Consider the following 72,089-nt stretch of genomic DNA (forward strand, 5'->3'; position numbering starts at 1 on the left):
TGAACAAACATGTGGACAAAGGGGACCCAATAGATGTTGTTTACCTTGCCTTCCAGAAAGCTTTTTCTAAAGTTCCTTATCAAAGGCTGCTTAGTAAGCTAGAGAGTCATGGAGTAAAAGGACAGGTCCTCTTGTGGATCAAAACTGGCTAATTAATAGGAAGCAGAGAGTGAGTATAAATGGGCAGTATTCACAGCAGAGGACGGTAAGCAGTGGGGTGCCGCAGGGCTCAATAATGGGTCCAATCTCTTTAACTTGTTCATTAATGATCTGGAGTTTGGAGTAAGCAGTGAGGTGGCCAAGTTTGCAGGTGACACTAAATTGTTCAGGGTGGTGAGAACCAGAGAGGACTGTGAGGCCCTCCAAAGGGGTCTGTTGAGGCTGGGTGAGTGGACGTCAACGTGGCAGATGAGGTTCAATGTGGCCAAGTGCAAAGTAATGCACATTGGGGCCAAGAATCCCAGCTACAAATACAAGTTAATGGGGTGTGAACTGGCAGAGACTGACCAAAACAGAGATCTTGGGGTCGTGGTAGATAACTCACTGAAAATGTCAAGACAGTGTGCGATTGCAATAAAAACGGCCAACGCCATGCTGGGAATTATTAGGAAGGGAACTGAAAACAAATCAGCCAGTATCATAACGCCCCTGTATAAATTGATGGTGCGGTTTCATTTGGAATACTGTGTACAATTCTGGTCACCGCACCTCAAAAGGGATATTATAGCATTGGAAAAAGTCCAGAAAAGGGCAACTAGAATGATTAAAGGTTTGGAACACTTTCCCTATGAAGAAAGGTTAAAACGCTTGGGGCTCTTTAGCTTGGAGAAAAGTCGACTGTGGGGTGACATGATAGAGGTTTACAATATTATGCATGGGATGGAGAAAGTAGAGAAAGAAGTCCTTTTCTCCCTTTCTCACAATACAAGAACTCGTGGGCATTCAATGAAATTGCTGAGCAGTCAGGTTAAAACGGATAAAAGGAAGTACTTCTTCACCCAAATGGTGATTAACATGTGGAATTCACTACCACGGGAGGTGGTGGCGGCTACAAGCATAGCCAGCTTTAAGAGGGGATTGGATAAAAATATGGAGCAGAGGTCCATCAGTGGCTATTAGCCACAGTATGTATGTATGTATGTATGTATGTATGTATGTATGTATGTATGTATATATATATATATATATATATATATATATATATATATATATATATATATATATGTTTGCGTGTGTGTGTGTATATTTGTGTATATGTATGTATGTATGTGTGTGTGTATACACACACACATGCGTATATTGGCCACTGTGTGACACAGAGTGTTGGACTGGATGGGCCATTGGCCCGATCCAACATGGCTTCACTTATGTTCTTATGTTATCAGTGTTTTAGTAGCTGGGGCCATGGCCTCCAGTGAGTCTATCCTGACCCAGGCTTGCCCGACAGGAAAGTAGGAGTGCCTGTCGAACCGGTGACCCTTCACTTGTGTGGCTCATGCATAAGAACAGTCTAAGCTTTCGGCGTAAACCCGCTTGAAGGTCAGAGACGACAAACTCTATAATGTGGAGCCACTACAATACAGAAACTGCACTGGGCTGATCACAATGACCCCAATTTTTGTCGAAGACTCAATCTTCGGGTTGGGACCCCAACCACCCAATACAGTAAAGAAAAGATTTAAAACAGAAAAGTGGGGGGGGGGAGGAAACAGACAGGTATTCAACAATATTACTTCCTGGTTTGCAGCAGTTCTGAGGGTGGGGAGTATGCAAAGCATTCAATGCATTTGATTTGCTTGCGAACCCAGCAAACTATAGCTATGAATGCTACCACTGCAATAACTTGGAAAATTAAGATTACAACTATGGGGTGCAGCATAACATTAAGAATGCTCCCGGCTGTAGGGCTTCATCCAAGAAACACCTTCCACCAAGGATGTTTGACAACAGAAATAATGTCATCAGCGATTTTTGCTATCTGTGCTCCATTGTGCAAAACAGTGAGTGCGGCATTTTCCCCTGCTTCGTTTACCTTTTGCAATTCTTGACTCAAGCGGGGGCAGTGAGCAGACAGAGAATGAGTTCTAGACCAAGACCAAGGGAGACGCGAGAAATAGATTGATACAGTGCAGGAGATAAAAATATTTCCTTCTTCGTCCATATTGGAGTGGAAAAATTAAAGTCGCAGCCATGTATAGTGGAAATATTGCAAAAACATTGATTTATCTTGGAGAGCATAGGTTGCACATAAAGTGAATTTACAACGGTATGACTGCAACTTGTCCTCAGGCAAACACATGTTGTCCCACATACACCAAAGCTGATTGGGACTCTTTCATGGAGTCATATTGGCACTGTCCTGAAACTTTTGTTTCCGGGTTTAGGTAAGGGTGATGCTCCTTGAATGCATCATCTTCACATATAAATCCTAACCTTTCCTTATGTCTGCAGCCTTGGACATTAACAATTTTCCAACCGAAAGGGGTATCTCTAGCCCATCTATTACTATCCAGGGCGTAGAGTACTGTATACCTGAATTCATTTGAAGCCCAAGAGGGACAACCGGATATGCAATAAAAATGTCGCCGGCATCTACAGTAGTAATTAACAGGGTTAGTTGTTGCAGAGCCTGATTAAAAATAGTTTTCTCTAGGGACCACCAGCTTTCCAACTGAATTTCTCTTTTGGTCATGTGTGCCTTTAGGAGGTGCTGAATTTCTCGAGGAATATTACCATCCATGGTTTGCCTAATTATACCCATGGCAGTCGCCGAGTTAATGGCTTGTGCTTGGGTGCAAGCAATTGCCAACGAAACATCAGTTTGGGTGTTATCTCGTCCTTGAGGATTTTATAAAATTTAGATGTGAATCCATCCGGCCCAGGAGCCTTACCTTCTTTCATTGCTTTTATTGCTGCTTCGATTTCAATTTTCTCTATTGGGTCATTTAAAGTCTTTTTCATGTACTCAGTCAAAGGTGCCACTTGAAAATTCCGCAGATACTCTTCCATTTTTCCTTTCTTTATTTTCACACCCTTAAATAAATTTGCATAATATTTAAAAAATTCTCTTTTAATTCCGTCTTGATCTACTATTGGTTTTCCATCAGCCATAATTTTATTAATGGTTTTATTTTCTTTCTTTTTCTTCAGTTGCCAAGCCAAATACTTTCCAGGTTTATTCGCACTTTCAAACAATTTCTGTTTCAGACTTTTTAAGTTTGTTCTAGTTCTTTATTCAGCAAATGTCTTACTTGTGAATGTAATATTGTAATTTCTTTTATTAATTTCTTTTTCCCAGGCCTTTTTTTCAATTCCCTTTCTTTTCTTTTTTTTTGTGACCAAACTTTTTATTTTGCAATATATCGGAATAAATTCATCTATTCAAATTCAAATATACTTCTCCAATACATTACATATTTTCCTCCCCCCCCCCCCCCCCACTCTTATTCATGACCTCCGCCGGTACTTAAAATAAATTAAAAGCATATTAAAGGTAAATTCACAATTATAAAATCTTTAGAAAGAAAAAAAAATCATCATTCACTAACCTTTTCTCTAATAATCACTTAGCACTTATTAAACACAATGCTCATAATTATTAATTCAGTTCCAGAGTTCCCCCTATCCTAGTCTTATCTTAACTCTCATATATATATATTTACCAAATAGCTATGTTCTACTAATACTGATACTTTTATCACAATACCACAATACCTCTTTATCATTAAAAGTTCAATTAATGTTGTCATACACTACTAAATATCATTCCAACCTTATAAAATTTTTACACAAAGAGTTATCTTTCAATAACCCTTTCTCTATAATTCACTTAGTATTTATTAAACATAAAACTCAAAGTTATAAAATCAACTCCGAAATTCCAGCTGTCTTAATCTTATCTTAACTCATATATGCATAATTACCATGTAACTATATCCTGCTAACACAATAATCACGACTCTTCATTATCAATTAAAGTTCAATTAATGTTGTCATAAACTACTAAATGACTCTTCACCCTCCATTGTATTTCCACGTAACTTTGGAATTTACTCCAGTCGTCTTTAAACTTCTCCAAATTGTTGTCTTTTAAGATTCTAGTAAGTTTGTCCATTTCACTCCAGTTAAGAACCTTTAAGACCCAGTCCCATTTTTCAGGTATTCTGTCTTGCTTCCATATTTGCGCATACAATGTTCTCACAGCTGAAAGCAAATACCACAACAATGTTCTGTCTTGCTTCGGAAAGCTTTCCATTTGTAATCCCACCAGAAAGACATCTGGTGCTCTCTTAATATTATAACCCAAGATTTTCGAAATCTCCTGTTGAATCATTGTCCAAAATTGTTTCGCCTTTTCACAAGTCCACCACATGTGGTAGAAAGAACCTTCATGTTTTTTACATTTCCAACACCTATCTGAAGCTTGATTACTCATTTTTGTTAGCTTTTTAGGTGTCATGTACCATCTGTACAGCATTTTGAAGCAGTTCTCTTTTATGTTATAGCACATTGATATTTTCATTGAATTCTTCCATAGGTGTTCCCACATCTCCATCTGTATTTCTTTATTAAAATTAATTGCCCATTTAATCATTTGAGGCTTCACCACCTCTTCTTCTGTAGACCATTTCAATAACAGTTTATACATCCTTGAGATCAATTTTTCATTCTCGCCCAACAGCATTTTCTCCATTTCTGTTTTCTCTCGTCTTATACCTGTGCTCTTAATGTCTTTCTCTATCAAGCTTTTAATTTGTAACAGCTGAAACCAATCAAATTTGTCCTGCAGTTCTTCAACCGATTTCATTTCAACTTTGCCCCCCTTAAACATTAGCAGTTGTTCATATGATACCCATTTCCCTTCCCTTACACTTTGCGGCATACTTATTACTTCTGTTGGCACAATCCAAAGTGGTTTCCTCTCATCTCCGTACTTACTATATTTTTTCCAAGTATTCAGCAAACTCCTCCTTATATCTCTCTTGGCTTGGCTTCGCGAACGAAGATTTAAGAAGGGTGCAATAGTCCACGTTTGCTGCAGGCTCGCTGGTGGCTGACAAGACCAATGTGGGACAGGCAGGTCCGGCCACAGCGGCTGCAGGGAAAAGTCTGATTTAGGGTTGGTCCTGTAGCAGTGCGATTCTTCCTCAATCTCCTTTTGTCCTCAAGACCAGCTATGCATGTGTTCTCAAAGGAAGAGACAGCCTGGTGGATGGTGTGCCTCCATGCTTTGCGATCTGAGGCTAGGTCAGACCACTGGTGATGGTTGATGTGACAGGTGCTAAGGGATTTCTTCAAGGAGTCCTTGTACCTCTTCTTTGGTGCCCCTCTATTTCGATGGCCGGTGGAGAGTTCGCCATACAGGGCAATCTTGGGAAGGCGGTGGTTTTCCATCCTAGAAATATGCCCTGCCCAGCGCAGCTGCGTCTTCAACAGCAGTGCCTCGATGCTGGTAACCTCTGCCCGCTTGAGGACTTCAGTGTTGGTCACAAAGTCACTCCAGTGGATGTTGAGGATGGTGCGAAGGCAGCGCTGATGAAAGCGCTCAAGGAGTCGCAGGTGATGACGGTATAAAACCCACGATTCGGAGCCATAGATGAGGGTTGTCATCACAACCGCTTTGTAAACATTGATCTTTGTGCCTTTTTTCAGATGCTTGTTGCTCCACACTCTTTTGTGCAGTCGGCCAAATGCACGGTTTGCCTTTGCCAGCCTGTTGTCAATCTCCTTGTCGATCTTGGCATCTGAGGAGATGATGCACCCCAGGTAGCTGAACTGCTGGACTGTCTTCAGAACTGATTCACCCACAGTGATGCAGGGAGGGTGATAATCTTCCTGGGGTGCAGGCTGGTGGAGAACTTCTGTCTTCTTCAGACTAACTTCTAGGCCGAATAGCTTGGCAGCCTCTGCAAAGCAGGACGTCATATGCTGCAGAGCTGATACCGAGTGGGAGACGAGTGCAGCATCATCAGCAAACAGTAGCTCTCGGATGAGTTTTTCCATTGTCTTGGAGTGTGCCTTTAGTCGCCTCAGGTTGAACAGGCTGCCATCGGTGCGATAGCGGATGTAGACACCATCGTCCTCATCTAGATCTACTGCGGCTCTTTGAAGCATCATGCTAAAGAAGATCGTAAAGAGAGTTGGCGCGAGAACGCAGCCTTGCTTTACACCTGTGCCTATTGGGAAGGGCTCCGAGAGGTCGTTGCAGTGTCTGACTTGGCCTCGCTGGTCTTCGTGTAGCTGGATGATCATGCTGAGGAACCTTGGGGGACATCCTAAACGTTCCAAGATTTGCCACAGGCCTTTCCTGCTAACGGTATCGAAAGCTTTGGTAAGGTCGACAAAAGTCACATACAGAGCCTTGTTCTGTTCCCTGCATTTCTCTTGGAGCTGCCTGAGAACAAATACCATGTCGGTGGTGCTCCTGTTAGCTCTGAAGCCGCACTGGCTCTCTGGGAGGAGTTCTTCTGCAATGGTGGGCACCAGTCTGTTCAGGAGTATTCTGGCAAGGATTTTGCCTGCGATGGAGAGCAGGGTTATCCCCCGGTAGTTGGAGCAGTCTGACTTTTCCCCTTTGTTCTTGTATAGGGTGATGATGATTGCATCGCGAAAGTCCTGTGGTAATTTGCCTTGTTCCCAGCAGGTGACAAGTACTTTGTGAAGTGAGCTATGTAGTACTGTGCCCCCATGCTTCCAGATCTCTGGTGGAATTCCATCAACTCCTGCTGCCTTGCCACTTTTCAGTTGCTTGATGGCTTTAACAGTCTCTTCTAGGGTGGGGATCTCATCCAACTCTGTTTTCACCGGTTGAAGTGGGGTGAGGTGGATTGCTGAATCTTGAACTACGCGGTTGGCACTGAAGAGAACCTGAAAATACTCTGACCACCGGTTCAGTATGGATGCCTTGTCTGTGAGGAGCACTTGGCCGTCTGCACTATGCAAGGGACTCTGAGCCTGATATGATGGACCATATACTGCCTTCAGGGCTTCGTAGAACCCTCTTAAATCACCAGTGTCTGCACACAGCTGGGTTCTCTCTGCAAGCTTGGTCCACCACTCGTTCTGAATGTCTCGAAGCTTGCGCTGGAGGTTGCTACATGCAGCGCGAAAGGTTGCTTTTTTCCCAGGACAGGAGGGCTGAGCAAGATGTGCTTGGTAGGCAGATCTCTTTTTTGCCAGTAATTCTTGGATCTCTTGATTGTTCTCATCAAACCAGTCCTTGTTCTTCCTTGTGGAGAACCCGAGGACTTCTTCAGAGATCTGCAGGACGGTAGTTTTTAGGTGTTCCCAGAGTGCTTCTGGAGAAGGGTCTGTGGGGCAACTGAGGTCCTCAATTCTTGACTGGAGTTTTGCCTGGAAGGCAGCTTTAACTTCGGCTGACTGGAGGCTGCCAACCTGAAACTTCCTCCGAGGGATACCTCCTCTCCTGGGTGTGGGTTTAAAGTGAAGACGGAGATTGCAGCGTACAAGACGATGATCCGTATGACATTCTGCGCTGGGCATTACTCGGGTGTGTAAGACATCTCGAAGGTCTCTCTGGCGCACCAGAATGTAGTCGATAAGGTGCCAATGCTTGGACCGTGGGTGCATCCAGGTTGTCTTCAGACTGTTCTTCTGCTGGAAGATAGTGTTGGTGATGGTGAGCTGGTGCTCCATGCAGAATTCTAGCAGGAGGCGCCCGTTGTCATTGCAGTTGCCAATGCCGTGTTTGCCAAGTACTCCTTTCCAGGCTTCCGAGTCTTTACCTACTCTGGCATTGAAGTCGCCAAGGATGATCACCTTGTCCTCTGTAGGGGTCTTCCGTACGAGGTTGCGTAGATCAGCATAGAACTTGTTCTTTTCTGCAGGATCTGCTTGAAGGGTTGGGGCATACACACTGAAGAGTGTTGCATGCTGCTTGTTTTGAAGTGGGAGGCGCATGGACATGATGCGATCTGAGTGAGCAGAAAGGTTAAAACGGATAAAAGGAAGTACTTTTTCACCCAAAGGGTGATTAACATGTGGAATTCACTGCCACAGGAGGTGGTGGCGTCCACAAGCATAGCCACCTTCAAGAAGGGGTTAGATAAAAATATGGAGCAGAGGTCCATCAGTGGCTATTAGCCACAGTGTGTGTGTGTGTGTGTGTGTGTGTATATATATATATATATATATATATATATATATATATATATATATATATATATATATATATATATATATATATATATATATATTTGGCCGCTGTGTGACACAGAATGTTGGACTGGATGGGCCATTGGCCTGATCTAACATGGCTTCTCTTATGTTCTTATGTTCTTATGAGTGACCTGTTGGAAGGTTTTCGAGTTTGGAGGCAATGGAGTTCCTGACCATGAAGCCAACGCCAGAAAGGCAGCTCTCAGCCTTTGACTTACCCGACCAGTAGAGGGTATAGCCAGCACCGTGTTCTTGAAGACTACCTTCCTCAGGGAAACGGACCTCACTGAGAGCTGCTATGTCGATATTCAACCTGAGAAGTTCGTGAGAAGTCCTTATATAGTGATGTGAGAAAAACCCATCCATCTTCTCTTTCCCGTAATACATATACGCATGCCAGCCAAAGATATTTCCATGTCCTTCTAGCACCAATAATTTTTTGTTAATCAAAGTCATCCATTCCTTAATCCATACCAAACAAACTGCATCATGATATAGCATTAAATCAGGTAGTTGGAAGCCGCCTCTTTCTTTCGCATCTGTTAAGATTTTCATTTTGATTCTTGGTTTCTTGCCCGCCCAAATAAACTCTGAAATCTTTCTTTGCCACAGGTTAAATTGTTTCTTATCTTTCACTATTGGGATAGTTTGAAATAAAACATCATCCTTGGTAGAACATTCATTTTAACTGCAGATATCCTCCCCAGCATAGATATGTTTAGTTTATTCCATTTTAACATATCACCTTCTATTTTATGCCAGAGCTTTTCATAAGTGTTCTTATATAAGTCAATGTTTTTCATCGTCATCTCCACACCTAAATATTTTACTTTGGAAGCAACTTCACATCCAGTGGCATTTTGTAATTCTTTCTGTTTCTTTAGTGTCAGATTCTTAGTAAGGATCTTCGATTTTTCTTTATTAATATAAAAGCCAGCTATCTCACCATACTCTTTAATTTTCTTTAACAACAAAGGCATCATTTGTACTGGGTTCTCATTAATAAACATCACATCATCTGCAAAGGCTCTGTATTTATAGGAAAAACCTTTCAACTTCAATCCCTCTATTTCACTGTCTTCATCAATTTGAGTCAACAAGACCTCTAGGGTCATTATAAACAACAATAGAGATAGAGGGCAACCTTGTCTTGTGCCTTTGCTGATCTTCAGTTGTTCAGTTAACTCAGTATTCACACAGAGTTTTGCCTGTTGTTCTGTATATATTGCTTTGGTCATCCTTATAAAATCATCTCCTAATTTCATTTTCTCCATAACTGCAAACATGAAGTCCCAGTTAATATTATCAAAAGCTTTTTCCGCATCCGCAAAAAATAAAGCCACCTCCTTTTCTGGATGTTTTTCGTAATATTCAACAATGTCTATTACATTTCTGATGTTATCCCTTATTTGCCTCCTAGGGAGAAAGCCTGCTTGTTCTTCCTGAATAGAAATGTTAAAATGTTGTTTGAGTCTTTCCGCTAGAATTCTAGCAAATATTTTGTAATTATTATTCAGTAGTGAAATCGATCTATAGTTTTTAACATTTGTGGAGTCTCTTTCTTCTTTTGGTATTAATGAAATAACAGCTTCTTTCCAGGAATCTGGTACCTTCCCCTCTTCTCTAATACAGTTCATCAGCTTTTGCATTTTGGGTACTAGTACATCCGCCAAGACTTTATAAAATTTTGCTGAAAAGCCGTTTGGACCCGGAGCTTTCCCTAATTTCATTGAACAAATCGCTGCTTCAATTTCAACCTTCTCAATTGGATTATTCAAAAAAATTTCCATATTATCATTTAAAGATTTCACTTTTAATCTTTGCAAATAGTCATCGATTTTTTTTTTTACCTGTTGACCTTTATATAATTTGGCATAAAATTTAAAGAACTCCCTTTTAATTCCAGCTTGATCTACAATTTCTTTCCCTTCCACACAAATTTTATTTACAAACTTTTTCTCCCTTTTCTTCTTAAGTTGCCAAGCCAAATATTTCCCTGGTTTGTTGGCACCTTCAAATGATTTTTGCTGTAGCCTTTTTAACATCCATTCCACCTCCTTGTTCAATAAATGTCTCAGTTGATTCTGCAAAATTGTGATTTCTCGCATTATTTTCTTTTTCCCTGGTCGTTTTTTTAGATCTTTTTCTTTTTTGCCTATTTCTGTTTGTAAGTCTTTCAATTGTTTTTCTTTAGCTCTTTTGTCTTTGTTGTTCAATGAGATTAGTAATCCTCTCATCTCTGCTTTATACGCATCCCAAACGGTCTGTGTTTTAACCTCTTGGTCTTCGTTTATTTGGAAGAAAGCTTTAGTTTCTTTTTCCAGAGATTCACTACTTCCACTTTTTGCAACAAATCTTCATTTAGTCTCCATCTTCTGCTCTTTCTCATAGCCTTTGCTGACCACATTAGTGGATTGTGGTCTGCACCTATTTTCGGAAGAATTTCCATCTTATTTGTAATAAGTCCCAGGTCCTTCATGGACCATAACATATCAATTCTTGAGAAGGAGTTATGCCTTGCTGAGAAAAAGGTATAGTCACATACATTAGGATTAAACTTTCTCCAAATGTCCTCCAAACTTTCTTGCTCTGTTAAATCAAAGAAGGACTTTGGTAGCTTCCCATCTTTCTTCTTTTTGTTTCCAGATCTATCCAGAGAGTTGTTGATGGTTCCATTGAAATCTCCCATTAACATAACCTGTTCATAAGTCACTTGATTAAGTTGTTGCAAAATGTCTTTAAAGAAAACTTCCTTCGCCCCGTTAGGGGCATATAAGCCCAACAACATTTTTTTTTTTTTTTCATTTATCAACACCTCCACTGCGATGTATCTGCCATCATTGTCTTTAAAAAACAGTTTAGGTTCTAGTTCTTTTTTAATGTAAAAAACCACTCCCCTTTTTTTTCTTTAGCTAATGAAAAAATTGTTCTCCCAAAGCCTTATTCCATAAAAATTTTGTAATCCAATTGTTTAATATGTACTTCTTGTAAACAAATTATATTACATTTCTGTTTATTAATCCAATGAAAAATTGCCTTTCTTTTTTGTGGTGAATTAAGTCCATTTACATTCCAAGAAATTAATTTGTAATCCATAATGTTTTCTCAGTTATTCTGTACCTTCAAATTCTTTATTGTCCACAAAAAATTCATTCATTCCTTGAGTGTCAACTATTACTTTTCGCAGTCTTTTATATTCAAAGCTGAGACCTTCTGGTAGAATCCATCTATATCTTATGCTCTTCTCTCTTAGCTTGTCCGTCAATTTCTTAAATTGTTTTCTGTCACTAATGACCTTTCTCGGCAGCTCCTTCATTATTCGTACTCTGCTTTCCTCCCTCACCATTGGGGTTTCAAATTGCTTGCTTAAGATCCTTCCCACGATGTCTCTCCTGGTAAACTTCACTACTACATCCCTGGGTAGTTTGCGCTTTCTGGCAAATTCTGAATTGACTCTATATGCATAGTCGCATAAACGCGCCATCTCCTCCGGATCTTCTTCCAAAAATTCAGCTATAATTGTGACAATATGAGTCTTCACATCCTCTTGTTCATTCTCAGGCACTCCTCTTAGCCGAATCATGTTCTCCATCAACTTACAGTCTTGTAGTATTGCTTTGTCTTGCATTTTCTTAATGGTGGCATCTTGATCTCTAATTTTCACTTCTATATCATCAGTCTTTTTAGCTATTGCTTGAGACTCTTTTCTTAGGTCATCAATTTATTTATTTATTTATTTATTTATTTATTTATTCTATAATTTATATCCCGCCCTTCCCACAGAGTGGCTCAGGGCGGCTCACAACAACGACAAAACAATAAAACAAGGTACAAAGTTAATACATTTAAAAGTCAAAACATTTAAAAAACCTAAAAACATTAAAATCTTAACATTAAACTATCCAGTATATTTCACTAAAATCTGATAAGCTACATTTATCTAGTCGGCATAAGCTAACCGGAAGAGGGTTCTCTTACAGGCCCTGCGGAACTGAGTAAGATCCCGCAGGGCCCTCACCTCTTCCGGCAGCTGGTTCCACCATGTGGGGGCCATTATAGAAAAGGCCCTGTCTCTGGTTGTCTTGAGACGGACTTCCTTGGGCCCGGGGATGGTGAGAAGGTTTTGAGTCCCAGACCTCAGTACTCTCTGGGGAACGTGTGGGGAGAGACGGTCCTTCAGGTAGGCAGGTCCCAGGCCATATAGGGCTTTAAAGGTAATGACCAGCACCTTGTACCGGACTCGGTATGTTATTGGAAGCCAGTGCAGAGCCCGAAGGCCCGGCCGGATGTGCCCCCACCTTCTTAAATTCTTTTTTTACCTTTTCAGCACTGGAGTTTATTTCCTTAGTTAATTTCTTCTCACTTCCAGTTATTAAATCCCTCATTGCCTTCAAAATTCTCGCTTCCATAGCGTCCAGTTGTTCATGAACTTGTTTAGACATTTTACCCTCTCCCAGTGAGGCAGCTCTTAACCTTGTAACTCTTGATTCCAACTTCTGCTCAGACATTACTGACTGCCCATTACAAATAATGGGTTTTTAATTGGTATCTTCAATCCCCAATCTGATAGTTGGATTTAACAGAACAGAGCATGCCCTTTTCAACAAGCCTAAAAACGCCGTCCTCAGAGCTTCCTAGCTCAAGATATTAATTTTTAAAGTTCCAAGCCTCTCTTTTTAAAAAGTTTTCCTTTTACCCTCTAGGGCTTATTTTCCATTTTCAAGCACATAGTCCATGTTATTTAGCCCTTAGGGGATTGTTTATATATGTTTTGAATCCTTTAATAGTCCACTTTCAAGTTATTTAGTGAAAATATTTTGGCCTTTCTGTAATTGGCCTCCAATGTTTCTCTATGGTTACTGACTCTTGCAAGTATCCGGATACTTGGATGCTCCTCTTCTCTCCACACTTACTTCCTGACTCTCTAGCATTGAAGTCTCTCAATGAGTGCAGAAAACATCACTTCCTGTTTTAAGGAAAGAGTCTGCAGCTTTGTTATGACTGGGGGGGGGGGTTCGAAGCCACAAGAATTCATAACAGCAAGTATTTTTCTGTACTTTTCTGCTTTCTTTTGAGTCCAAAGAAATCACTTCTACCCCCTTCCACTTCTCCTTGATTTTCCACTTTGAAAAATAGTTCTGGGTCCCAGATCTTCCCTTTTAACAAGCTTAAATTACACCCGGAGTAGCAGATAAGGATCTTTACCTCATTAACGACGTCTAAGCTCTCATAATACCGTCCACTTTATCTCAGATGTTGTTAAAGTCCATAGGGAGTTGAAGCCTTAGTGAGTTTATGTCAATTTAATGACTCCAAGGATTCTTTATAGGTGAAAGAATGCAATTCTTCATCGGGGGAATCTTCAAAGCCGAAAAAAAACCCCTCCTGGGATCGTTCGTCAGCCAAAGTGAACCCCCCTCGAAATAAACATGCATGCCATAGACAAGTTCCTTTACTGGAAAAAGTAGACAGTAGGCTCTATAAAGCCTTTTCTGTCCAAAAACAAAGATCTTGGTCTGCTCCACACAAGGAAACAGGACAGCTCACCAAGCTTCAACCCCGGAAGCCCCAATTCCCTTTCTTTTTTACTTATTTCATTTTCTAATGCTGACAGCTGTTCTTCTTTAGCCCTCTTATCTTTATTGTTCAATGTAATTAATATTCCTCTCATTACTGCTTTATAAGTGTCCCATACTGTTTGAAATTCCATGTAATCAGTTTCATTTATTTGGAAGAAAGCCACAGTTTCCTTTTCTAAAAATGTCACAATGTCTTTATCTTGTAGCAAGTCCTCATTAATTCTCCATCTTCTTGTTTTCATTTGCAATTTTGTAATCCAACATATTGGGTTGTGGTCTGCACAAACCTTTGGTAGAATCTCTACTTTTTTGGTTATAAGGCCCAAAGTCTTGGAACCCCATAACATATCTATTCTAGAAAAAGAATTATGTCTATCTGAAAAGAAAGTATAGTCTCTTACTTCAGGATTGAATTTTCTCCATATATCTTCCAAATTTTCTTGTTTAACCAATTCAAAGAAAGAGTTTGGTAGTTTCCCCTCTTTATCATTCTTCTTTTGACTTGATCTATCAATATTGTTTTGCATTGTCCCATTAAAATCGCCCATCATCAAAATTTGGTCGTATGTTATTTCATCTAATTGTTGATTAATTTCTTTAAAAAACTTATCTTTGGCTCCATTGGGCACATATAATCCTAATAATAACATTTTTTCCCCTCAATTATTACTTCTACAGCAATATATCTTCCTTCCTTGTCTTTAAAAATTAGTTTTGGCTGCAATTGTTCTTTAATATAGAAGACTACCCCTCTTTTCTTTTGTTCCGCCAATGAAAAAAATTCCAGTCCCAAATTTTTATTCCACAAAAATTTACGGTCTTTATGTTGTATATGAACTTCCTGTAAACATATGTTATATTTTTGCTTTTTAATCCAATGAAATGTTGTTGTTCTTTTTTGTGGTGAATTTAGTCCATTTATGTTCCAAGATAGGATAGTAACTTGTACTCCATTATGATGTAGACTTTTTATTCTCTTCAAAAAAGCTATGCATCTCTTGTTCGCTCTTTATTGTAATCCTTGTTCCATGTTGTTCAAAGCCAAGACCCTCAGGGAATATCCATCTGAATCTTGTGCCCTCTGTACGTAGTCTGTCTGTTAACTTCTTGTATTTCTTCTGTCATTAATCACTTGTTTTGGTAGCTCTTTCATTATTTTGACTTTGCTCCCTTTTATGATCCAATCTTTTTGAAAACCTTTGTTTAAGATTTTTCCTGCTATATCTTTAGATCTTAGACTTATAACAATATCTCTTGGTAGGCCTTTATTCTTTGCTGAGTTAACTCTGTAAACTCCATCCAACATACTTCTAAATTTTTCAGGATCTTCTTCTAAATATTCAGTAATAATATTCACCATGCGATCCATTAAATCTGCCTCCTCCCCTTCAGGTACTCCTCTCAAACGAACTTGTGTTTCCATCAACTTGCAGTCTTGTATGGTAACCTTCTCTTGGAGTTTTAACAAGGTAGAAGCATGTATATCCACTTTTTCCTCTACCTCCTTAACTCTTTCCTTAATCTCATCCTTAAAGCCCTCAATATCTTTCCTAAGATCTCCAACTTCCTTTTTTAAATCTTTTCTCATTGCCAATTGCATCATCCATTGCCTTTAACATTTTCGCTTCGAGGGCATCAAATTGAGAATGCATTTTGTCAAATGAGTGGGCCCTTGCATGGGTTAGTCTTCCCTCTGACATAAAAAAACCCTACCAAAACTTAAAAGTTTTTCCAATCAAAATTCAACACAAAATCCAGTAGCTTAGGGCCTGCTGTATCAAATAAAACTAGTCCTGTTTTTCTCTTAGCTTCCCAAGCTGAGATATTGATTTTTAACCAATTTGACAGTTTTATTTCCTTTTAAAATGGCACTCGTTCTTTCTCTATGGTTAGAGGGGTCCTTCTTGATCTTTATTTTAATTCCTTTCTGGTTCAAATGTCATAGCTTTTATAATCCTTACAGACTTTATTTAATTGGTCAAAACCTTTAACTTCCTGGGTCAAATTGCTCTGTTCACGTGTCAAGTATTGCAGTCTTTGGAATTTGTAAGGATGTAGAATTCGGCTGTGTCACCAATCCCAGCTGCAAACGTTCAGAAAATCTTTCTCTTTTTTCTCCTAGCTCTTTCAAAGCTATCAGACTCAGTTCTGGCAGGCTGCCATCTTAATTAATTCAGTTGTATTTCAACTCAGTTTATTTATAAGTTCCAACAATGTTTAAAGCCTGTAGAAGTGTATAATAGGCACACAAGGTCAAGAGCCTGGGGGTTCTTCTGGAGCCTTCATTATCGATGGAGGCACAGATAGCAACCACTGCCAAGTTCGCGTTCTTTCATCTTCGACGGGCAAAGCAGTTGGCCCCCTTCCTGGAGCACCGTGACCTAGCAATGGTGATCCATGCTACGGTCACCTCGAGACTGGACTACTGCAACGCCCTCTACATGGGGCTGCCCTTGTGCCGAATTCGGCGGCTGCAGCTGGTGCAGAATGCGGCGGCTAGGCTGTTGTTGGGGCTCCCAAGGTGGGAGCACATACAGCCGGGGCTGCGCGAGCTGCACTGACTGCCAGTGGCATACCGAGTTCGCTACAAGGTGCTGGTTATCACCTTTAAAGCCCTATATGGCCGAGGACCTACCTACCTGAGGGACCGTCTTTCCCCATATGAGCCCCAGAGGGCACTGAGGTCATCCGGGAAAAACCAGTTGAATATCCCTGGGCCAAGGGAGGCCAGACTGAAGGCCACCCGGGACCGGGCCTTCTCTATCACCGCTCCACTACTGTGGAATCAACTCCCTGAGGAGGTGAGGGCCCTACGATGTTTAGATGGATTCCGTAGGGCCTGTAAGACCCACCTTTTCAAGATGGCCTTCAACTAGTGACAAAACTAGTGACAAAGCTAGAGGCTGCTGAAAATGCTTTTATTCTTTGAAACTCACTGATAACCTGTTTATAACGCTTATTGTTAACGCCTTATTGTTATGCTAATTTTAATAATTTGTAATTGTTTTAACTATGTTTTTATAAGTATAATTGATGTAATGTGTATTTTATGTTGTGAGCCGCCCTGAGCCTGCTCCGGCGGGGAGGGCGGGATAGAAATAAAAAATTATTATTATTATTATTATTATTATTATTATTATTATTATTATATCCACAGAAGAAAAACACCTGCGACATCCACCGCAACCCTTCAAAACGTCCTTCTCTTTTCCTGAGCCTTGCCAAAGCCCCCAAATATACAAAGTTCTAAAAGTTCAAAATTGGCAGGCAACCAACCTCCTTCAGTCTTCTGTTTATAAACTCCCACAACTTTTAGATAAGCTTAGAAAGTCTCGAGAGTAAAAACGTAAATCAAAAGCACCTTAAATAGATATCCATGGCACTTCAGCTTTTCATCATCTTGCAATTATAGTCCTTTCTTAAGTGTCTGGATTCCGGCAGGCTTAAGTCAAATTAATGACTTTTTAATCCTCTGCAGATGTTGTTTTGACATCCCTCTAATAACGCCGGACATCAAGATTTAAAAAAGGTGGCTCCCCACCTATTCCAAATCGATATCAACAGCTCAAGGGTCGTGACATCATCTTGGATTAATTTTTAACTAAAATTAATAGGCATAAACCCCCTCGAAGAGGTCTTTAATACCCTGAACAGAGAAATAAAAATCCCCCTTGATAGGGAGCTTCAGTCTGCCTTCCAAGCCAAACAGAAATTGTTAAACATGATAAGAGAAAATGGGAAAATTCCAAATACTTGGAGAGAAGCTGTAATCTCTTTGATTCCTAAAGAAGATAAAGATGTCACAAATGTAAAGAACTATAGACCAATTTCATTGTTAAATAATGACTATAAGATCTATACAAGAATTTTGGCAGAATGATTGAAGCAATATTTGATTAATTTTATAAAAAAAGACCAAGCCAGATTTCTTCCTAAAAGACAGATAAGAGACAATGTAAGAGCTCTTATCAATGTTGTGGAATATTATGAGAAACATCCAGAAAAGGAAGTGGCTTTATTTTTTGTGGATGCAGAAAAAGCCTTTGATAATTTAAATTGGGACTTTATGTTTGTAGTAATGGAAAAAATAAATTTAGGGGAACATTTTATAAAGATGACAAAAGCAATATACATGGAACAATATGCAAAATTGTGTATAAATGCAGATCTCACAAAAGAGCTGAAGGTAAGCGAAGGTACAAGACAAGGTTGTCCGTTATCACCATTGTTGTTTATAATGACTCTTGAAATTTTACTGCAACAAATACAAAATGACAATGAAATAGAAGGATTAAAAATTAGAGGATTCTCTTATAAATATAAAGCTTTTGCAGATGATATTATGTTCATAATAGAGAATCCGATTCAAGTGTCACCATTGCTGTTAGCTAAGATAAAAGAATATGGAGAATTAGCAGGACTATACATAAATAAAGAGAAATCAAAAATTTTATGTAAAAATATGCAGCCAAATAGACTTAAAGAATTGCAAACCGTGACGGGGTGTGAAGTTACGACTAAAGTTAAGTATCTTGGAGTGGAAATAACTATGAAGAATATTGATTTGTTTAAAAATAATTATGAAAAATTATGCTGTAAGATGGACAAAGATTTGATGAAATGGAACAGACTTAACTTGTCCTTATTGCGCAGGATAGCTGCAATAAAGATGAATATTTTGCCAAGAATAATGTATTTGTTCCAAACTATCCCAATTGTGAAAGATACCAAACAATTTAACAAATGGCAAAGGAAAATTTCTGATTTTGTATGGGCTGGAAAGAAACCAAGGATTAAGATGAAGATTTTAATAGATGCCAAAGAGAGAGGTGGTTTTCAACTCCCGGACTTAAGATTGTATCATGATGCGGTCTGTTTGACATGGATCAAAGATTGGATAATGCTGTTAGATAAAAAACCTTTATGGTTAGAAGCTCATGGGAATAAATTCGGCTGGCACGCATATCTGTGTTATGGGAAGAATAAGATGGATGGCTTTTTCTCTCACCATTATATCAGAAATAGTTTGTTAAACACTTGGATAAAATATAAGAAATATGGCGACAAGAGAAAGCCGCTTTGGATAGTGCCAGCAGAAGTAATAAAAATTACAGCTGAATCTGATGAAGAAAGAGTGATGTCATACAATCAACTGCTTAAGATCCAAGGAAACAAAATTGAATTAAAATCTGCGGAAGAGTTAAGTAATAAATATGATTGGTTTCAGATGCAACAAATTAAAAGCTTGATGGAAAATGATATTAAAATGGATGGAATTAGACACGAGCAAACAGAACTGGAAAGGGTCCTGCTTGGAGATAATGAAAAATTAATATCTAAAGTATATAAATTACTATTGAAATGGTTTTCAGAAGAAGTAGTAGTAAAATCTCAAATGGTAAAATGGGCAATTAATGTGAATAGAGAAATACAAATGGATGCGTGGGAGCACCTTTGGAAGAACTCGATGAAGATCTCAACTTGTCAGAGTATTAAGGAGAATTGTTTTAAGATGATGTATAGGTGGTATATGACTCCGAAAAAGCTGGCTAGATGAGCAAAAAGATGTCGGATAGATGTTGGAAATGTAAAAAACATGAAGGCTCTTTCTTTCATATGTGGTGGACTTGTGAAAAAGCGAAGGAGTATTGGAACATGATACAACAAGAAATCTCCAAAATTTTGGGTTATGATTTCAAGAAAATCACAGAGACTTTTCTGCTTGGATTACAATTAGAAAAATTTCCAAAGGAAGACAGGACTTTAATTTGGTACTTGCTCTCAGCTGCGAGGACATTGTATGCGCAGCTTTGGAAACAAGGAAAAATACCAGAGAAATGGGATTGGATTGTGAAAGTTTTACCGTGGAGTGAAATGGACAAATTAACTAAAACCTTAAAAGACTATGACTTAGACTTATTCAGAAAGGAGTGGAAGAAATTCAAAGGATATATGGAGAAAGAGTGGAACATAAAAAGATATTGGACAATTTTTTAGTATTAACTAAAAGTATTTTTTTTTATAGATTAGTGGTACCTTTAGAATTGAATTTAAATTTATAACTTCAGGGAAGTCAATATTGGAGGGAGGGGGTGAAATATCATATGGTTTAGTGTAAGAAAAAGATAATTAAATATTGTAACCATGTGTTATTAATAAATTGTTAAAACAGCAATTGCCAACGAAACATTTTTCTGGAGAGAGAGAAGGTTGTCTGCTAGGAGGTGAAAGTCTCCTTCCATTACTTGTTCCCAGGTAATTAACAACGAGCTGATAGAATGTTGTATGCCAGCCAAAGAATGCATAGATTGCATGATAGGCTCTCCTAATTTGTCTGTGTCTGCAGCAGATTGTGACAATTTATTAGACGATACTTCCAGGTTGGCTGCATCTAGGACTGCCATACCTGCTCCAATGGGTGCTACCCAGTCTGCAAAACCATGTTTTGACCTTGTGGGTGGCGTTTTAAACTGTAACATATCCATCCACTTTTCCAGGCCTATCTCACCAGGCATTGCTTAAGGTGAAGCAAGGTATCTAGTCCTTGTAGATCAATTTTAACTTCTTTGGCTGACTTTTGCGGTTTGATTAAGACCGTCTCTTGCCAATTTCGTTTCAAAACATGGGATCCTACCACTGGGTATTGGAGTTTTCAGGGATTCTACCTTATCAATCAATGGATTGAAGACTAGGGTGGTCAGGTTGTTTAGTGCTAAGGAGTAGTTGCCTTCAACATAGATGGTATTAATAACAAGAGTGCCAAGCATAATAAATTTTAGATCACGTTGTATCGCCGCATTCCGTGCTGTTCAAATTAATGACCTAGTCGAGGGGTCCTTGTCTTGACATTACTTTTCTCTCTGCAGCCCAATCCAGAGGGTTCCATTCTATGGAGGAAAATAGATGCTCTTCCCCGTTTGGGTCCATCAATGTTATGGGGAATTTAATAGTACGGGGAAGGAAGTGATCTGTTCCAATTGACACAATGATTTTTAGTGGGTCACCAATGTTCCAAACAGCGGCGGATACAATGGCTATCCAACAGGGTGCTATCTGTGCACTGGGGGATTCTGTGACTGGAACCTTGGAGAGTTTGGGCATGAGCCAGCAAACTCCATCATTACTGTTCAATCTTTCCAGATATCTTAAAATACAATTCACAATACTTTCTGAGGGGCAGGCTTGCAGAGCCTTGGTCATTCTCAGGTCTGTGTTCCCCTTTAAAACTACAAGCGTTTCTGGGCTCCAGGCTAAATAACACGTCATGGCCTCTCCGGGATCATTACATTAGTACACATTTGTAAATTTTCCGTGTCTAGCTACCGAGCACGGAGGATTCCCCGGAGACTCTGAGCGGCCATAACAGTCCCAAACTTGCATTTGTGTCACAAATTGTTCTGTTTGTACTAGGGGTGCGCCTATCTTTACTGCAAGCAGCACATAATAACATATATTTACCATCATATTCAGCGATCTGTCAGACTGGGAAACAACCTGTGAAAGGAATTATTATGTTTTTCCAGACATGTTCTCCCAAAGCTTTATTCATGTGATTGCATCCTCCCACATTGGCTGACTTGGGAGAGGAGAGATGTCTTCTGAAAGGGTCATGAAAGTATCAGCTAGGCAGACTTGGTTGGGCTGTGCTTGTGCACTTAAGGAGATCTGTTTTACATTTATTACAGGCATAGATCTCCTTGTTGCTATGGGGGCAGCATGATCGCTAGGAGTGGTTACTTCCGGTGCCTTTCCTTTCCACTCCTTCAACTGAGAACAATGGAAATACTTGAGCCTTGGCTCTGCTCCCCTTCTAGGGATGGCTACTTGATAGACTGCAGGGGTTACTCTCTGTGTGATTTTTACTGGCCCCTGCCATTTTGCCACCAGAGAGTGTTCTTGTTGGAACAGCTCGTGATACATAACCAGTTGTCCCACTTCCCATTGTTGGGGATTTCGGACTCAGCCCAGTCTCTTATCCACCCTCTGTTGGGAGACTCCTAGCTGGTGGGCTACTTGACGGTGGACTTTACTTAGCTCACTGGTCAATGTGTGCACCCATTGATCTGTGACTAAGGCAGGTTCTAATTCAGAAGGGACTTGTGTGACTATCCAGAATGCTTCTGGCAGCAGCATTTTTCGCCCCGTCATAACCAGGTGTAGGGAGAAACCATGTACAGCCTTTGTTCCTCTAACAGCCATGAGGAAGATGGGCAACTTCTCATCCCAGTTGATCACACCATTTTCCTAAGAGCTTCCTTTAAGGTGCAATTTGTTCTCTCTATGGCTCCGGATGACTGCAGGTGTGCAGCAATGTGAAATCTCTGTTTAATTCCCAGGGCCTTACACAGTTCTCTAGTAACTTCCCCAACAAAGTGTGAGCCCAAATATGAGTCAATTATGTGTGTCATTCCAAGTCTGCTAAAGTTATTGTTAAACAGAATTTTGGCGGTGGTTGCTGCAGTGTTGTTGCAGCAGGAAAATGCCTCGACTCATTTGCTAAATGGATCTATTATGGTCAGACAATACTTGTATCCTCGTGGGGTGCTGGGAAGAGGGCCAATAAAATCAATTTGGATCTGAGCCCACGGCCCTTCAATCCTCTGATGCTGAATGGGGGCTTTTGTGCTGGCCGGGTCTGCACAGACCATAGCACAGGAAAGGCAATTATTGACCCATTGTTCTACATCCTTGTGCATGCCCAGCCACCATCCAGTCTCTCTTACTCTTTCTAGGGTGGCATCTTTGCCTTTGTGACCTTGCTCATGAACTATCTAATGAGGATTGCCTTCACTGTTGTGGCCCAATACACTCCTTGCTTCTTTTCTATCATATACCTGCCCGTAGGATCCTTCCCTGCTTCAGTTAGCTGTGCTATTAAGGGGTCTCCTTCCTGGAGGATGGCAAGGTCCAAATACGGGAAAAACCGGGAAGCTTGCCTCCTAGTGGTAACTGCATGAATAGGGAAGAATTCTTCTACTACATCTGCATCCAAGTCTGCATAAGCAGCCACCTTTGCTAGCTCGTCTACCTTGTTGTTCCACTGGCTGATGGGGGAGGAGTCTCTCTGATGTCCCTTTGACCAGTCCTGGCCAGGATATACCCGGCCACACTACATCATGTGTCTGGGTGTGGTATCAGTTTTTCCCCTGAATTTACCCTGCTGTTCTCAAGCCAATCAGGAAGCCAAATTGAGGCAGCTTTGGCCACCCACTCTGAGTCTATATATATTGCCAAGGAGATTTCTAGGGCCTCAAAGGGCTTCTATTTCTGCTGCTTGGCTAGAGTGAGGACATGTGGAGCCTGAAAGCTCATGTCCGTCCGTGGTTATGATTGCTCCAAATCCAGTCATGACTCTCCCTTCTACGTGTAATGAGGAGCAGTCACAAAACCAACATGTGAAACCCTGCAGCAGTGCTTCCTCTAAGGATCCACCCCAAACTACAGGCCATGTATTCTTCTTAAACTCAGGTATGGGGCATTCGTGTTGTTTCCCTACAATCATTAGACCATAAGGAGAGGGCAGCTCCTTCAATTCTCTCTGAAAGTCGACGCCTTTGCTTACCAAAGCTATCGTCCATTGGGCAATTCTGTTTTTGGTGACCTGCCCATTCTGAATTTTTCCTGGCAAAATATATTTCAACAGAGCATGTGTGGTCTGCACAATAACCTTTTCTCCACCAATAATGAATTCCCAGTGTTCCAGACTCCATACTAGGGCTAAGCATACCTTCCCACAAGGGGTGAAGCATTTTTCCGGCTGTGACAAGTTACGGGATGCATAAGCTATAAATCTCATAGCTGTGTTTTGGTTCTGGCTCAAGGTGGCAGCGATACTTTGTTCAGAGGTGTCTAGTTGGATATAGAAAGGATGCACTAGCACGGGGACTTGCAAAAGGCATTTCTTAAGCTCGGCAAAAGCTGACTGCTGTTCTCTTCCCCATTCGCACTTTGCCTTTTTCTTAAGCAGTGCATAGAGAGGACTGGCCTTATTGGAAAAATTCTCTATGAAGGCGTGCAAGAAGTTAAATGTCCCTAACAGAGCTCTTAATGAGTGTGAAACGGTGGGGACAGGGAGTTTTGCAATCACTTCCACCCTTTGTGCATCTGGTCTCCTGCCTTCAGCTCCTAGCATCAGTCCTAGGTATTTCACTTCTGTTTTTACAAGCTGCACCTTTTCTTGGCTAGCCTTGAAGCTGGTATCCTGTAACAAGCTCAGTACTTCCTGTGTGATTTCTCATGTCCTCGCTTGCTCATCTGAATGGATCAGGATATCGCCTATGTAACTGATCACGTGATCGTGAGAGGAGGGGCTTAGCTTCTCCCACATCTCTACTACATGTGTATGACAAATGCTAGGACTAGAATGGAAACCTTGAGGTGTCCGTTTAAAAGAATACTGTTGTCCTCAGAACGTGAAGGCAAATTTGTACCAACAGGATTCATGGAGCTTAATTGAATGGAACGCATTGGCCAAGTCAAGAACGCTATAGTATTTTGACCCTGCCACGATAGCTACCAGGATCATAGAATCATAGAGTTGGAAGGGACCTCTAGGGTCATCTAGTCACTCCCCCTGCACAATGCAGGAAACTCACAAACACTTCCTCCTAAATTCACAGGATCTTCATCGCTGTCAGATGGCCATCTAGCCTCTGTTTAAAAACTTCCAAGGAAGGATAGCCCACCACCTCCCAAGAAAGCATGTTCAACAGAGGAATTGCTCTAACAGTCAGGAAGTTCTTCCTAATGTTGAGCTGGAAATTCTTTTGATTTAATTTCAACCCATTGGTTCTGGTCCTACCTTGCGGGGTCACAGAAAACAATTCCACACCATCCTCTATATGACAGCCTTTCAAGTACTTGATGGTGATCATATCACCTCTCAGTCACCTCCTCTCCAGGCTAAACAGCCACAGCTCCTTCAACCTTTCCTCATAGGACTTGGTTTCCAGACCCCTCACCATCTTCGTTGCCCTCCTCTGGACCGTTCCAGCTTGTCTATATCCTTCTTAAAATGTGGTGCCCAAAATGGAACACAATACTCCAGGTGAGGTCTTACCAGAGCAGAGTAAATCAATACCATCACATCACATGATTTGGACACTATACTTCTGTTGATACAGCCCAAAATTGCATTTGCCTTTTTAGACACCGCATCACACTGTTGACTCATGTTCAGCGTATGATCCACTAAGATACCTAGATCCTTTTCCGACATACTACTGCTAAGGCAAGTCTCCCCCATCCTATACCCATGTATTCGATTTTTCCTACCTAAATGCAGAATTTTACATTTATCCCTGTTAAAATTCATTTTATTGATTTTAGCCCAGTTTTCCTGCCTGTCATGGTCATCCTGTATGCTGTTTCTGTCTTCTTCTGTGTTTGCAACCCCTCCCAATTTAGTATCATCTGCAAATTTAGTAAGCATTCCCTCTATTCCTTCATCCAAATCATTGATAAAGATGTTGAACAAATCAGGTCCCAGGACAGATCCTTGAGGCACTCCACTTCTCTCCAAGAGGATGAGGAACCATTCACAAGCACTCTTTGGGTGTGATCTGTCAACCAGTTACAGATCCACCTAAAGGTAACGGGATCCAAACCAAATTTTGCCAACTTGTCAACAAGGATAGTATGTGGAACCTTATCAAAAGCCTTACTGAAATCAAGATAAATGATGTCTACAGCATTCCTCTGATCCAGCAAGCTGGTCACTTTCTCAAAAAAAGAGATCAGGTTAGTCTGACGTGACTTGTTCTTGAGAAAACCATGCTGGCTCTTAGCAATCACATCCTGAATTTCTGAAGGAAATATTAAGTACAGATTTTCAATTTAAACCGGAGGTCATGTTATTATCTTTGATTACAAATGAGATACCTAAGGAAGATATGTATTTGACAGTCTATATCCTTACGGCTACTAGAATTTTGTTCGCCAAATATTGGAGACAACTGAAATGTCCAAATTTAGAAGAATTGGTTAATAAAGTGCTTCAAGCTACTGAAGCGGATATACTCTCGGCCATTTTGAAAGGGGAGTCCAAGCTCGTGGCGAGTAGTAAATGGGAGAAAATATATAAATGGATTAATAAGAAGGTAAAAGAAGTAACTGGGGGAGATGAATTAGTGATAAGATAAGGAGTACGGTTTATAAAATAATGATGTTAGGAAGGATGTTGAAATCCACTCCCACTCTCTCTTTTTTTTGGGGGGGGGGGGTAAGGTAATTTAATTTTGTGGTAATTATGTTTAGTTAGGGTGGAAACGAAGTAGATAAACTGATTTTGTATCAAGATTGGTATGATGCTATGGTGTAATATTATGTCGATGTAATATATGGTTAGTTTGCTAATAAAAATAGAGATAAAAAAAAGTAATCACATCCATTCTTTCTAAATGTTCCAGGACCGACTGTTTGATGATTTGTTCTAAAACTTTTCCAGGTATAGACGTCAAGCTGACAGGTCGGTAGTTACCTGGATCCTCTTTTTTCCCTTTCTTGAAGCTGGGGACAACATTTGCCTGCCTCCAATCTTCCAGCACCTCTCCTGTTCTCCAAGAATTTTAAAAAATAATAGCCAGAGGCTCAGAAATTACTTCTCCAAGCTCTTTTAGAACCCTTGGATGCAATTCATCTGGCCCTGAGGACTTCGTTTCATTCAAAGAAACTAGGTGTTTATGTACTACCCCTACGCTATCCTAGGTTGGAACGTCATACCCTCCTTATATGTTCTGTTTTTGCCATGTTGAGCACCATTCCCCTCAGAAGAGAAGACTGAGGAAAAGTAGGAACTGAGCAGTTCCACCCTCTCATCATTACCTGTTACAATTTCACTTTCTTGCCCTTGCAATGGGCCTTGCTCTTTTTCTTACTCTGAACATAAGAAAAGAACCCTTTTTTGTTGTTTTTAGCATCTTTGGCCAGCCTAAGCCCATACTGAGCTTTATCTTTCCTAACTTTTTCTCTACAAACATTGGTGATTTGTTTATATTCATCCTTGGTTATAAGGCCCTCCTTCCAATCCCTAAAGGAGTCTTTTTTATTTCTCAAGTCTTTACAGAGCTGTTAATGGATCCACTTCGGCTTCTTTAGTTTTTTTTCCCATTTTTTTCTTCTCATAGAAATCATCTGTGATTGCACTTTCAGTATTTCACTTTTAAGAAACTCCCACCCTTTCCAAACCCCCTTCCTCCTAAGTATTTCTGACCATGGGATTTTACCCAGCATAGTTCTAAGTTTATCAAAGTTTGCCTTTCTGAAGTCCAACCTGTAAGCCTGACTACGTATAGCTTTCCCCTTCCCTAAGACTGTGAATTCCAAAATCACATGGTCACTACTGCCCAGGGTGCCCACTATTTCCACTTCTCCAATCAATGCTTCCTTGTTGGTGAGAATCAAGTCCAAGATAGCAGATCCCCTTGTTTCCGTCTTCACTTTCTGGAAGAGAAAGTTGTCAGCAAGACAAGTCAGGAATCTATTTGACTTATCATTTTTAGCAGAGTTGGACTTCCAACAGATGCCCGGGTAATTGAAATCTCCCATGATCACTGTATCCCTTCTCTTGGAGAACTTTGCAGTCTGCTGTAGAAGTATCTCATCCAAGTCCTCTGACTGACTTGGTAGTCTATAGCAGACCCCCACAATAATATCACTGTTGTTTCTTACTCCTTTTATTTTTACCCAGAGACTCTCAACTGAGCTGCCATGCTCCGATTCACATATTTCCTCACAAGTGTATACCTCCTTCACATATACTGCTACGCCTCCGCCCTTTTTCATTTGCCTGTCTCTTTTAAATAAGTTGTACCCCTGACTTCTAATATTCCAGTTGTGAGTGTCATCCTACCATGTTTCAGTAAGGCCTATTATGTCATAGCCTCCTTTCCGTATTAGCTTCCAGTTCCTCCTGTTTATTTCCCATACTCTGTGCATTAGTGTAGAGACATCGGAATCCACGTTTTATGCATCCTGAGGGTTTGGTTTCTGTACAAGCCTGCAAGTTAATATTACCTAGCGTATGCACCACTTTCTGCAAATCAATGTTCTTATCCCCAGTTTCTGGCATCATACGAGGCTTTGTCTCGGTCCCCCATACAATTTAGTTTAAAGCCCTCCTTATTAGGTTAGCAAGGCTGTTACCAAACACCCTTTTCCCTACTGCTGTAAGCTGCAAATCATCTCCCGATAGAAGACCACCATCTTGAAAGAGTAAGCCATGGTTCAGAAATCCGAATCTTTTCTGACGACACCATCGACATAGCCAGTCATTTATTTGAAGTATTCTTCTTTCTTGTCCTAAGTCACGGCCTTCAGCAGGAAGCACTGACGAGAACACAACATGTATGCCCAGCTCCTTCACCTTCTGACCTAGAAGTCTTTTCTAATACATTCAGGGCTATGAAGGGCAGTATCATTCGTTCCCACGTGGATCAGCAAGAAAGGATAATAAGCCGTGGACTTGATAAGTCTTCCAATCCTTTCTGACACATGCTGGATGCGTGCACCTGGCAGACAGCAGACCTCTCAGGATGACAAGTCTGGTTGGCACACTTTGAACTCCACCCCTCTGAGGAAGGAGTCTCCAATCACCACCACCTTCCACTTCCTATACTGGGGAGCAGAAGCTCCAGGCTTCTTATCCACAGGATCCTGAGAAACTTTGTTCAAGCTTCATGGAGGCTGGGGAAGTAGACCTTGTTCCAATTGTTTAAAATCAGTTACTGTGGGGAGATCCTGGAACCTATTGCTGAACAACAGGGGCTCAAAACATCTCCTGATTTTCTTTCTCCTTCGGGTTACATTTTTCCAGGAACCCTCCTCCTTTGTTGGGATCTCTTCTAATTGCTGTGATACCATTTCCTCTCCCTCCTCTTGTCCTTTCAAGAGTGCCTCATACATTTTGTCAAGAAAATACTCACCTTCCTTTATACACTGCAGTGTGGACAATCGTGCCTCCAGTCCCTGTATTTTCTCCTCCAGCAGGGCCACTAACTTTCACTTGCTGCAAGTGTAATTCGTGCTACTCTCAGGTAGAAAAACAAACATCCCACAGTCTTTACACGTCACTGCCTCTGCTCCCTCACCAGCCATACTGCTGCAATCCACTTCAAAATTTTCTTTATCTTCACTTATCTTTAAATCCCACTACCAACTGCCATTTGAAACTACTTGTGGGTAACTACCCACCTTTCTACAGAACCCCCAGGCAAGATCCCCAGGCTAAGAGTCACAGGTCAAGAGCCCTTTGGCAAGGATGAGCCTTGCAAATTAAAGGCTCAAGCCCCCACCCACCTCTGACTCAACAGCCAGAGCAACAGCAGAGGGTGGGGCCAGCAATTACCCTCAGGCAAACAAGCTCTCCTCACTCAGCAACAGCTACACAAAAGACACACAATCAGAAACCCCTCTCCAGCAGGCACCAAGCACAGACACAGTTACCTCCCACAGCAACCCTAGGTAATGCTCCCCAGCAGTTTTAGAAAAGCAAATCGTTATCTCATATTTTGCCACTAGTGGAGCTACTGCGGGAGTGATGGCATTTAGTGCTCTGTAGTCTATTGTCATTCTCCAGGCTACCCCGTCTGCTTTTAGTACTGGCTACAGAGGCGAGTTACATATAGACTGTATGGGGAGAATTACATCCAATTTCAAAAGACCCTCAATTGTTTTAGTAATCCCAGCTTTGGCCTCGGTCGGATATTCATACTGTTTTTGAGGCAGGGGATCCCGTCCTTCAGTTAGTACACAAGCATTTTTAACTAATCCACACCCCACTTTGTCCTTAGTCCAAACATTGGGAAACTCGATAGTCCATGGGTCTGAGGTGATAGGCGCCAACAGGAATGGTGCCTTCAGGGTGGCGCATTTATGCATGGCTTTAATGAGAGGAGGACTGTCTTCCAGCTGCCACGACAATCCATTAGCTAAGTCTATGGTGAGCCTGTTCATTCCCAGAAAAGGCATTCCCAGAATACCAGGCTCTTCCTCATCCTCACAAGCTTGGACTCTTGTATGCAATACCTCAACAATAATGGGAATGTTCTCCCAGAGCTTGGATGCATGGGAACCTCCAGCAAAGCCTGAAAGGGTCACAGACATGTGGGCAGGATTTCCAGCAACAACAAGGTCTGGGTGAAGTACATTTAAAGCAGCGCCAGTGTCTACTAAGAGATCTGCGGTTTGGATATTCCCCAGGGTCCCTATGCCCGCTCGTACCATCAGTCTTCCCCAGTCGTCAGACTTAAAGCGTGCCATGATTCCAGTGGGAAGAGGATGGGACCCCGGGCACCCCTATTTATACTGACTCAGATCAGGATACAGCTGCTGAGGAGGGGAAGAAGTAGTACCGGCGGCCACGGGAGGGGCACTCACCTGGGCATGCTGCATACTGAGCTTCTTTTCCCATTCCTGCGCAGCTGCCAAGAGAATGTGGGTAGGTTTCTTATCATATATGCTCATGTCTTCCCCCATATCCTTAAGCCATCATGCATCATTCCTTATGCCAGAGGTGCCCGGAGTGTACTCCTTTTCATGGAAGCCTACATTTCTACCTGGTTGAGGCAGGGAGAGAAGAGGAGGGGGAGGCAGAGGGACTGTAGGAGCTGCTGTGAGTTACTGATGCACATACATTCCTTGGGGAGGGGGTGCTGGAGCCAAAGGAGCATGGGGACTATATGGGTTTGGCTGCTGCATGTACTGACCCTGGATCGGAGGTGGCCCATATCCTCTGTTTTGACTGGGGTGGCTGTACTGGTTCGCTTGTGGGGGGGGAGCTGCTATATGCGGGGGCAGCAGTCCTGTCTTGTAATTGCATTAAGAGTCCTGGTAGCCTCTGTTTTCTCCTTTGTCCTTGTTCCATTCAGCTGAGGCTGGGGGAACTTTATTCCTTTCAAGCCTTAGCTTGGAGTGTGGCCCGTTGTTGGCAAATGTTATAGCCTGTATGAGCTCAGCCTGCTTAGTTTCTTGTGTCCTACGGGAGGGTTTGCAGCTTGTCTTGGGTGCACGTTCCCTCATTAAGTCTGACATATATCAGATTTCTTCGTTAAGGTCCAGCCATGTCATTAAATTGTGCTGGATATGCCCCATAGCTGCTCTGGTCTCTTGATCCAGACCTCTGTATATTGCTGCCTTAAAGTTGGGCTGATCAAAATTGTACACTCCATTTACTGCATGGATTCTATCAGCTAAAATGGCTAGTTATTTATTTATTTATTTATTTGAGATTTATATCCCGCCCTTCCCACCAGGTGGCTCAGGGTGTCTTCTTCCTGCCTAGGTAGCTCTCTGGGCTCTCCCCAGGACGTTGTTTGTCTTCAAAATACATTGCTGTGGCATCCATTCCAGGCCATATTAGGGGAATGACAGCTTGCATCCACCCCACTTGGTCTCGTGTAGTTAAATTACAGGCGTTAACTCCTGCGTCAAAAGTAGTAGCATCAGCCCCGTATATACAGATACGCGCTAGTTTGTTAGGTCTGCCCCGGTAGCTGTCAGGTAAGCCATAGCTACCATTGTCATCCAGTCTAAACCATTTTCTCTATTGAAGGGGCCTACGGAGTCAGCTATAGCCTTTGCTTCATTTGGTTTCCATGGGGCATATTCAGTGATTTCTTGAGTGGTAACTCTTCCCTGTCCCACTTGAGTGTTTATTATCTTCTTATGAATCAGCCTTAAGGGCACTCCCTCTTCTTCTCTGTTTTCCACGGGGGCAGACTGGGGAGCCTCATAACTCTTGGGTCTGCAATTGAGATTGAAAGGGGAGACTGCCTGGGCGTCTTGGGGGACCACATCTTCTGACATTAATTCCATTATGCCCTTAGCCGACATATGTTTTGGTTTGATAACTGAAATGAAGACCGTTTGCCTTTTAAGTTTCACCTCCTGTTCCTCTATCTCGGCTTTGCACTTATCATGGTTGACCTCGTCATAGACATTGATCTTTTTCTGAGCTATGTGCTTTGCCAGCCTTTCTGCATCCTCCAGTTCCTTCAGCAGTTTGTCTATGCATTCCTTAGCCTTACTATACTGTGCAAACAGTTCCTCATACTTCTGTTGGTGAGCCAAGAGGGTTGAGTTAAGGACTCTCCACTCCATCTGGTTATTAATTTCAGCCCCTCTGAGCTGCTCCAGCTCTTGAGTCAAGACTGCCTTCTGATCTTTAAAATCTGCTTCCAGATCCCTCTGGGTAACATCTAACCATGCCTCTAGCTCCACATTCAAATCCTGTATTTGGCGCTGTGCTGCCTCAAGTTGGGCATTGCAGCTGGTCCTGAGTGACTCCATTTCTAAATTCTTTACAGTTAATTCCCTGCCTCTACTTTCTATTTCAGCCATGTGTTTTTCCTTCATTGCGGTCATCTCTCTGTCCTTTTCCTCCTTTAACACAGTCATCTCTTTCTTTATCTTGGTTAGCCCAGAACTTAGTTCCTCGTTTCGTGCAATCACACACGCGATAAAAGAGGTAGCATCCTGGAGCGCAATGAACATTCCCCAGGCGGCTAACTCCTGTTTCTTTGACTGTCCATTTTTTCCTTTCTCACACGACTTTTGGAAAGCTTCCCTAAAGGTCTGGAGAGGATCAAGATTCTCAAAGGACCCAACCTCTCAAGTGTTCTTTCCTTGCTTTGCCAACCATTTTCCAAACTTATCTAACTCTGGTTTCTGACTCATTTTTCCATGCTGCAAACACGACCACTATGTCACAATTCACTCTACACAAACTAATCTTACTATACCTTAAACTAAAACCCTATGCCTTATCCTATATTCATATGTCTATGTCAAAACCTAAAACCTACAACTCAGTTCCTATACTTCAGTTCAAACTTAACCTAGCCAATTGCACTACAAGACCTCGCTCTCCACCTTTTCTGGCCCTGTGCCAGCTCCAGTGCGAGGGAGACAATTCAAACAAAACATTCCACTGTCTTTTCACTACGTGTTAGCTTCAGCAGGGATTTCACAAAGCTTCCAATTTTGCTCTAAACAATACCTTTCCTTCTTAATTCTAAGGGAGGGTCCACTTTTTCTGACCTCACATCAGCTCCAGGGGGGAAACAACTCTCAACCTTGAGGCAACACCTCTCCGACTTGCGCTTCAGCTTGAGTGCTGGGAAGGGGGGGGGGAAGAATCCTGGGGGAGCTGTCTAGCAACAATCTAACCTTATATCACACTGTTTTGACTTGCACACCAGCTCAGGTGCATGCTATGCAAGTTCTAAACACTACTCAGAGAGCTTGGAAGGTTTTTTGGCTGGAAGGGGTAACAGTCTCCACAGTCCAGAGAAAAATATCTAACCCTAGCAACACAGAAGAGGGCGAGCCATTCACTCTGGCCTCTTGCCTCGGCGGGAACAACCCTAGGAGGACTTATTGATACACTTCTTGCGAAACTTTTCTTTTCTCTTGCATTTTAAAACAGTGGCAGGGGAAGGGAGCTATAGTGCTTATTTTAAAGTCTTTTATATATGCCTATGTGTTGGTGCAGATTTCCCTAACCAAAGATCCTGGCCTAGTTCCACCCACAATAGATGCGTTGAAATGGCCTTGGGGCGGCCAGGGACTAGCCATTTGCATTTGAACTGTACTCATGGATTGGGGCAGACCGCAATCCTTGTGGAATAGTCAGGGCATCTTCCTAATAGTCCTTGCAACAGGTGTAATGCGGAAGCCAACCCACCAGACAGATTTGCTCTACTAGAACCACTCACTCACATGCATTCACACTATTTTAACATCAGTCTTTACAGCCAAATTCTGGAGCTATTACACTGAAAACCTTCCCTCTGCATTCTGAGCGCTGAAAGACACGTGTGCACTCGTGTAATTCAGACGTTCAGGAAATGCCCACGTTTGAACACAGATTTGTTACAGGCAATGCTTTAAATCTCTTATTTTTAATGGGGAAATTAGCTAAGAGACTCTGTAGAGTGAATTAGGAGCAAAGGATCTTTGCTTTCAATGATACAGCGTTTGGGTTTTCAGCCAAGAATAGCCCAAGCAATTTGTATTTTATAATGTTTTTACTCAAATATGTAAATAAAAGATTTACACATGCAGGTTCACAAACAAGCACTCAAGAGACTAGGAAAAATAGAGGTTATCGATAGAAGAATTTAAGGGTCATAGAAGCGGGTAATATTCACCTGATCCAGAAAAGGAGATGTCTGTTCCTTGGAAAAATACAGAGAGAGAGGGATGAGCATGACCAGCGTGACATGCCCTATAGACCCAATTACAGGAGTAATGTGGGGGGGGGGGTATAGACTGCAAACGGCGCCCTACAGAATACACACAGAATGAGATTTTGACCCATACTATATAGGGTTCGGATGGATGGGGATTGTTAGTTATCAAAAGGTCCTTGATGGTCCAGCAATGGCTTTCTTGAATGGCTATTTAATCAAAACAATAGATCGGGAATTCCACACATTTACTATAATGATGGGCTCAGACTTGACTAAATGATTCGTTGCTGGCTTTTGGCTGACACTCAGGAAAGGATTTTTTAGAGAAACAAAGACCTGGAGTGGTAGGATGAGTCTAATAATGAATTTGAATGAAAGTGGCAGAGTAGAGGTGATGAGTCGAAGGAAGGGGCCATCGACAGGTAGCTGAAGATCAGAGTGAGAATAACACTTACCAGCAGTTCCCATCTTATTATGCATCCTGTTTGGGCAGAGGTGTGTGTGTGGGGGGTAATAGGTGAGATTGCACTGAAAGACAGACTTCAGGCGCCAACTAGAACAAGCTCTCTGCGGGGTCCACTCCACTTAAGATGAAGTGTTTTCTTGGCCTGTTATTGGTTGGACTCCATTTTGTTTCCAGGAATAGGACACCCACTCTCTCTCTAGGAACTGGGGTACTCCTTTTTAGCAGGCAGCACCTCTCACTAACAGTACCAACATGTGAGGGTTGAATGTGGATCTTACTTCAAAGGAAGAGGTACCATGGTCAGACCACTTGGTATTGAAGGCCCAGCTGGACATTCCCACTCTTCTCACCCCATCTAGGCGATGAGCTGATTTTTGCTCACCCGCAGAGTCTAATGGACTCTATTGGGTTCCAGAATGCTCTGCGGGATCCACAGCCCTCCTGCTTTTCTCTGGGTGAGCTGATAGGAGACAGGAAGTCCTGGTTCACTGAAGACATTGAGGAGATCACACCCAGATGTCCTCTCCACTCCTGTGGGAAATCATCTCCCTGATAAACAGAACTCAGAGGGATGAAAAGGGAGCTCAGATGAATACAGCGAGTTTGGCAACATACTTGCGACGAAGCAACACAAACATCTCATAAGACACTTGCGAAAGCCTATGAGATGGCAGTGAAGGCTGAGAAGAAAGAATTCTACTCAGCCTCCATCACATCTGCAGACTCACACCAAATTCAATTGTTTAGGGTAATTCGGTTGTTAACATCCCTCACACCAAGAGGTTCAAATAGTGGTAGCAATTCGGCTATTGATTCAAAGGCGTTTATGAGTTTTTTTGTGGATAAAGTCTTGTCACTCCATCACGACTTGTCTGCCAATCTTGATACAGTAAGTGAACTGGAGGCCCCTTGGCCATCTTTGGGTTCAGTTTTTGACTCTTTCAATCTGCTTTCCTCTTCCAGCGTTGACAGAGTCCTGAGTGGTGTTAGGCCCACCACTTGCCTACTTGATCCGTATCCCTCATGGCCAGTTAAGACTGGTGACTGGGGCCCTACGAAGGAAATCATCAACCTATTCCTGGAGACAGGGGTGTTTACAGAGGGTCTCAAGGAAGCAGTGGTCCTACCACTCTTAAAAAAGTCGTCGATGGTTCCTTTAGATTCAGTGTGTCCAGAGCCACTTCTAAATCAGACTGTGGAGGAGTCCCCCATGAGGGGCAACTCAACTCTGGGACCCAGGAAGGGTCCTGGAAGGCAGGGAGCTTGAGCAGTTGAATGGGGGTGAAAGTGGAGGCAGCTGCCTCTCGATCCCAGCTTGCTCCAAGCCTCGCTGTCTCAATCGCCATTTTTAATGGCTCGAGGGTCGACTGCTGAACTTTTCCTCTTCTTCTTCTGATTCAAGTCACTCTGCAGTAGCGATACAAGCTGCATCTCCACTATTAAGACTGTAAGTTTTCTTTCTTCTTACTGCTGATCTCTGAGGCATTGTCTTTGACAAGCAGGAAAAATGGAGAACTGGGGCTGAAGCGGAATTCAGATAGAGGCAAAGGTAGAGAAGGGGGGGAGGAAACTCTCTCTCCTCTTTCAAGGCTTCTAAAAGTTTTTGCCTAACCTGGTGATATTTATAATCCCGGCATGAGATGGCAAACTAACAGAAGCAATTAATATCCAAAAGGGTACAAGACAAGGCTGTCCACTGTCACCACTCCTTTTTATTTTATCTTTAGAGATATTGAATAACCAGATAAGAGAAGACACAAGTATCAAGGGAACGGTGGTAAAAGGTGAACAATACAAATTGAGAGCTTTTGCAGATGATCTAGTTTTTATATTAGAGCAACTAACAGACTCAATAGACTGTCTTATAAACAAGATCACTCAATTTGGTTACTGGGAAGGACTGAAGATCAATTAAAGAATATGACAATGGAACAAATTCAATCTCTTCAGCAAAAATCAGGGTTTTTGTATGAGAAAAGAATCAAATATTTAGGTGTACTTATTTCAAATAAGTGCAGCAGTTTAAAAATGGGCAATTATGATAAACTACTTAAAGAAATTAAAAAAGACCTGGAAAAATGGCATGATTTGAATTTATCCTTAATGGGAAGAATAGCCTCAATAAAGATTAATATCCTCCCAAGGTTATTATTTTTATTTCAAGCTATTCCAGTATTTTTAAATAGTGGTTTTTTTTAAGAATTGAACAAGATGGTTTCTAAGTATATTTGGCAAGGCAAAAAACCAAGAATCAAACTAAAGATATTGCAAGACTCTAAATTGAGAGCAGGTATGGGCCTTCCAGACTGGCAATTGTATTACAAAGCTTCTGTGCTCTTGTGGGTAAGAGACTGGATACTATTGAATGATAAGAGGCAATTGCTGTTAGAGAGATATGATCTAACGCTGGGCTGGCATGTGTAGCTATGGTATCAAAGACTTGAAGGACATTTTTATTTTAAGAACCATTGGTTTCAGAAATTTTTGTATCATACGTGGTCATGGTTAAAAACAAGAATTTATAAAAAAAAATCCCAAGATGGGTATCTCCAGTGGAAGCATTTACTCATCCAAATCTTTTAAAACCTAACCAGAGTTATATATATGATGACCTGTTGGCAAAGACAATCAACTGAAAACCAGAGAGGAGTTCAAAAACATGGACATTAAAATGAACTGGTGGTTGAGAATGCAAGTCGAATCTAGGTACGTCAAAGACAAGACGATAAGTGACTTCCGGGGTTGGATCATGGAGAACTGAGCCGCTTCTCTAAAGAGGAGTGGACCAGAGCCTTTGTTCTGGGCAGAGAAGGCGATCCCAACGCATGCTACTTTTCTCAGTGAGGGAAAAGGCCAAGACATGCTTAGGAGAATTCTGAGGGGATTTACTTTGGCTGACAAGGAGTCCCAGTGGGGTTCCTTTTAGGCTTTGAAGAGTCCCCAACGAAGAATCAGTTTCAGTTTGCTTTATTACGGTCCATGACCAAATACACAGCACAATGCAGGCCAACAACAACCACATAAAAATTGTAAAAATCAAGATGGACCTAAATAAGTAAAACGTAAGATATTTAAAAAATAAATGTGAAAATAAAATATAGGACATTAGTATGAATAATGAGATATGACAAATAATACAGCAGTGGTCAAACATCCTCTAGCTTAATAAATATAATACATATAATAAAAAATTTAAAATTTAAAAATTTAAAATTTAAAAATTATACAGCTCCAGAAGAAATATTAACTAGAATACACTGGTTAAAATTACAATCTGTTTTTTTCCAGTTCCGGCATGCCCAGCTTAAGGAATCATATTCCAGCATCTACAGAGGGTCTCCGTCATTAAATTGATTCATCATGGTTCAAGCTTTCTTTGGATTATTCTAATATCTAAATATCTATCTCTGGAAAGAACAGTGTTAAGAAGGATATATTGGGATGCAAGGTAAGAAGATCTTTATCTATCATTCAAGGACTAAAATCAATCTTACTTGAGATAAAGATTAAAATTTGGACTTAACTACAATATTCCAAAGTTGTAAAGAAAAGAAGGGGGTGATTTCGGGACTTTTGGATTTTAAGAAGCAAAATTAAAAGATGAAAAACAATTATTGTTTGGAATACTTGCAGTTTCTGCAAAAAAAACCCCATCGTCACTGAGTTGCTGAACTGGAAGATGTCACAGGAAGTGGCATCATAAAAGTATTGTGTGATCTCTCAACCATCAAGAATGTGATTTTGTGGCAAGAAAAGAAAAGAGGAGCCATTGGAAGAAGGGAATTTTTAAACCTCCTGGCCTTCTCTGGGATTTTAAAACCATAGAAAAATTGCAGCAGCCATTATAGGAATGTCAAAAAACTTAAAAGTTTTAGAAAAAAGAACGTGACTTTAAAAATCAGTGGAGCTGGCAGATATTATAATTATAGAGTGAAACATTTTGGACAATATAACTGGAACTAATTTTGGTGGTCTTTTGGAGAAAAAGGAAAAATCGTTCAAAAGGGTTAGAAAAATCACGGACGCCATTTTGTGCATTTCAAAAACTTTAAAAATTAATATCTTGAGTTAGGAAGCCCTGAGAACAGCGATTTTGGGATCATTGAAAATGGCATCTTCTAATCTACAAGACCCTGTGGTTTAATTTTAATTTGGAGATATCAACTTAAGTGCCTATTTATGTAATGGGAAGACAGTAATGTCTGAACACAAGCCAAGACCAAAATTGACATGTGCAAGGACCAGCTCGAGGAAGGGAAAATGTCTAAAATACAAGATCAACTGGATGCCATGGAGGCAAGAGTGGTTAAAGTGATGAAAGACTTAATAACTGATAATAAGAAGCAATTAATTAAAGAATTTTAAAAAAGATATAGAATCAAGTGCAGAAGTGATGAAAACAGAAATTAAAAAAGAAATTGAGGATCTCAGAAAGGACTCACAAGTAACATTAAATAAAGGACATGTGGTTGAAAATAAAGTGAAAGATCAAGATTCCATTATTAATAAATTGCAGGAGAAAGTAGTTCTGCAGGAATGTAAGTTAATGGAAAACCAGATACATCTGAGAGGAGTACCTGAAAACGAAGTTTCTGATTTAAGGACATATATAATAAGAATCATTGCTGAGTTTCTGGAGATGGACCCTGATGAATCTAACTATTTTTTTGACTATATATATAGAGAGAGAGTCAATTCATTGTTTGCCAAGAAAAATAAATTACCAAGAGATGTGGTCATAAGATTTATGTAAAGAGATATGGTGAGAAAGATCTTAAGTAAACAATTTGAAAAAATGTTGGAAGTTGATGGAAGCAGAGTAAGAATCATGAAGGAGTTGCCAAGAAAGATTATAATTGACAGAAGATTGTATAAAAAACTAACTGACAAGCTGCGGGAGAATGAAGTGAGATACAGATGGATATTGCCAGAAGGTCTAAGTTTTGAATATGGAGGAAAGAGGATTACAATTACAAATGTACAAGAACTGAGGAGGTTTTTTGAAGAAAATAGGAGTTTTGGGGATACAGAATAAAAGAAGAATCGTTATGGATTACAAATTAATATCTTGGAATGTAAATGGACTAAATTCACCACAAAAAAGAAAGGTTACATTTCATTGGATCAAGAAACAAAAATGTAGTATCATTTGTTTACAAGAAGTACATATTAAACAAGTGGATTATAAATTTTTATGGAATAAACAATTGAGTAAAGAATTTTTTTCATTGGCTAAGGAGAAAAAAAGGGGAGTGATTTTCTATATTAAACAAGAATTACATCCAAAATTGATTTTTAAGGCCGATGGAAGATATTTAGCTGTGGAAGTGATGTTGAATGACAAAAAGACATTGTTATTGGGACTGTATGCCCCAAACGGGGCAAAAGACTCTTTCTTTAAAGATATTGGGCAACAATTAGACCAAGTGACTTATGAACAAATAATGGTAATGGGAGACTTCAATGGAACAATTATAAATACTTTGGATAGATCAGGAAAAAGAAATAATGAGGGGGAATTACCAAAGTCATTTTTTTATTTAAATGAAACAAGAAAATTTGGAAGATATATGGAGGAAATTTAATCCTAAAGTGAGTGATTATACTTACTTTTCAGCTAGGCATAACTCTTTCTCAAGAATTGATATGCTATGGCCTACAAAAGATCTGGGATTTATGATGAAAAAAATAGAGATTCTTCCTAAAGTTGGGACTGACCACAATCCATTGATGTGGTCGGCAAAAAGTGTGAAAAAGACTAGGAGATGGAGAATAAATGAAGATTTGCTACGGAAAACAGAGATAGTTTTAGATAGTTTTCTTTCTAGAAAAAGAAACTAAAGCCTTCTTTCAGAAAAATGAAAAGGAGGGCATTCAATTCCAAACTGTGTGGGATGCGTACAAAGCAGTAATGAGAGGTATTTTAATTACAATGAACAACAAAGATAAGAGAGCCAATGAGAAACAAATGCTGGACATTCAAAAAGAGATTGGAAAAAAATAAAAGAAACTTAAAAAAAGACCGGGAAAAAAAAGATAATAAGGGAGATTACAATATTGAAGAATCAACTGAGACATTTGTTAAACAAAGAGGTAGAATGGAATCTCAAGAGACTGCAACAGAAATCCTTTGAAGAAGCAAATAAGCCTGGAAAATACTTGGCTTGGCAAATTAAAAAAAAGGGGAAATAAATTAATTAATAAAATTGTATCGGGAGGCAAAGAAATTATCGACCAAGAAGGAATTATAAATACTTTGCTAAGTTATTTCAAGGTCAAAAGGTGGAGAAAAGAAAATAGATGCATATTTACAGAAAATTCAAGTAAAACCCTTAACAGAAAATATGGAAAAGGTCTTAAATGAACCAATTGAAAAAATTGAAGTTGAAGCTACAATACATTCAATGAAAATGGGAAAGGCACCGGGTCCAGACGGTTTTTCAGTAAAATTTTATAAAGCCCTTGTAGAGACGTTAGTACCAAAACTTCAGAAGTTGATGAATATTATAAGGATTTATGGGAAAATACCAAATACATGGAAGGAAGCAGTAATTTCATTGATACCGAAAGAAGGTAGAGATGCTACAAATGTTAAAAACTATAGACCAATTTCATTACTTAATAATGACTATAAAATATATGCTAGGATACTAGCAGAATGACTCAAACAGCATTTGAATAATTTCATTAAAGAGGAGAAAGCAGGATTTCTTCCCAGGAGAAAAATCAGAGATAATATTAGAACTGTTATAGATATTGTTGAATATTATGAGAAACATCCTGAAAAAGAAGTGGCATTATTCTTTGCAAATGCAGAGAAGACTTTTGATAATGTGAATTGGGATTTTATGTTTGCAGTGATGGAGAAATTGGGATTAGGAGAAAATTTTATAAGAATGGTTAAGGCAATATATACTGAACAACAAGCAAAACTCTGTATAAATGCAGACAAGGTTGCCCTCTATCTTCATTGATATTTATAATGACTTTAGAGATTTTGCTTATTCAAATACAAGAAGATAAGGAAATAGAGGGACTGAAATTAAAAGGTTTTTCATACAAGTACAGAGCATTTGCTGACGATGTAATGTAATGTTTATCAACGAAAATCCCATATATGTAACACCATTGCTGCTTCGTAAGATACAGAATATGGAGAATTGGCTGGTTTCCATGTAAATAAAGAAAAATAAAAAAAAATGTGTAAAAATATGACAGAGCCAACAGGAAGAATTCCAAAAAGTAACAGAATGTGAAGTTGCGGCAAAAGTAAAATATTTAAGCGTGGAAATTACCATGAAAAATATAGACTTGTATAAAAATAATTATGAGAAGCTTTGGCATAAAATTGATGAAGATTTAATTAAATAGAATAAATTGAATTTGTCTATGCTGGGCAGAATTGCTGCAATCAAGATGAATGTTCTACCAAGAATGATGTTCCTATTTCAAACAATTCCAATTGTGAAGGACAATAAACAATTTAATAAATGGCAAAGGAAGATCTCAGAATTCGTATGGGCCGGGAAAAAACCAAGAATTAAAATGAAAATTTTAACTGATGCAAAAGAAAGGGGAGGTTTTCAATTGCTGAATTTAAAATTGTACCATGATGCAGTATGTTTGGTGTGGATTAAAGAATGGATAACGTTATTAAACAAGAAACAAGAAATTATTGGTTCTAGAAGGTCATGGAAATGTTTTTGGTTGGCATGCTTATATGTATTATTAGAAAAACAAGATGGATGAGTTTTTTTCACATCATTATATAAGAAGAAACTTGTTAAATACCTGGTCAAAATATAAAAAACATGGAGATGAGAGAAAGCCATTATGGATTGTGCCAACGGAAGTAATAAAGATACTGAAGATGAGATGCGGTTAACATTTAAACAATTATTAAAAATAAAGGGAGAAAAAGTGGAATTAAAATCAGCTGAAGAACTACAGTATAAATATAATTGTTTCAATTGCAGCAAATTAAAAGTTTGGTAGAACAGGATATCAAAAATGAAGGTATATGATTAGAACAAACAGAATTGGAAAGAATGCTGTTGGGGGACAATGAAAACTTGATTTCAAGAACTTACAAATTATTATTGAAATGGTCTACTGAAGATGAAGTAGTGAAATCTCAAATGATAAAATGGGCAATTAATTTTAACAAAGAAATAAAGATGGAATCATGGGAGTATCTAAGGAACTCTATGAGAATATTGACATGTTATAATATCAAAGAAAATTGCTTTAAAATGCTATATAGGTGGTATATGACACCTAAGAAACTGGCAAAAATGAATAACCAGGTGTCAGATAGATGTTGGAAATGTAAAAAACATGAAGGTTCTTTCTACCATATGTGGTGGACTTGTGAAAAGGCAAGACAATTTTGGCAAATGATTCAGAAAGAAATGTCAATAATTTTAGGCTATGACGTTAAGAGGTCTCCAGATATTTTTCTGTTGGGATTACAAATGGAAAATTTTCCAAAGCATGGCAGAACAATTGTGTGGTACCTGCTTTCAGCTGCAAGGACATTATATGCGCAGTTATGGAAACAAAATAAAATACCAGAAAAATGGGATTGGATTTTGAAAGTTTTGTCTTGGAGTGAAATGGACAAACTCACAAGAATCTTAAAAGATTATGATTTGGAGAAATTTAAAAGTGAATGGAAGAAATTTCAAAAATATGTGGAAAAATACTGGAAGGTAAAGGGACATTTATTGATTTTTGACAGCAGTTGAAATTCTGTGGACTATTGGACTAAAAATACAAAAGAATAATTTCCTTTGGGGTTTTTCTTTTTACTGTGCGATTTGTATTTTTTATCTTCTTTGATAAGGGTTAAAAGATAAGAGTAAGGATGGACTATAATGAATTTATAGGGTTTGGTTTTTTCTTTAGTTTCTATTTCTTTTATGCTGGTTATAAGGTTTTTGATGTGAAGATTCTAGGATTAGAATTACCTTGCTTTTCTTTACTTAATTTAGTAAACACCGGAGGGGGTCTTGAAAGGACGGGAGGAGAGGAGGGAAAAGGGAAAAAATGTAATGTATTGGTGTTAATTTCATATTAATTTTTAAGAGCATTATAACAATATATTGCAAAATAAAAATTTTTTACACCAAAGACAAGATGATAGGCTTTAACACAGAACAATACCCATTTGATAAAATTTTCCTAGGCCCTCAAGAAAAGCTAATCTCTAAACTATATGCATACCTACTACAGATGACGACACAAGACAAAGTTGTAAAAGAGAGATACTTATTTCTAACTAGTTGTCAAAATGGGACTAGAAACCCTTCATATTATTATTAAATGGCCAGTATTAGTCTTTAAAATGGTAGTGGCATCGCAGGGGTCATTGTGTAGAAAAAAACGTGTCAGAGCTCATTAGAACAATTCATTTGCATATTCCACACACCCCTAACTTCAGCAATTGTTGAATTGAAACTTTCCAAAGAAGATTTTGATTGCCAACACAGATTTTATGACACAGATCTAACAACATTCTGATACCAGTTCTGATATTAAAAAGAAAGCTTCTTCAGCATACTGGTGACGCCATTTCCAAGGAAGGAAGGGAGAGAGAAAGAGAGAGAGAGAGAATGAAAAAGAGTGAAAAAGAGAGAGAATGAAAAAGAGTGAAGAAGAGAGAGAGACAGAGAGAAAGAGTGAGAGAGAGACAAAGAGAGAGAGAGAAACAAAGAGAGAGAGAGAGAGACAAAGAGGAACAAAAGAGAGGGAAAAAGAGAGATTGTCCTGTTGGGAAAAGAAAATCAACTGAAAACCAGAGAGGAATTGGAAAACATGGACATTAAAATGGACTGGTGGTTGAGAATGCAAGTCAAATCTAGGTACGTCAAAGACAAGATGATAGGCTTTAACACAGAACAATACTCATTTGATAAAATTTTCCTAGACCCTCAAGAAAAGCTAATCTCTAAACTATATGTATACCTATTACAGATGAAGACCCAAGACGAAGTTGTAAAAGATTGTATGGTCCAATGGGCGAAAAAATTGGGTCATAATATTACATTAGAAGAATGGGAGAGATTGTGGAAGTTCAATATTACATTAACCATGTCAGTAACTTTTAAAGAAAACCTTTATAAGATGTTTTATAGATGGTACATGACTCCACAGAAATTGTGTAAGATGTATACTAATATTTCTAACAAACGTTGGAAATGTGCTAAACAGGTGGGTTCTTTTTATCATATGTGGTGGACATGTGAGATGGTGAAGGACTACTGGAAAATGGCTCATGAATTACTACAGAAGATTATGAAGACACAGATTCAGTTCAAACCAGAACTATTTTTATTGAATATATTTCCTGAGGACTACTCCAAAGAAATGAGACATTTGCTGGCGCATTTCAGTACAGCAGCCAGGATTCTCTTGGCACTGAATGGAAATCTCAGGAAATCCCCATAAGAATGGACTTGGTGGGAAAAATTCTGGAAACAGCAGAGCTGGACTTTTTATCCCAGCTATTGGCTGGGAAATCTAAGGAAGAAGCAAGAAAATATTGGTTGAAATTCTATGCCTGGCTAGATACTCAACACTCTTAAGATTCTCTGGTGTGAACTTATATCTCCTTTTTCCTGTACTCCTTTTTTGCTTTTACTGGAAATGTCGAATTCAATAGATATTTTAACAAAAAGATTTAGAATACAAAATATCAAAATGTTGATGATGCACAGTTTAGAAACAACAATATGCGACCATCTATGTATTTTAAGAAAGTATTGCAGATGTAGATTTGTATTCTTTGAAAGTACTCTCTATGCAGATTAAGACTGATTTGTAATCTTTATTTCTTATCCCTTCTTATTCCCTATTCCCAATTCTTTGAAACGAATAAAACTTTTTCAATAAGTAGATTCAGCCAATTACTGCCAGTTTCAAACTTGCCATTTCTGGGCAAGGTAATTGAGAGAGCGGTAGCCAAGCAGCTTCAAGGCTTTCTGGAGGACACATTGGCACTAGACCCATTCCAGTCTGGTTTCTGCCCTGGCCATGGGACTGAAACTGTCCTGGTTGTTCTAACGGATTACCTCCGTATGCAGCTGGATCAAGGCTGGTTGGCGCTGTTGTTATTGTTAGACTTACAGCAGCGTTCAACACGGTTGACTATGCATTGTTGATTCACTGCCTTGCCAAAGTGGGAATACGCAAGGTGGCTTTGCAATGGCTTTCCTTCTTTCTGCACAGTCAGGGACAGAGGGTGGTGAAAGGTGAGGATGTGTCCACTAGATATCCTCTCTTGTGTGGGGTTCCACAAAGAGCACTCCTCTCACCAAAGTTATTCAATGTCTATATGCACCCCCTTGCCTAGCTGATATGGAGCTTTTGGCTGGGATGTCATCAATATGCAGATGACACCCAGCTATATTTGCTGTTGGACAACCGGTCAGCTACAGTTCCACCATCTCTAGCTGAGGGTTTGGAGGCCATGGTGGGCTGGCTAAGGAAGAGCACGTTGAAGCTGAACCCATCAAAGATGGAGGTACTGTGGTTGGGGGGAGCAGGGTTGGAGTTGGAGTGTAGACTGCCAACTCTTGATGGGGTGCTACTAACACCAGCACCTACTGTCAAGAGCTTAGGAGTGACACTGGATACCTCGCTTTCAATGGAGGCCCAGGTCACACATATTGCCAAGGTGGTATTTTTTCATCTTCATCAAACCCGGCAGCTATCTCCCCTCCTATCTCGCTCAGACCTAGCCACAGTAATCCATATGATGGTCATCTCCAGACTAGACTATTGTAACTTGCTCTGTGCTGGCCTACCCTTGAGTCTGATCCAGAAGCTCCAATGGGTCCAGAATGCGGCAGCGCAAGTCCTGACAAGAACACCATGGACAGCACATATTCTACCTGTGCTGCTCCAGCTACACTGGTTGCCAGTTGAGTACCAGGTTAGATTCAAGGTTTTGTTTATGACCTTTAAGGCCTTGTGTGGTCTGGGACCAATGTATTTATACCTCCTATCTGTACCACCTCCTCCACTATGTCCCTGGAAGGGCATTATGCTCCACTGGTCAAACTCTGCTGGTGATCCCTGGCCCAAAAGGGATCCTGGCCCCAACTTGGTGGAATGCTCTGCCAGTAGACATCAGATCCCTGCAGGATCTTTTACAGTTTCGCAGGGCCTGTAAGGCAGAGATGTTCTGCCAAGCCTTTGCATATGGACAGTGATGGTTGCCGTGCTGGCACCTTTTTCTCTCCATCCCCTCTTGGGGGGATTCCCCCACCCCTGATGTGATGTAATGACTGAATAAGAGTACTTTAAAGACACCATCAGGGTTTGTAATCTTTTAATTTAACTGATTTTATATATGTGTATTTTTTAATGTTTTACATCGCCCAGAGCCTGGCACTAGCTGGGATAGGGTGATTCATCAAATGTAATAAATAAATAATAATTTCTTCCAGGGGGATTGATCTGTGTAGCCTGGAGAATTTAAATTACTGCCCCCCCCATAACCTCTGTTTTCTTCAGGCATACCTGCATACTGCATTTATATTCCATTAAAAGCTCTGGCAAAGAAAACCATATTCATTATACCAATCTAGGTATGTATGTGTGGGGTGAACTATGCAAAACTTTAAATCAGATCATTTAAAATCTATTCACTTAATAAAACCAACAAAAACAGCTTTCCTGCTCTCACAAATTCAGTTGCAATCTCCAGCTAGGGTAAAGTTGCCAGCCTCCAGGTGGTATATAGGGACATCCTGCTATTACAACTAATCCCCAGATTCCCAAGATCAGTTCCCCTGGAGAAAATGGCTGCTTTGGAAGGTGGACTGTATGACATTATACCCTCCCCTAATACCCACTCCAGATTCCCCCCCCCAAAAAAAAAAATCTCCAGGCATTTCCCAACCCACAGCTGGCAACCTTAAACTAGGGCCTGGAGATCTCTCAGAATTGCAACTGATATCCAAGTAGTTAACTAAATGGTGAAGGAAGAACAAGCTGAAACTGAATCCAGCAAAGAGGGGGTGATGCTGGTAGGAAAGAATGATTGTGTAGGGGTTACCATCAATCCAGATTGATGGTGTGAAGTCCCAGTTCTCTGACTCAGTGAAAAGTGCAGGGGTAACATTGGATCCAATGATGCTCTTAGAAAAGTAATTTGAAGAACTGGCTTATGAGTGTTTTCTGTTCTCTATATTGAGTGTGTCAACTGCCTCCCTATCTTGATTGTGTTGACCTTGTCATGCTGAATCATGCCAGTGAAACTCAGGTCTACTGCTGGCTGAGGGCAACTCTGGCTAAGATTGCCTTTTACAAGCTTTGACTGGTTACCCAGTTGTAGCCTTTCCTGGGCAGAAAAGATCTGGCTACTCAGGTGCATGCTTGGTTACATTTAGACTAGATTATAGCAATGACTCTGGGTGGAGCTGCCCTTGAGAAGTGTTCAGAAAGGTCAATTGGTGCAACATGCTGCAGCAGGATGTTGACTGAAGTGGGTCATAGAGACCAGATCATTCCTATCTTGGCCCATCTACATGGGCTCATACTTTGTGGATTGGGCACAATCCAAAGTACTGGTGTTGTCCTTTAAAGTCTATATGGTTTGTGACCAACATACACCTACTCCCTTATAAACTTACTCAACCACTTTCTCATCTTCCAGAGCTCTGCTTCGGATGCCTCCACCTTTTGATGTTAGGCAGGTGGCAACCAAAATTCAGTCGTGGCACCAAAATTCTGGAATTCCAAGGATATTTATCTGTCCCTTTCATTTGATTTCTACTGGAAGGAAGTGAAGACTTTTTTGTTTCGTTTGGTGTTTCCTCAATTATCCCTCCTTTCCAGCCCAATGTCTTTATGCTTTTTGTATTTTAGCTCTGGTTTTAACTGTTTCAGTAATGTGTTTGTTGGTTTAGTGATTTTTATGATGTGATTTCATTATGCATATTTTTAATTTGTTAGCTACATTTTGACCCTTGAGAGGACAGAAGAGTAGGATACAAAATTTGTTAAAATGAACAATAATTGTCAACAGTATTTTCAACTCCTAAATACATTTGGAGCGTTTATTTTAGCAAACATATATGATATTGTTGAATGTGTGAGGATTACAACCAGGGTGGAACTGTATATGGTTTTCCATTCACTAAAGAGTTAAAGTCCAGAATACAAACAGCCAGAAAGAAACATAATATAGAATACAGAGAAGGAAGCGACACTAGAGATTGTATCAAATGCACTTAAGAGCAGGTTAGATCAGAGGACCCATCATGTTCCACAGTGCTGAATGTTTAATGTGAGCCTGAAACTTTGAAAGCATGAAGCAATCACAGCAATCCTGGGGTCAAAGAGTCAGCGTGTAGGTTTTAGTTAGCTGTGGAGGCTAACAATGCATATTGACCACCACCTTGTTCTTCAGGCCAAGGACCTGGTTTCTTTTGCTTTATTCAATTAATTGGCCATATTCTTCATGCAATTCAGAGGAGAAATACACACTTAAATAGTGTGATTCCTTTTCCTTCAGAAAAAATGAGTACCTGTGGCTTTCACTGAGTTTATTAAATATGGAATGGCAATCAACACCATAGCGTTAATAATCAATGACAAAGAGCAATTTCACCAGCCCCTCCTCATTGATTCCTTTTCACTAGTATTGTGTCATCAGCCAGCCAGGCAGTCATTAGTTCACATCTTCGTTCAGCTATGCATGCATTAGATTAAGCTTGGGAATCAATGCTGATAATAAGGTAATAATAATATCTCAATTTTTGGTTTACTTGAAAGTTTTACCAAAATAAGATCATGCTCTTACACTGCATTTTCTCCAAGGTCCTCAGGGCAACCTACATGGCCTTTCTGTCTCCATTTTATTCTTACTCAGGGCCAGCCCTAGACTGTCTGGCACCATAGGCAAGGCTAACTTCTGGTGCCCCCCCCCTCACACTGCTAACAACACTGAGTCACATGGGGGGTGCCCAATTCAGTGCCCCCAGAAGGCCAGTGCCCTAGGCAATTGCCTACTTCACCTAGTGGCAGGACCAGACCTATCCCTACCACAACCTTAGAGGTAGGTTAGCCTGAAAGAGAATGGCTGGCCTAAAATCATTTAGTGAGCTTCATGTCAGATTGAGGCTGATTCTGCACTAACCTTGCTCCATGCCAGGCTTCTGTTTCGTTCCGAAGCAAGCTAGCGATTTCGCACCAGCTGCTCTGTGCCATTTTGTGCAGGGAAAACCCACAATTTGCTGCACCGCAGCATAAACCTGTTTTTTCAGGTTTACACTGTGGTACAGCAAATTGCAGGTTTTCCCCGTGCAAAATGGTGGCATGGAGCAGCTGGTGCGAAATCGCTAGCTTGCTTCGGAGGGAAACGGAAGCCTGGCACGGAGCAAGGTTAGTGTGGAATCAGCCTGGCAATTCAAACTGGGTTGTCCCATTCTAATATGCCAACCACATAGCATGCTGACTATATACATTCTAACTATTGTTTTCATTAGTCTATACAATGGTCATGGAGACTTGCAGGGCTGACATCAATAATCTATGAAGGAACAATAGATGGGATGTCCCAGGCAAGTTCCATTTATATGGTACACTAGTTTCATTTATATTATGTATTCTTCATTTATATTATGTATTATCATTATTATTTATATTATGTATTATTATTGCATGGATATTTTTGCCATGAAGTTTAAAGAGAACTGTTCCAGATCTTGAAACTAAGGACAAACTACACATAATTTGGAGATGCATGCTTCACAGTACAATCTGAACAAGAGTTGATCAGTGGGTTTAGAAGGGTGTAATTCTGTTTAAGACTGTACTGTTGCAGCAGAGGCTGCCAGCCACAGGTGCAGTAGAGATGCAAGTCCTTTCAGGTTCCCCACCACACAACTGGGCCTTACCCAGCAGTTGGCACTACACACCTGGACCATAGTCTTCCCAGGGAGAGTCTGCCAGGGGAAGAAAAAGCTGAAGACAGGGAAGTAAATAAAGATAGGTTGGCTTGTGCGTGGGAAGGAGAGAAGAAATCAGAAAATTGAGAAAGGCTATGGGGACTTTCAGGGAAAAGAAAGAGGAAATATTGAGGGAGGGGCAAATGAGATGCCTCCTGCAAGTCCTTGCATGTTCCCCAATTATAATCAATATTAGATGCAGCTGGCAAGAACACAGTAAAAATGAAGTTTTTGCAGTCTTACACACATATGCTGTGCAACATGGTATACATTTATAATCCACAAGGACTCAGGAGTATCAGCTGGTGATAAGTAACCAGATCCATTGCCCTGGCATTGTCCCATTCCACTTGTGGTACTGTAGGAAGGCACAGCGCCAAGAGCTAAAATCAAGAGCAGGTACAAGAGCAGCTTTTTAGAAAGTGAAACAAGCAAACAAAAAGACTGTAAGGTAAAACTGATCACATGGGTGACACTAGGTGAGTCAGGCACCGAAGTACCCAAGAATGATAGCCAAAAAGCTACAGAGAATTAGCTGCCATGAAGAAGGGTGGAAAGGAAGTTAAAGAAACAAGTAATTGGAGAGGTGCTGAATGCACAATGCCGGCATGATGACAGGCAAAGCGGTATTGCTTACTGTCACCCTAGTGCGGATTGCAGACCTAACAAGGAATTGTATACAGGGAATGCATACGGCTTTGTTCAGTAATCTTTGTGCTTTGAGAGCCCTGGATAGAAGGTGCTAAAATGCTGCATCCTACCTGGCAAGTGTTTATGCTTATTACACTTGTTTTTATTTATACCCTGCTTTCCTCCCTCACACAAAGCAACAATTCAGTATTATTATTTCTACATTTTATTTGCTTCTGGCTCTTCTTTGGCCAGTTATGTCACATCACAAATATTGTTAAAAATCTCAAAAGCACCTTGATACATGCAGAGCCTTGGATTTGAGAAACTGAGGTGCAAACGCTAGGTCCTCAGTGGACTCACTGTGTGGCCTTAGTCAAGACACATCTGTCAACCTTAAAGTCAAATCAGATACATCATAGAAGATCCATGAATACATCTGAAGGTCTCCACAGATAGTAGTAACATTTTTTTTAGTAATAGCTATTCAGGGGTCCAACAGTGTGGTAGAAGAGGGAATTTACACCCCCCTCCCTTCACATAGGTTCACAGAGCTAACCATACTGCTCCTAAAGACAAGCAAATTACAACCAGGAAGTAGTTTCATTTGGCTTCCCCTCCACTGGGACCCCCTGGACAGCCCTCACCCATGGCATGGCACAATCCTCCATGAGTCAGCAGATCTCAACTTACAAGGTAGCCAGTATACCACCTTTAGCCTGCAGACTGAAGGATGTCCCACTGTGGCAAAGTGTGGTCTGCAGACTGAAGGATGGCCCTAGTGTGGTGAAGGACATGCCTGGTAGAGCCCTGGTGACTTGTATAGCTACTGCAACCCATGGATCCTGGGTAGGCTTCCCAATCTGCAGGTCCTAGCAGGGGTTTCCCCAGTTTTGCAGGCTCCTTCCCACTCTCAGTCTGCTGGCTGATGGAAGGAAGCCTCACCCCCACAGCCACCATGTGCCTTCAACCCTTGGAAGGCTTAAGAAGATGCTTGGGAGAATTTGCTTTTAGAAAGGTGTGTGCGCCTTTAAAACTCTGGAGTTAGGCTGAATGGGAGCAGGATGAGCCTGCAGAACAATATGGCTATTGGAAGGAAGAGAAGGGATGGAGCCCCCTACTGCTGTTTGTTTTACAGCCCCTCCAGAGCTCGTTTGCACAGTAAAATAGGAGAACCTCTGATTTCCCTTTGTTAGTCTAAAGCAGTGTTTCCCATTTGGAGGGTCGTGACCCGGTACCGGGCCACAGAAGCCTCACTACTGGGTCACAAGAAAAGCCAAAGCTAGCCCCGACCCCAGCAAAGCTAGCCCTGCCCTGTCTCTGTGTTGTGCAGAGAGGAGCTGGGCTGCCTCTCCTTCCTTCTCCCCCACTCCCAGTGTTGGAGAGAAAAGCTGACATCCATTGGCACTTTAGACCCATGAAGTGTTCTTCAAGGTATGAGCTTTCATGTGCCTTGCAGTATGTTCTTTTGGGGAGGGGTGGGGAGTGGGCATTCCAGTAGCTGTTTTTTTTACCCAATGACCCCTGAGCAAAATTTTTGCTGGCAGGGGTCATCTAATTAGGGTGGCCATAATATCTGCAGGCCAGCCAGGGACACCTTGAGGGGGGAATGAATGTGTGTGTGCACACGCAAAGCGCGCGCCACTGCAAACAGGAAGTGACGTCACTTCCGGTGACGTCATGCCACCGCTGGAAACAGGAAGTGACATCACCACTACACTACACCATGCTGGCTCTCAAATCTGGAATATGTAACATACAGCTAGCCATGAGAGGAGCTCATGTTCCATGTTCCAGTTTTGTGGCCACCGCAGCATGGCCAGCCTCAATTGAAGCTTACCTTTGTTGAGAAGTCTCTGGTGGACCGCTGGTCGCTGCTTTGCAGCCGCCCACTCAAAGCCTATACCTTGGTTGGTGGTCTCCAGCGGGAAGATGCCGGAACATTTCTCCAACGCCACTTGGCTGCCCAGGCACAGCTCGGAGATGATCTGCAGCGCCTTGTGGCACAAGCTGCCCATCCCGCTCTCCTTATGGAAACTCATTTTTGTTGTTGCCGTTCCTCCCCTGCGCCTCCTGAATGTAGGGGTTGGTTCCCTTTTAGCCTTCTTTTCCACCACCCCCTTCCTTGAACTAAGTCATGGCTTTCTTGGAGGGGAAAGGATGCCTCACCATTCTCCCCCGTTTTCCTCCTGGATGGTTATCAAAGGCATGATGGAGAAGCATCCAAAGAGCGAGCGTGAGAGAGAATTTTAAAAAGAAAAAGAAGACAGCGGCTTTTAAGTCGTCGGCAGCAAAAGGAAAGGAGGAGGGGAGAAGAACTCCTTGCGAAGCCGGAGAGGAAAGAACAGTCCACCTGACACGTTGCAAGTGAGCCAAGATGCACATCAGAAGGACCAGGATGGATGATCGGGAGGGGGGACTGGGAAAAAAGCCCCCCACTCCGACAAAATTGCACTTAGCAACGTCTTTTTGTGCCTAACAGGGATCGGTAGGCGCATTGTCAAATGGCAGCAGAGCGCAAGTGCTTGGGCGGGCTACAGGTGGACGAGGCGCATGGAGTCGGGCGAGGGAAGTCGTGAAGGTTCCGCTCGTGCTGGAGGGAAATGGAGGGAGGAGCTGCAGGATTCCGGGGAGGGGGGAGGGTTCAGGGAAGTTCTTCTTTCACTGTCATGCAAAGAGCAGGCACAAATGGCAAAAGCACACGATGGTGAGGAAGGGTTTTTTTCTTTGCCCCCCTCTTCTTTCTTTCTTTCCCTGCAAATGATGCTCTTTTTCTATTCTTGGTGCTGGGAAGGGGAAGCAACAGTGGGATGGCTTCTAGTGCCCTGGCCCCACTGGTGGACATTTTGGTGCTTTTTGGGCATTGTATGAGGGAATTTTTGACTGGATAGTCCACTGGCCTGATCCAACATGACTCCTCTTATGTTTATGTTCTTTCTTTCCATGCCTTTCTTTTCCTTTCCTTTCCTTTCCTTTCCTTTCCTTTTCTTTCCTTTCCTTTCCTTTCCTTTCCTTTCCTTTCCTTTCCTTTCCTTTCCTTTCCTTTCATTCTTTCCCTTTCTCTTTCTTTCTTTCCTTCCATTTTTGCTGGATGAAACTTTTCTGTTCATCATACTGTTGTTGCAGACATAGGAGCTCTGCCAATGAAAAGTTGGCACCCCAGTTGTAGCCAGGTGGCCTTCTATGAGATTTCTGTGTGAGTGAGTGAGAGCAAGAGGTGTGGGGCAGAAAGAGATTATTAAAGATTACTGCGGTATATCTCAACAGCACTGGAAGAGATGATACTATGAACTTGGCACCATTTTACTGGTCCTGCTTTTAACAGCTGTCTGACACCAGGACTTCTGGGGGAGAAAAATGCCGAGCTGAGCTGCCTCTCATAACAGGAGCAGGCTGGAACTTCTGTTCAGGGTAGTGAAAGGCAAATTAATGCTTACTGCCTACTTTTCTCAGTTAGAGATTAGTCCAAGATATGCACAGGAAACTTTGATGAGATTTACCTTGGCTAAAAGGGAGTCCCGAAGGGGGCTTTTTTGAGGCTTTGAGGGGTCTCAGCGAAGAGTTGCATATTCATCACCTGCAGAAGCTCTCAGAGTCATTTATTTGACATAAGCTCGACAGGATCCTAACCTTCTTGGACGTTGCTAAACATCTAAAGCTTTGCAAGACCAGTGGAAACTTGGCTAATTGGAAGAAAAGGTACAGAAGACTATTTTTTTCATTCTGGAGCTATTTATAGTTTAAAGAGACAAATTTAAAAGGTGGGAAAAGAAAATTTAGAGAGCCTGGAAGAAGAGGGAAGGAAGAGGTGAAATTTGGAACTTATAAATATAAAGGACAGTGTTAAAAACTGCTAAAAAGTGGAAAAGAATTTATTATTTTGTCTACTTGAGGTTTTGGAAGAAAAAGCAACATCTTCATATTGGAACAGACCTGCAGCACATCTGAGCAAGACAGGAAATACGTCAAGCATCATGAGATCTCCTTACCAGTGTGAATGAGACTTTGTGGCAACAAAAGCAGGAAGTAGTGGAAAGAAAACCTTCTCTAGGAATATATACCATTGAGAAACATCGGTGGCCATTGCTGGGAGGCCAAAATAAAAACAATGTTTTAAAAGAATTCGGGACATTAAAAATTGTTGGAATCAATTGAAAAGAGGGTAAGAAGATAAATACTATTGGTCATATTATTTGTGTGGTCCTTGAAAATTTTTAAAAGGGGAAAAAAATTGCAAGGAGCAGTAAAAAGTTGCAGCCGCCATCTTGGAAGATTTAAAAACTTTAAAAATAAACATCTTGATTTGGGAGCTCTGAGGACGGTGAAATTGGGCTTGTTATAAAGGGCAAGTCCTACTCTTTTGAACCCGATAGTTGTTTTGAAAATTGGTGAGGTCCAAAATTTTGTTGTTTTTTAAAGGGTTTAAAAGTTTTAAAAATTAATATCTTGGTCTAGGAAGCTCCGAGGATGGCAAAATTAGGCTTATTATAAAAAGGAAGTTCTAATCTTTTGAATCTGACAGTCAAATTCGAAATCTGTGAGATTAAAATTTTTGATGTTTTTAAATGTCTGAACACAAGCAGCCCCGAACAAGGGTTACTTCATTGGAAAAAAATGCAAGATCAATTAGAGGCCATGGAGGCCAGAATGATGAGAGGGGTGAGAGAGATGATAGATGAATGGAAAAAAGAAATTATTGCAGAGATTAAAAAAGATATGGAAGATCTCAGAAAGGAAACTGAGGAAACATCTAAGAAAGTGCAGGAAGTAGAAGGCAAAATGAAAGAATATGACTCCACCTTTCTAAAAATGCAAGAAAAAGTGACAATCCATGACTGCAAATTGATGGAGACTCAGATACGTCTGAGAGGAGTACCTGAAGTGGAGGATGGTGATTTAAAAGGTTATATAATAAAAATAATTGCAGAATTTTTAGATGAAGACCCTGAAGAGACAAAAAACATGTATGACTATATGTATAGAGTGAATTCACTCTTTGCCAAGAAAAATAATTTACCAAGAGATGTTGTTATAAGATATATGACAAAGAAAATGGTGGGAAAGATCATGAATAAAAACTTTGAAAAGGCATTGATAGTGGGAGGCAGCAAAGTGAGAATTATGAAGGAGCTGCCAAGGCAAGTGATAAATGATAGGAGAACATATAAAAAGCTGACAGAAAAATTGAGAGACAATGGCATGAGGTTTAGATGGATAATACCTGAAGGCTTGAGCTTTGAACTCCAGGGGAAGAGAGTCACAATTACAAATGCCCAGGAGCTACGTAGATTTTTTGAAGAAAATAAAGAATTTGCACCATGATGGATTACAAATTATTGTCTTGGAACATTAATGGACTAAATTCACCACAAAAAAGAAGGGCAACATTTCATTGGATTAAGAAACAAAACTGTAATATAATTTGTCTGCAAGAAGTGCATATTAAACAAAAGGATTATAATTTGTTATGGAACAAACAATTGGGAGTAGAATTTTTTTCATTAGCTGAACAGAAGAAAAAGGGAGTGGTTTTGTATATTAAACAAGAATTGGAGCCAAAATTAGTATTTAAAGATAAAGATGGAAGATTTGTAGCAGTAGAGACAATACTAAATGGGAAAAAACATTGTTATTGGGATTGTATGCGCCTAATGGTGTAAAGGATGTTTTTTTTAAAGGTATTACACAACAGCTTGATGAACTGACCTATGACCAAGTATTGTTAATGGGAGATTTTAATGGAACAGTTAAGAACTCATTGGATAGATCTGGAGGGGGGAAAATAATTGTAAAGAGGGGAAATTGCCAAAGTCTTTTTTTGAATTGGTCAAACAAGAAAATTTGGAAGATATATGGAGGAAATTCAACCCTGAAGTGCGGGACTATAATTTTTTTTTCAGCAAGACACAAAACTTTTTCTAGAATTGACATGCTGTGGGGAACCAAAGATTTAGGTCTTATAACAAGGAAGATAGAGATTTTACCTAAAATTGGGGCTGATCATAACCCAATAATGTGGATTGCAAAATTGTCCAAAAAATTGAGAAGATGGAGATTGAATGAAGATTTGCTACAGAATAAAGAAACAGTGAAATACCTAGAAAATGAAACTAAAGCTTTTTTCCAAGTGAATGATAAAGAGGATATTGATTTTCAGACGGTCTGGGATGCTTATAAAGCAGTAATGAGAGGAGTGTTGATTACTTTGAATAATAAAGATAAGAGAATGAAAGAAAAACAGCTGCTGGACATTCAAAATGAAATAAAGAAAAAGGAAGGGGAGTTGAGAAAAAGGCCAGGGAAAAAGAAAATTTAAGGGAAATTACAATATTACAAACTCAATTGAGACATTTGTTAAATAAAAAAGTGAAATGGAGTTTGAAAAGACTTCAACAGAAATCCTTTGAAGGAGCAAATAAACAGGAAAGTATTTGGCTTGGCAATTGAAGGAAAAGAGAGAAAACAGAATTATTAACAGAATTGTGGTAGATGGAAAAGAAGTGGTTACTCAAGAGGGGATAAAAAGAGATTTTTTTAAGTACTATTTCTTATTGTTTAAAGGTGTTAAAATAAACAAAGATAAGATGGATGAGTATTTACAAAAGATAAAAATAGAGCCCTTAACTGAAAATATGCAAAAAGTTTTAATGATCCAATTGAAAAAATAGAAATTGAAGCAGCAATTAACGCAATGGAAAATGGAAAAGCTCTTGGGCCAGATGGATATACAGCTAAATATTTTAAAACCTTTAAAGATGAATTAATACCAAAATTGCAGAAGCTGATAAATATGATAAAAATAAAAGGGAATGTACCAAACACATGGAAAGAAGCTGTCATTTCGATGATACCCAAGGAAGATAGAGATGTCACGAATGTAAAAAATTATAGACCAATTTCGCTATTAAATTATGACTATAAAATATTTACAAGAATCTTGGCAGAACGGCTTAAACAACATTTGATAAAGTTTATAAAGGAAGATCAAGCAGGGTTTCTTCCCAAAAGACAAATAAAAGACAATATTAGAACTGTTGTAAATATTGTAGAATATTATGAAAGACATCCAGAAAAAGAAGTAGCATTATTCTTTGCAGATGCAGAGAAAGCATTTGACAATTTAAGTTGGGACTTTATGTTTGCAGTAATGGAAAAAATGGAGCTTGGAGAAAGTTTTATAAGAATGATAAAAGCAATATATTCTGAACAAAGGGCAAGGTTGTGTATAAATGCAGATCTTACAAAAGATATGAACATTAGCAAAGGTACTAGACAAGGCTGTCCACTTTCACAACTGTTTTTTATAATGACTCTTGAAATATTACTGATGCAGATCCAAGAAGAAAAAGATATAGAAGGTTTAAGAATAAAAGGATTTATTTACAAATACAGAGCTTTTGCTGATGATATAAGGTTTATAAATGAAAACCCCATACAAGTTACACCTTTGCTGTTAGCTAAAATACAAGAATATGGGGAGTTGGTGGGACTGTGTAAAAATATGCAGATTAACAAGCAACAAGAATTACAGAGACTAACGGGCTGTGAAGTCACTTCTAAGGTAAAGTACCTAGGGGTAGAGATAACAATGAAAAATATTGATCTGTTTAAAAATAATTATGAGAAGTTATGGCGTAAAATGGATGAAGATATGCTAAAATGGAACAAGCTTAATTTGTCATTGCTGGGTAGAATAGCTGCAATTAAAATGAATATCTTACCAAGAATAATGTATTTGTTTCAAACTATTCCTATTGTGAAAGATGGCAAACAATTTGATAAATGGCGAAGGAAAATTTCAGAATTTGTGTGGGCTGGGAAGAAACCAAGGATTAAAATGAAAATTTTGTCAGATGCAAAAGAGAGAGGCAGATTTCAACTACCAGATTTAAAATTATATCATGAAGCAGTTTGTTTAGTGTGGATGAAAGAATGGATAACGCTGTTAAACAAAAAACTTTTAGTGCTGGAAGGTCACAGAAATAAATTTGGCTGGCACGCATATTTGTATTATGGAAAAAAGAAGATGGATGTTTTTTTTTCTCTCACCATTATATAAGAAGTAATTTATTAAATACATGGATAAAATACAAGAAATATGGAGATGAGAGAAGACCGTTATGGATAGTGCCAGCTAAAGTAATAAAAATAACGGCTGAGATAGGTGAAGAAAAGTGGCTGCATATAATCAATTATTAAAAATACAAAGTGGAAAAATAGAACTGAAAACTGCTGAAGAGTTGAGTCATAAATATGATTGGTTTCAAATGCAACAAATAAAGAGCTTGGTGGAGAATGATATTAAAACTGAAGGAATAAGGAAAGAGCAAACAGAAATGGAAAAAATTCTGCTTGGAGACAATGATAAATTAATTTCAAAGGTATATAAATTACTTCTACAATGGTCTACAGAAGATGAAGTAGTGAAATCTCAAATGATCAAATGGGCAATTAATGTAAATAAAGAAATAAAGATGGAATCTTGGGAATTTCTGTGGAAGAACTCTATAAAACTTTCAACATGTCAAAGTATTAAAGAAAATTGTTTTAAGATGATGTATAGATGGTCAGACTTCCGGGGAGGAAAATGGCGAGCTGAGTTGTCTCTCGTAACGGGAGCAAGCTGAAGGTCTTGTTCGGGGTAGTGGAGGGCAAACCAAAGCCCACTGCCTACCTTTCTCAGTGAGAGAAAGGTCCAAGACTTGCACTAAAAACTTTAGAAGAGATTTACCTTGGCTGAAAAGGAGCTTTGGAGAAGGGTCCTTTGAGGCTTTGAGGAGTCTCAGAAGTTTGCAAAATTATCGTCTGCAAGATCTCTCAGAGCCATGGATTTGGCATAAGCTCGTCACGATCCTAACCTTCTGGGACATTTTTAAACAACTAAAGTCTTGGAAGACCAGTGGAACACAATGTTATAATATTTAATGGTCTCTCCAAATTTCCGGCTGCAACTGACTTTACTTTTTTTTCCACAAGGGGTTGCAGTGTGATAGATTTTTGTTTGGGTTCACCCAACCTTCTGTCATCTATCGATAACTTTTACATAGATCTGTGCACAGAAAGTGACCACCTGCCCCTAACTCTATCCTTAAGATTGGATCTGGAGGTTAATATGGTATCACCTTCCCAATCTGTGAAGGCCCCTGAGAATGTTCTAAAAAAAATCAAGTGGTCCCCGGCCCTAGAAAGGGAGTTTTCTTCCCTCTTTGGCTCTGAAGCGCTACGCAGATTAAGGGATTCATAAATTCCAATTCAGATGATTCAATCCTTTCAGGATTCTCATTATTAATTGATTATTGTAGTGCTAAAGCTAAACCTGTGATCTTGTCTAGGTCTAGTTTCTCCAGCTGGTTCGATACAGATTGTTTAGCTTGGAAACAAGAACTGAGAGCTCATTTTAAAGAGGCTTGTCACTCCAAAGACCAAACAAAAATTAAGGCCTACATTGCTTATAAGACAGCCTACCTGGAGCTTACTATATCCAAAAAGAAAGTTTTCTTTCAGAATAAATGGGACCAACTTTACCACTCGATAAAATCTAATGATAATAAGGCTTTCTGGAGAATAATTTCAGATAATCTAAAAAACAATTCTGTTACTGACCCAAATATTTCTGAGCAAACATGGGTTGATTACTTCTCTAACATTTTTTGCTGCTCCATGTGTATCCCCTCCTATCTTAGCAAACCCCTCAGTTACTGATATGCCGGTCTGGCCTCCAGTAACTCTAGAGGAAATCAGTGAGTTATTGAAGGATTTAAAAGCGGGTAAAGCACCTGGCCCTGATGGCCTTCCTGCCGAGGTATTCACAAAGTTTGCCGATTGGTGGCTCTTGCCCCTTGCAAAATTGTTCTCTTTTATCGATCTGCATGGCTCCATCCCTGACTCTTGGCTTGATTCTATAATTATCCCAATATCCAAAAGGGGGGGGGGGGTTGGAGTAACCAGAAAATTTCCGCCCCATTAGTTTATTATCTATAGTGGGCAAATTGTATGCAAAACATTTAGAACTTCGATTAACTGACTGGATGCGCCTAGGCAACATCATAGGTCCTGAACAAATTGGCTTCTCCAAAGGCAAATCTGCTATGGATCACTGCTGCACTCTGGCCTTCCTTGCTGGAAAATATATGCATGCCGGGTCAAAAAAATTATGCGCTGCCTTCATCGATTTGAAGGGTGCTTTTGATTCAATAGATAGAGCCCAACTATGGATCAAGCTAGGTTACCTGGGAATGGACCCTCGTCTGCTGTTTCTCTTGAGGAAACTTCATTCTAATACCTTTTACCAAGTGAAATTTTCTTCTAGTGGTGACTTGATTAGTAAAATCCCAGTGTTAAAGGGGGTTAAACAAGGTTGCGTGCTGGCCCCACATCTTTTAAATTTATTTTTAACTGACCTGGCACAATTTTTGAACCCTATTAACGGTCATCTGCCTAAACTTGCAGGCCGAGCGGTCCCCTTATTACTTTATGCCGATGACACTACCATCCTCTCTTGTACAAGAGTGGGCCTGCAAAGATATTTGAATGCCTTTTATGACTACTGTAATTGTAATTCACTTTCTATCAATTACACCAAATCTAAAGTAGTTGTCTTTTCAAATTGCTGGCGCCCACAGAGATGGTTTATTGGCAACTCAACAATCGAGCAAACAAAATTTTTTAAATACTCGGGGATCACTTTTAATCACAAGTTAAGCTGGGTTTCACATCGTAACAACACTGTCAACTTGGCTAAATGTTCAGCTGCTCAAATTAAACAGTTTTTCTTTGCAAGGGGCAACCAATTAGTTCCAGCAGCTATTAAAGTGTTCAAAGCCAAAACGCTTGCCCAAATTCTTTATGGTATCCCTATATGGATCTCACCTTTTACCAGGAAAGTAGAGGGCATTCAAGCCTCATTCTTTAGACAAATTCTTGGTTTGCCAAAATGTGTGTCCTGCTTTGCTCTCTGCTCTGAAGTGAGTCAGTCTTTGGTGGAGACAAAAGCCTGGATTGCAGTGTTTAAATTCTGGCTCAAAATTCACTTTAGAACAGATCCTAACAGCCTTCTTGATTGTGTGAAAAGAGACCCATATATTTCATCCTGGACAGCAGTGCTGTCTAAACTCAATCAATTGGGGTTAGAGGTAGATGATTTTTCTACCTCTGATGAGTCATATATCTTCAGGTGTATTAAATTGAGACTGTGGGAATCAGAGGAAACGAAATTACGGCCAACTGACCCTTATATTTGCTCTCCAGCTTCCTTAGGTCTCTATGCTTTCTGCGGCAAATCTATCAGACTTAACGACTTCAAGTCATCGCAGGGCATTTATGTTGGCTAGACTAAATGCGTTTCCCTCCAAAGTTTTACAAGGGAGATATCAGCGAGTCTCTTTAGCCGACAGACTTTGCTCCTGTGGAGCGAATACTCCTGACTCAATCCAGCATATATTGCTTGATTGTTCTTTTTACCATAACCTCCGTAAAGATTTATTTGGCAAGCTTTCTTTTCCCCCAGATTTGTCTATTCTGCCACCCTGTTATTATTTATTGAGTGATACTGAGGGGGTGGTTAGTGAGGCTGTGGCAAAATTTCTGGATGACATCCTTAAATTTAATTCTGACCATGTTTGAATGCATCTGTAAGCTCGGTTTCATTTTGATTTTATCTCCAATGTTTAAATTTTTATATTCTGTGTATTTTTATCTGAATCTATTATGCCATTAAAGGTTTGGTATGGTAATTTTTGTTTTAATAGTTAAGGGTACCTTTAATATTTGTTTTTTTAAGTAAATAACACTGGCGGGGGTCAAGTAACAGGGGGAGGGGTGGGTGGAAAGTAATATATGGGGTAGATAATTTTTTTAAAGTTATAAGATATAGATTTATTACCATATGTTACCAATAAAAATTGTTTTATTACAAAATAAAAACAGCTGTCTGACACCAAAATTAAACTCCTCCTGTAGATATTAAAAAGGATGAAAGTAGTTCACTGGCTAAGTATCTGCACAACAGATTGCTTTTAAAGGCATGGGAAACACCACCAGTAAAAAGTTGCAAGCCCCTCATAAATATCCTTTTTTGAATAACTGCAGAAAAGCTTGTATGAACTTCATATAATTTGAAATTATTGAAATCATTAATTGCAGTACAATTCTCTGCTACCTTTCACAGCAATTTCCCCATGTTTCAATCAAAGAAAAGTATGAAAAATAGCTGTCGAAAGATTTTCTTGAAACCAAGCAAGCTTGGTTGTAGCTTGAGGAAGGGTTCCAGTAGTAGCAGCTGAAGGAAGGGCCTACTAAATGTGTCAGCATATTTTGAGGTAGACCAACTGCCAAGGCCCAGTGTGGGTGGTACACAGTGCTGGCATTCCTGATGGCAATGGCAACAGCACTCCCAATTGCATACACTGGCCAGTACTGTTGAGGAAGGGATGTGTAGGTGGTGCAGGCAATTGAACATGGGCGTTAGGAGTGCTTGCAAGCTGGAGAAAAATACACAAACAGATAGGTGCATGCAGGTATGGGGGTGGAAAGAGAGGATTGCCCACTTTCCACCCCCATTTTGGCTCAGCATGAGTTTCAGAGAGATTTTTCTGAAAATGAATTTACTTCCGAAGAAGAGGCAGGTTTGTGGGAGTGCCCTGGAAATTACATCACAGGAAAAGGTGGATTTTTGGTTCAGTGTGCCCCGGAAGTGACATCACTTGGTCCTTGACACCACAGCAAATGACATAATTTCTGTCTTCCAGCTCCACCCCCGAAGTCTCCTGGCTCCACCCCCAAATTTTAGTGGGCCACAAAGGAGAAGTGTAAAAATAACCGGGCCACGGGAAAGAAAAGCTTGGGAAACCCTGGTCTAAAGAACTTGCTTGAGTGTCCAGCATTCAACAACTCCCATGGAGATTAATTTGCCCCAGTGAGATCACAAAGTGTGTGCTTCCAAACTGTGTTTATTTTGGCTGTGTTTGTTTTGGAGAGAGAGAGGAAGTAGAAGTGTAGCCAGCTGCTGGAAATGAAGACTGCATTCAGGAGAACTGCACTGCTGTACTTTATTTTAAGGAATGGGAAAGTCTCCTGGCTCCACCCCCAAAATCCCCAGTATTTCCTGAGTTAGACTTGGCAACCCTAATCCCAGGAATCAAGTTTGCAGGGTTCAGAAGTAACCACTCTCCATGCTTCATGAGATCCAATTTTTCATCATTAGCATTTTAAAAGGAAAAAATAAATGTTTAAAGGACCAGTCTTTTCTCCATTAAAATGATAATTAAAAGGTAGGGAACATGGTTTTGATTAGTAAAACTGAATGGAAGTTGAAAGATTAAACACTCCTTTTCCTGCACAGTCCCAATGCAAACAGAGACTGCATAAGCCTACAATATACATTTTATAGATGAAGCAAGACAGCTTGCTGGTTAGGCAAAGGGCATGGATTGGATACCTGCACAGTAGGACAGTGACAGATGAAGCAGACAGAAAGTAGATGTCCCAGACCTTCTTCCTTCCTTCTGTAATTTTCCTCAGGTCTTTCCCTTGCAATGTGCCAGAAATTACTATAATTGAGGACACCAGAGATTATAGCGCTGGTAGAATAGTAGTGGTGTTATAATTTCTCTTTGCAGTTAACCAGCATAGTGCCTATTAAGTCAGGAAAGTAGATGGTTTCAATAAAAGTGACTTAAGATGTAGTGTAAGTTTCAATACATTTTTAGCAATAAAAAAGAAACAATAAAAGCCAATGCCTTCAACAAAAACAAGTGTTACACGATAAATAATAGATTTGTTAGTGTTTTCTATTGCTTATCCATTTATGCTTATTTAGTCCATTTGTTGTATAATGTCTACATTGTTCAAGCAGCATTTGAATTCTGGACATCTGACTGCAACAAAACAAATAAAATGACAACAGTTACTAATTCCTCAGAGTCCAATATTTTGACTTACAGAATGTTGAAGCAGTTAAAGAAACACATAGCTTAGTTTCCACCGTATAAAAAAAATCAGTTGCTAGATAAAACAAAAAACTAGTTTATACTGTGTGTTCTTAAAGTCATAAAACCTAAATGAAATATTATAGGTTTAAAGTCATAAAACCTAAATGAAATATTATAAGATTATTTATCAAACAGAAAATATGTTGGGATAAAGATGGCCTGAAGCCACTGAAAACTGATGACAGAAAGATGTTACATTACCTTTTACCTGCAATATATGCAGGTTTGCAATATATATAAACTCTTCCCAGATTAAAAATTATGAAATGGAACACTTAGTACCTTTTGAAATTAATGTCATTTAACAACCAGTGTCACAAGGCAATTTTGGGCTGTATCAAAACAACCAGTAGGGTCCAGATCACGTGATGTGATGGTATTGCTTTACTCTGGTAAGACCTCACCTGGAGTATTGTGTTCAGTTTGGGGCACCACGTTTTAAGAAGGATATAGACAAGCTGGAACAGGTCCAGAGGAGGGTGACAAAGATGGTGAGGGGTCTACAGACCAAATCATATGAGGAAAGGTTGAAGGAGCTGGGGATGTTTAGCCTGGAGAGGAGGCGGCTGAGAGGTGGTATTTGAAAGGCTGTCATATAGAGCATGGTGTGGAATTGTTTTCTGTGGCCCCAGAAGGTAGGACCAGAATCACTGGGTTGAAATTTAATAATAATAATAATAATAATAATAATAATAATAATAATAATAATAATAATAATAATAATAATAATAATAATAATAATAATAATAATAATAATAATAATAATAATAAATTTTTATTTGTATCCCACCCTCCCCGCCGAAGCAGGCTCAGGGCAGCTAACAAAAGAGTTTCCGGCTCAACATTAGGAAGAACGTCCAGACCGTTAGAGCAATTTCTCAGTGGAACAGGCTTCCTTGCGAGGTGGTGGGCTCTCCTTCCTTGGAGGTTTTTAAACAGAGGCTAGATGGCCATCTGACAGCGATGAAGATCCTGTGAATTTGGGGTAGGTGTTTGTGGGTTTCCTGCATTGTTCAGGGGGTTGGACTAGATGACCCTGGAGGTCCCTTCCACCTCTATGATTCTATGATTTAGACTTTGAGCCAGAACCATCTGCACTGATGGTACTGTAGCCCCTAATTATAATGGAAACAGAAGCCAAATTTTTTCTTAACTTCTCTGATGAGGAGATTGCCAGACTTTGAATTTGGAACCAGAAATGTCTGGAGCCCATGAGGAATTGAAGGGGACATCTCATTTCCCCTATATCCCTCTTCCATACTATTTCCTCTTTGTCTTCCTTGGTGGACTTCACAGTCTCTCCTCTTTCCCTGCTTCCTTCTCTCTTTCCCACTCCAGCCAATCTACCTTCAGCTTCCCTGTCTTCTCTTCTCCTGGCACTCTAGCCCTGGGAAACTTTTAGACAAGTTGTATGGTTGCTGTTACCAGGTTGGGCATAGTTATGTGAGTAGTAAGTTTCAGATGGTCACTGCAAGGCCTGTCCCAGTGAGTTCTTCATCAAAAGACATAGGATTTCAGATTTCCTACTTTTCCTGCCTCCTTCACTCTTTCCCACAGACCATCCAACTTCTCTTTACTTGAATCCCTGTCTTTAGTAGCTTTCCTTCCTTCTATCCTGTTTGCAGCCTCTCTGCTGGAAAGCTATGGGCCAGTTGTATATTGGTGACTGCTGGGCCCAACTACATGGTGGAGAACTCACAAGGACTTGCATGAGGCATCTGTCTTTCCTATGTTTCCCTCTCTGCACAGTACTCCCAAGAGCTGCAAAAGTGTGTGTGTTTAAATCAATGCGACTTAATCTGCGGATTTAGGTACTTGGAGATTGGGCCACACTTGACTCTTAGAATATGTTATAAGAACTCACTAAACCTAATAGTGTTTATTCCTCCAGATGCTCCTGTCAGAGAAGGCAAAAAATGCTGTTAAACACCTTTCAACTTTACAGGTGCTCTTGTCAGCATATGCTTGCTAGTAAGACTTCAGGCTGGAGTCTAATGCAAATGACAGTTCATGATCTGTGATAGTTCCCAACAGCTTCCCTTAGCAGGTGCGAACCGGTTCTGTCCAGAGGACTTGTGCTTATGCAGAATGCCTCAGCACTGTGTGCTGATTGGTGTTTGTATATAGCTATGTGTATATAACTGAGGAGAGTTTGTACAGTGTATCCTCTGCTATCATATGTATTGTCTGCATATAGTTAGCACAAGTCAGTGTGCTGTATATTCTTAAGCCTCTCAAACAGAATCCAGAGCATACCAGCGAATACACCAACAGCTCTAAGGCAGAACAAGCTTGGATCATTATGCTTGTGCACAGCATGAAAAGGCTCACTGGGTACAGTTCAAACTAATGAAATGCATGGTGAACACTGGTACAGTTCAAACATAGTGGGTTCAACGCAAGGAAGAAGCAAGGTGGTAGTGATCATAGCTCTTTATTCTGTACAGCATAGTATAGGGCTGCACTCTAAGACTGAGTAACTGAGCCAATGGAGCCATCTTATATACACTTTAAGGTTCCCACGCCAGCACACCATTGGATCATTCAAACCAGCAAGGGCCCGTGATTGGAGCAGGGCAACAGGTATTTGGATCCTGCTGCCTATTGTTCCTAAGTCCTCAAGCTCAGCCCCTGTGACTCCAATGAGTCAGGCTGGAACACCCATAGTAGTCTTCACTTTAGTCGACATACCCAACTGTGAAGGTGGTTAAGTACATTTATTTGGATAAATGCTGTTATCAACAATAGACCCATTCTACTTGCAACATTATTTTAGAGCATTGGTAGGAGGAAGAAACTTTCAGGAATATGATGCATCCAACTTCTGATATTCTCAAAGCTCTCAGTTGTCCCTATAGCTGAAGAAGCAGCTACACTTAGTACATAAGAACAACAGCATAGAAACGGAATATGGAAATGTGATGGACAGAAAAAGATTCTGCCCCATTCAGCACTGACCAATCAGATTTTTAAAAGGCTGAATGGCATGCTGACATGAAAACCAAACCAAATCTTGGGGTTTAACTGTCAAAACCAACAAACAGGGGAGTTGGAGTTTATAAGGAGAAGGGATAGGAGGTATCTTGACTAGTTGAGATACCAGTAGGTTCTGTAATACGCTTGCTAGTCTCTAGGTCCCAGTGGGAGATCCTCCAGGTTTGCAGGCTCCTCCCTGCCACCAGCTAGCTGGCCAGCAGAGCGAAGCCCCGCCCCAACAGCCACAATGTGCCTTTCCATCAGAAAGCTTAGAAAAAGCTTGGAAGGGGTTTGGAAACTGGCAAAGTCACATGGCTGATCCCGGTCAGACTCTGAAGCTGTGAGAAAGGAAGAGAAGCCTATTACAATGCCAGTGCCTACTGGAAAGCCTACTACAATGCCTAGAGAGCACAGTCCCTCCATGGACCTGGCTCGCGTGACGGAGACCTGGGTGCGGGATGGGGAGACAGTGGCTCTTTCCCAAGTAGACCCTCCTAGGTTCTCCATTCTTCATCAGGTTCGGACTAGCGGGCGGGGGAGAGGGGTGGCTATTTTCATACGGGAGGATTGCTCCTTTAGGGCGCTCCCTCCGCCAAAGATCGTAGGCATAGAATGTGCTGGCCTGGTGTGGGATGTAGGGGAGAGTTTAGCAATCAGGCTGGTGTATCGTCCACCTAGCGTACCAGTCAGTGCCCTACTGTCCCTGATGGAGGCTGTAGCGGGCTGGGCATTGGAGCACCCTTGGCTTATAGTCTTGGGTGACTTCAATGTCCATGCTGAGGGCGCAGCTTCCACTCGGGCAACGGACCTAGTACTTTCCATGGCAGCACTGGGACTCTCCCAATATGTAACAGCACCCACACACCAGGCTGGGCATACATTAGACCTGATCTTTGCGGCAGGAGTTGGAGTGGATCAGATTTCTGCTGAGGCAGTGCCATGGTCTGACCACTATGCCCTGTGGGCTCGTGTGAATATGCTCGTGTGACTCTACCCCGTCTAGGCGGTGAGCAAGTTTTAGCTCGCCCACATAGCCAGATGGACCCTTTGCAGCTTCAAACGGCTAGGCGGGATCCCTGGCCCTCTGGCAACTCGTTGGACAAACTGGTGGAGAACTGGAAGAGCCAGCTCTCCATAGCCATCAACAAGATGCAATCAATGAAATGGTGATTAAGACGACTAGAGAGACAATGGCGACATACTCGTGATGAAGCTACAAGAACATCCTATAGGTCATTTATGCTGACCTATGAGATGGCAGTCCAGGCCACAAAGAAGAATTACGTTGCATCCCAGATTGCATCTGCAACCTCATGCCCAGCACAATTGTTTAGTATAATTTGGTCACTAACAATTTTACCGCATGGTAAACAAAATATTAGAGAATTGGAAAAAGATAAAGACTCGTCACTCCAACACGACCTTCCCGCCATACTTGATACAGTGAAAGAACTTGGGGCACCGAGCACATCTTCTGGTCCAGTTCTGGATTCCTTCAGTCCACTCAGCCTGGAGGAAGTTGACAGGATCCTTTTAGCTGTACGCCCTATGACTTGTAGGTTGGATCCGTTCCCGTCCTGGGTTATGAAAGCTAGCCAGGCGATGCTATGTGAACCACTGGAAGGTATCATCAATAGATCCCTGATAGAAGGGATCTTTCCCACACCCCTTAAAGAGGCTGTGGTCTGTCCCTTCTTGAAAAAAACATCTGCAGATCCGGCCGTATTGGTGAACTATCGGCCAGTATCAAACCTTCCCTTGTTGGGTAAGGTTATAGAGCGGGCGGTGGCAATTCAGCTACAGGGATTCCTGGAGGACACTTCCGCACTGGATCCATTCCAGTCCGGCTTTTGACCAGGTCACGGGATGGAGATGGTTCTGGTCGCTCTTATGGATGACCTCCTGCGACATCTGGATCGAGGCTGCTCAGCAGTGTTGCTATTATTGGGCCTGCCAGCCGCTTTTGATACGGCTGATCATCAGCTACTGACTGGCCGCCTTGCCAACTTGAGGATTCAGGGGTCCACCTTACAGTGGTTGACCGATGAAGACAAAGGTTCTCTATCTGAGCCAGGGTGGTCCAAGGGGAGGGGTCCAGCTACTGGCTCTAGACGGGGTGCCATTGATACTGGCCCCTAAGGTCAAGAGCTTGGGCGTGCTCCTTGAGTCCTTCCTTACAATGGAGGCCCAGGTATCAGCCACTATTAGATCCGCCTTTTTTCATCTTCGGCAGGTGCGGCAGCTGGCTTTTTTTCTGGAGCACAATGACTTAGCAATGGTGATCCATGCTATGGTCACCTCAAGAATAGATCACTGTAATGCTCTCTACATGGGGCTACCCTTGATGCTGACTTGGAAACTACAGTTAGTGCAGAACACTGCGGCATGGCTGTTAATGAGGCTCCCTCAATGGGAGCACATTCAGCCAGTGCTGAAAGAGCTGCACTGGCTACCTATTGTGTTCCGAATCAATTTCAAGGTGTTGGTATTGACCTTTAAAGCCCTTTATGGTCAGGGACCTGTTTATCTGCGGGACCGCCTTTCCCCATATATCCCCCAGAGAGCACTGCGTTCAGGGACAAAAAATCGCTGTCCACCCGTGGACCAAAGGAGGCCAGGTTGCATTTGACACCAGCCAGGGCCTTCTCGGTGGCAACACCAGAGTTATGGAATGCTCTCCCGGAGGCCATAAGGGCCCTGCAGGACCTTCCTACATTCTGCAGGGCCTGTAAGACCGAATTGTTTCGACAGGCCTTCGATGCTTAAACTGAGAGAGAGCTGCCACCTGACATCAGCTAGAGTTCCCGGTGACCAACCGTCTGAAAAGCAGAACTGCCAACATAGTAATGGTACAGCACCGTGGAATAGTTTTTAAATTTTAATTGTATTAATGTTTTATAGATTTTATTGACTTATTGTTTTAAATCATGTAAACAACTGTTGTAAGCCGCCCTGAGTCCACTCGCGGAGAGGGCGAGATAAAAGTGTAATGTAAATAAATAAATTTTATGTCACATTCCTTTCAGAAGTTATTTCCAAAGTAAAAATCAAACTAGAACCATTTGTTTCCTGTGTTAGTCTGAAGAAGTTGGTGGAAATACAGATGGTTACATTCAGCAACTCCTGTGAGTAAATTGCCCCAGTGAGATCACAACAGTGTGTGCTGGTAAACTGTGTTTATTTTGGCTGCTTTGTGAGTGAATGTGTGTTTGTGTTCACTTTCATTTAGTAGAAGTGCAGGCAGTCGTTGAGGGAAGAAAAATGAAGATTGTATTCAGGGGAACTGCAATACTGTATTTTTATTTTATTTAGTTTAGAGAAAGAGAAAGTCTCCTGGCTCCACCACCAAAGTCCCCAGATGTTTTCTGAGTTGAACCTGGCAACCCTGCACTGTAGTGTATGATTTTTGACAGGTAGGATTTCATAGAATCTTAGAGTTGGAAGGGATCTCCAGGGTCATCTAGTCCAACCCTCTGCACAATGCAGGAAACGCACAAATTTTTTGTTGTTCAGCCACACAGTCGAGTTCGACTCTTTGCGACCCCATGGACAAAGTCACACCAGGCCCTCCTGTCTTCCACCATCCTCCAAAGTTCTGGCTGGCTTGGTGTCAGGGGGTGTGGCCTAATATGCATATGAGCTCATATGTGCCAAGCAATGGTGACATAGGGGGGTGTAGCCTAAGAAGCAAATGCAAAGATGCAAATGAGCTCCTGCTGGGCTTTTTCTACCAAAAAAGCCCTGGATGGAAGACTTCCAAGGAATACCAGTAGTCAGTAGGATAGGGGCAGACTTTATTCAGCCACCACTATGAATATCCTTCAGGCTCCCAGTAGGGGTCAGTCAGCAGAAGTCATCATGACTTCCAGGTGCAGACACATAAACACATAACATAAAAATAAAACAAACCCCCAGAACATTGACCACAATGTTTTCACAGAATAATCTGGCCAAACAGATGTACTTTATCTCCAGATTCTTGATTAGGAGGTAACACCAAGCAAAAATATACTGCTGTTTTCCCAGCAGGTATTGGTAGAAAACCACAAGGAAAATGTTAAAACTGAAATGTCTTATTTCCTTATTATTGACAATGTTAATCACTTGTAAATTCTGAAAACATC

Source organism: Heteronotia binoei, chromosome 21, assembly GCF_032191835.1.
Source record: "Heteronotia binoei isolate CCM8104 ecotype False Entrance Well chromosome 21, APGP_CSIRO_Hbin_v1, whole genome shotgun sequence".
In the NCBI taxonomy this organism is placed as follows: Eukaryota; Metazoa; Chordata; class Lepidosauria; order Squamata; family Gekkonidae; genus Heteronotia; species Heteronotia binoei.